A 72089-nucleotide genomic window follows, 5' to 3' on the forward strand; every position below is an offset into this window, starting at 1 on the left:
GGAGGAAGGGAGGAAGGTAGATAATTTGGAATTCAAAAGTTTTAAAAATTTACATTAAAAATTATTTTTCATGTAATTGAGAAAAATTAAGTAAAAGAATTTCAAATGAGGAATATAAAACAAAACATGGTTTACCAGATGGATCATGGGGCTGAGAGTATACACATGAAGTGCTGCAAATTTAGTTCTGCAAAAATATGTTAAATGAACAGGGTTAAAAGGAAAGTTAGTGCCACAGAAACTATTTTATAAATTCGAGTTTAGCTAAACATCACAACAGTTATATCAGAATTTCATTTTTTAAAATGGTTACCATGTAAAGTACTTAGGGGCTCACAAAGAGATTTGGTTACCTCACTTAATCTTGAGAGGTGCTATCATTTTTCCTTATTTTTAACAGATGAGGCACAGAACTATTAAATGATTTGCCCAGGATTACACAGCTAGTAAACGTCTTAGAAAGCATTCAAACTATGGTTTTTCTGATTCCAAATCCAACGATCTACATATTTTGCCACCTAGCTGAGCTTAGTTATAATGTTTTCCAGGATGTTATTTCTACATCTTAATTGGAATGGAATGGAAAGTTGGAGAATGGATAGGGTTTTATCATGTTAGCATATGCTTTTTCATATTACCTGCTACTTGGAATTTCAACTCTTTGGATCCTTGTAACTTTTTCTCCCTTCATGGTTGATAATAAAACTGTACTGATACTGACCAGATAGGAACAATAATAAATTATGGTTATATAAATCAAGAAATCAAGAACATATACAAAAAGAAAAGGAGGAAGGAAACTCACGTATTGAGAGTAAGGGACAAAAGATAGGCAGCTTAAATATGTTACTGAAGCCCACAAAGTCTTAAAAGATCTGGAAGAAGACCCTTTGTAATTAAAAACTTCATCTATGGGTTCTATTTTGTGGGTGGACATAATGAATGAAAAGGCATAAATGAGTCATAATCTATGAAGAAAGAGGGAATGTTCACATATAAGAAAGAGAGAATCCACATAATGAAGGAACAAATACAAGAATGAATAAATAAAAGAAAAGGCATTTATCAATTACATACTATATACAAAATATTACCTAAGCATTTAGGTAACAGTTCAAAAGCAAGGCATTCCTGCCATTAAAGATCTTACATTCTTGGGGAAAGGGTACATATTAGCAGAGTAAGGTTTAGGGAAGGGTGCTTTGTTTCAGAAAGTCAAAAAAAAATGGTTACTCTCTAGGAGAACTTAGCAATAATATTGACAATATTGATTTGATTTTGGTTCTAAAGTTGGAAAGACTAGAATATGCGTTAATAAGTTGAAGTTTAAGAAGATGATCAGTCTTGTATGACTGTAGAGTGAAATAAGCCTGAAGCTGGCTTAGATATTTTGGATATGAGAGGCCCTGATCAATCAGAATAATAGAAATTTCAGGGCTGAAAGGGTTAAATCCCCAGACACATGGCCATTGGTCAGGGGTTAGCAGTAGAATACAGAAGCCTCACTGATCAAATCTGGGAGAGAAAGGAATAGGCATTAAGAACCAACTAGGTTAAAAACCAAGCCAACAGAATTTCTAATATTGATATAAATGGATATTGATCAGTTAGGGGAATGATAATAAATTATGGTAATATAAAAGAAGCAATCAAGTAAATCTTTGAAAGGAAAAGGAGGCAAATCCACCCATGTTCATGTTTTGGGAGAATGTTTGCTATCATTAGTTTTTGCTATATCTTTGTAGATTATACCTTAAAAAAAACCCTAATCAATCTACCAAATGATTGTTATTGGAAAGCACATTGGTATGGGGCAGTGAGGATAGCATTAAATAATTTAATAAAGGTAATTAAAAATTGTTTGGATGTAATTTGGGTGAGTAGCCCAGAATAGGAGTTGGTAATGTTTAGGGATTCAATTAGGATAATTTGGGTGCCCTTCACATTTACAAGAACCTGATAGAAAAGTTCTCTATGTAGGACTCTCATCCTTGGATATCATAGTTGTTTGTTTTTTTATATGTTTTTTTTTATAGTTACTCACTGAAAAAAACTTCATTTTTTTCTTTAGTTTTTGACTATAATTGGACAATCTATTTCCCAGTATATTTCCTTTATGACAGATTTTTTTTTTAAATAAAACTTTTTGCTCTTTTTTTTTTTAGTACTGATGGCTTTTGTATCACTATATTCATTATGAAAATTATAGCTAACATCAGCCGTATAGATATTGCATGCCCAAAATACTGATGCCTAATTGTTTCCCTAGATAAAGTACACTCTTTTGGTACATAAATATTCATTTTTATTAACTTTTTAGTAGCCATAAATTACATACTTAATTGCGACATAAATCCAGACAGCTAATCTAATATCTTTATGGACTTCAGGTCTATAGGATAAAGTTTGCTTGTTGGCTTTGAAACCTAAAATAATCATTTCTAAGCATTTAATTCCTTTTGGGATACCCACCCTTCTCTGGGCCTTTTTCCTTTTTAAAATTAGCCTACTTGTGCTATTGAGGAATGCTCTTGAACCTCCAGGTAAATTTCCAGTATTTCAAAGATGCCTGAGAAAATGTTGGGTTTCCCAGAAGGATCAAATGAGGGTTTTAACAATTAAAGATTCTAGGAATACTGGGTGGAGTCATACCCCTACACATGTACCTGGAATGGAGGAAGGAATCATTACAGAAAGTTTATATGTATTAACAGTGAGCTTGAGGTTTGGGGATGGGCTAGAGAATGTTTTGTAGCTACATTCTTCCTTACTATACCTTTCTAATAAATGCCTTTTCTAAGAGCTAATTGAGTTTACTGACTAACTATTAATGGAAAGCTCACTGTAGGGGCTCATCAACTACCATTTTAGAACTATATCACCACAGGGGTACACTTCAAACCTTAAGAGTAGCAGTAGTTGGCTGTCTCCTGAGACTTGCCTGAATCATAAGTGTATATATAATCAACCATGAGTTGGGCTGGGTTGTGGGGGATCTGTGGTAGAAGTAATTAGAGAGGATGCTACATGATTTTTAACCATATTTCCCTTATTTTACTTCACACTGTTAGGACCATGCTTTTGGAAATTTGTAGAATTGCAGAACTGTGGAAAGATTTGCATTAAATATTATTTGCCTATAGAGAGAGGTTCCTTCTATTATTTCCAACCTCTTCTGCTTATTTCTGTTATTCCCACTTCCACAAAAAAAGAGACTTAGCCCTCTAAATGAGATAGCACATATGGGGAAAGGGAGGAGTGGGTGAGCTGGGAGAAAACAATGCCACAAGCCAGATGGAGAATGTATGCTTATACTTATATCACATTTCCTTGTTTTCCATTCTTTTGACATCTCTTATTCCCTCTTTCTGTGTGTGTTTTTTGTTGTTGTTTGGATTAAAACATATAGTAAAAGCCTGTTTTACTGCTGGTATGGAAGAGACGAGAATAACATCAACATTATAGGATTTCCCTGTTACTATGGGAGAAATGTTCTGTGGATCTTTCTGAATGTGAAAGGCAGGATTTGATATGCAAACTAACTGAATTCTTGGCACAGAAAACAATTTCATATCAAGACCTAAGAAATTTTGAAAAACTTTTTTTTTTAAATTATGAACTTAGTTAACAACAGCAAAAGTGAACACTTTAATATATAGAGAGAAGAGCAGAAAAGAGGATTAGATATAAAAGTTTGAGCTTCCATTCTGTAATTTATTTAATATAATAGAAATTAAACTGACATGTTTGTCTGTGTCCCTTTCTGAATGTTCTTCTGCTTTGTCTTCTGCTTTTTGATCTCCAGTTCCTCCTGTTCCTATTATCCCTGCTCCTGCTCCTCCTCTTCTTCCTCTTCCCCCTTCTCTTCCTCTTCTTTCTTTAGAGGCAACTTGGTATAATAGTAGGGAATTGACGTTGGAGCCAGGAAGATTTCAGTTGTCACATGTTTAATGCATTTTGGCTGTGTGACCCTGTGCCAGTTATTTGACCTATCAGAGTTTTAGGTAATTCTTTAAGACTTTAAGTTCCAGAGAAGGAGCTGGCCTGCATTGATAGAGTTTTTTTCATGGAGAAATTCCCTGCATCAATAACATCACAAATCCAATTTTAATCACTACCACTCACCAACTTCTTCTCTTCATTTTTCAACACACACACACACACACACACACAAAGAGAAAGAGAGAGAGAAAGAGAGAGAGAGAGAGAGAGAAAGAGAGAGAGAGAGAGAGAGAGAAAGAGAGATTCATGTACTCTCTCACAGATAGAAATCCTCCCTTCTAATAAATAAATGAAGTCAAGTAAAACAAATTGACAGATTGGCCATATCTGAAAATGTATGTCTCTTTCTTTATCATCTCTATATCAAGAGACAGAAAGCACGCTTATACTTTATGGAATTTCTAAGGTTCACATAATAGCATGGGATATGATTTAAAATATATAGCAGTCCAGCATGTAGTTTTGTGTTTGACTTCTCCAAGTGCTTCCTTATCTGTTTCTGCTTGGTAAATATTTTCTTCTTATTATTGTTTCCAACAGTATTGATTCTAATTTTTTCCAGAAATTTTTAGTGTTTAGCATCTTAATGATTTTAGAATTATTTATTCCACCCAACTTTTTGATAGTCCTTTGATGTATTCTCTTTGAAAAAACTCATATATAAAATATGATAGACAATATATATCCACATAGCCATATATAAAGTCTCAGTTTTCCTCATAAACTTGACCACATTAATAGTGGTATTGATTGATAATATTAATAATATTATAATTACTATTAATAGTAGTGATTCACAGCATAAATTATATTGCCAATAGTAAGTTTTATTTCTTTTCTGTTTATATGTCTGTCCCAAATTCAGAATAATTATATACATAATATATACATATAATATAGATATACATATATGCATATGTATATAATACATATTTCTTAATAGAACTTTCATTGCCCCCCTTACTCTAAAGTAGCCTTTTGTGGATTTATCTCCCAACTTTTACATGCTTTTTCAGGGCAATTGTCATCTGTTGTGCTTTAATTATGCTCTCCCTTAGGATTTTCCAGCTCTCTCCCACACTCAGTGATTTTAATACTTCCTCCCACTACACCATGCTCACCTGATTTTTCCTCTTTAATCCCACAAATCTGTTTTCATGAAATCTTAATATAATGATGATTATCTCTCCATGTGTCGATTTCTCTTAACAGTGAAACTTTTAAATCATGTTTTCCATAATGTTTGAATCTTGCATATTGAAAAATGTTGTATTGAAGTAAAATCATGAGGTTTTCCAAAATGTTGTTTCTAAAAAAGTCAAAATTATATTGGCAAAATTAATTAGATGATCCATAGGGGAAATATATAACATTCATTATATTTGTCTCTCACTCACTAGCAAGATTTTAATCCATCTACCTCTTTGTGAAGATTAGTACCCTTTACATCTCAACCAAACTCTCATGTAAGAATTGCAATTAGCCCATCTTCTTGCCTTTTTGTCTAATTTTCCCAGGTTGCAAAAAAGTCACATAGGTTCAGAAGCAAAAATAAAACCCATCCTTCTATTGTCTTTTAACAAACACAGATTTTCCAATGAGATTTCCAACACAACTAAAGGGAAATTAGAATAAAAGATTTATGAGAGATGAAAAGTACATTTAATAGCATGGGGAACAGTGAAGGCTTCACATTCTCTTCCATTTATGTGAGGCCATATTGTTAGACTTAGAACAAAGTCTCTGCCTTGTTGCTTAGGCAAGAATCTTATCTTTAATTTATGTGGTTAGGAAATCTGGGTTGTGATGTCACAATTTGGGGTGAAGTTATACTATAATCATCTTTATTCTGGGCTTTTAAGCCTCTGTAGTAGACTACTAGCAAGTAAAATCAAAGAATGTCAAAAGTGGAAAGAACCTTCAACTGATCCAACCTTCTCTCCATGTAAAAGTCCCTGTAACACTTCTGATGTGATAATTCAACATCTTCCTGAATACATCTATTGAAGGGGAAATCATTTCCTTGTGAGGTAGTCATTTTTCCATTGTTGGATACTTGTACTTGTCAGAAAGTTCATCCTTATATTGAGTTGAATTTGCCTCTCAATAAATTATACCCATGGGTTCCACCCTCTGGGGCTACACAGAATAAATCAAATCCCTCTCCAGATGGCCATTGAAGACTTTGTAATATTTGCATATAGATGCTGAATTTGGATCAGATTGAAAGGAGAGCCAATAAAGAACCTCCAAATGCAGTCTTGAACTATTGGAGTGAGGCAAATGGAGAAAAATGTATAGAAATCCTTTAAAAATGGTCTTATCATTCTAAGTGCTTTATGTACTTATTATAAGATTATTTTAATATTCAAGAAAACAAAACCAAGTAGCCATCTAATTAGCTGTGATTATTAGCTAATATTTCAATGGTATTATGGCAGTAAGGGTTATATGGATAAAGAGCTGGATCTAAATCTTAATAGAGTTAGGGTCAAGTTCCAGCTCTCTAAAACTCTTAACTACAAAGACAGTGGCCAACCTGTTTTGGTAGAGAAAGTTTCCTCATATAGGAATTAACAATAGCAATGGAATAACCTATCTAATCCCTGAAACAAAGATAGCTTTCCCTTGCTTAGTGCCTTTCTTTCTCTTTTTATTGCATCCTAATCATTTTAGCTTACACAATTTGAGAATCTTAAGGGAATATTGCTGAAGATACATATTCTGGAAAGTGAATGAAAGGACAGTTGGTTAAAGCCTAGAGAAAGTGATTTTTTAATAAAAAGGAGAAAATCCTCACAATTTTTAACAATTGTCGCAGTCATCCAAAGCAAGTTTTCCAACAATTCAAATCCTATGATCAGTTTGAAATCTGATGATCTGGACTGACATTGATTGATTTTTCTTTCTAATAGAATCAATGAAGGGAATATATTAAAGTAAAAGGCACACTTCTGCATTTGAGGAAACACTCTGTGTATTGGGTCTGATCCAATTGTATTGGGTTTTGGCAGGGGCAACACAATGATTAATGATGGCTAGGCAGTTGAGGTCTGTTGAGAAGAGGAGCTTGACTCCTCTTGTATTAGGGTATTAGGGCCCTCCCCATTACATTATACAGACTCCCTACCAGGACAGAGACTTGCATAAGAAGGGACAACAGAGCAGGGTGGCCCATCAAAATAACCCTTTTTATCAAAATAACAGGGTAAGATCTGACTTGGCAGTTCAAGAAGAGACAGGGGAAAAGCTGATGGGAAATTGATTCTCAGGAGTTTGTCAAGACATGTTCAACAAGTGAAGATAAATGACAGAACAAAACTTCTAAAGATAAACCTAAGAATAATAATGTGTGGGTGTGGGTGTAGAGGGGCAGAGTGCAGAGGGGAAAAGGGGGGAAAAGCTGTTTTGTATTTACATCCCTTTTTATTAGGCAGCAGGAAATAGGACCTAAGCAAACCTAAGCTGCATGACATCATGTGCTTAGCTTAATAACAGCCTTCAGTCAAATGTTATCAGACCCTCTCCAAAGTCTTAGGCTTCATGATAAATTGAAACCTGTTAGTTGGCCTCCCTCTCTATTTATAACTGGCTGAGGAACTTGCTAAACTTCTTCATGTGTTTTGCAAGGTTTAGTGCCATCCTCTTCATTCTATTTATCGATGTGTGACAACAACAATAAACCGTGAACTTCTGTAATAATTTTCATAATGGTACCTGCAGTTTCTATAGCGCCTTGTTATGTGTATAGGGATATGGCTTTTCTTCTTAAAAGTCTTATAACTTCAAGTTGTTTTTTCCTTGCTGAGAGATGAATTTATTTTGCTTGCTATAGAATATATGTATATGTATATCTATATATCTATTATTAAGAATTAAGTCCTTAACTTAATTAACTGCCTTTGTTAAGATCATTGAGTACTGGAAGTTTTTCTCCATTTTCTATAGAATCTGAGCTAGTATTTCACATGTAGAATCCCAAGAGGGGAAAAAAACAAAACAAAATCCAAAACACAAGTATCTCTAAGAGTCCTTTGATTCTTCACTTGAGAGAACAATTCAAGGTCATTCTCCTGACACTTGCATATTAATCAGCAAGTATCTTACATGACTGTCAATTGCCCTTTGCTTTTTGCTTTTGCCCTTAAAATCAGACAAGGTCTATTTTACTAGCAATAACCCCAGAATTAAAGTACACACATGGGTCTAGAAAGTCCTAGAGCATCTGCCAAGATAGATAAAAACAAGGGTTTATTGATAAATGTTTAACAATCAGGTTTTTTTTTTGGTGGGGGTGGGGGGAAATGTATGTATAACTCACTTTTAATTTTTATCTGAATTTAACATTTTCTCCATTACCTTTGAAAATCCTGACAGTCAACAAAATCAGATCAAGTCTTGATTTGCCAATTTCCAAAGTGTAAATGCTTACACTGACAATTTAGTAATTGGTTCTCCCAAGCAAGTGAATTAACTTCAGCATACTCTTGGATAAGACCTTCTAGATCTCTGTTGTTAGATAATATTGAATAAATCAAGGAATATCCTTGAATATTTTCATCCCCCTCAACAAATTATTTTATGCAAAAATCCCATAGTATAAATCTGGAAGCAGAAATAGCAAATAACACAGTATGCTCCAGCAATGATCATCTTTCAAATCCTGAAAAGGAGGAAGCATCTCTAGCACATGCCAATCAATCTATAAGCATTTATCAAGTATATCAGGCACTAGGGGATATAAATTCAAAGAATGACATAATTCCAACTCATGAAAACTTACATTTTAATATGTGAAAATGATTTTTTTCTATACAAAAAGGGAAATTTGAAGAGAGAGCTTTCAAATGCTTCACCACTGCAATCTAGGGAACTGACTGACACAAAATCTTAATCTACACTCAGATTAAGAGGTTTGTAGTATCCTAGTTTTGCCTCTGGCTAGCTCTACAGAATTTCATTTGATACAGTTTCTTTATACACATTTGTGGGTTTTCTTTTATCCTTCCTAGTGAAGACACAATATAATTTGTCATCAAAGACGCATTTGCTGACAAAGGAAAAAAACTTAAATGGGGAGGAGAAACTGATCAGATCTCATTTTCAATTTTAATCCTGTCTTTTCCTGATTTTGCTTTTTTCCCCCTGCCTTCCCAATGCACATCTTTCAATACACTCATCTTGTACAAAGCTAATAAGAGATGTATTACAGTGTTGGTGTGATTGACCATGAATGCAAATTTTTAAGTGATGTACAATTAAAGTCACAAATTGACTATAGTCTTTCATTCAAGGATACTATTGAAGAAACTGTATATTAGAGATATCACTAAAATGAAAAAAAGAACTCATCCATAAAAATATCTGTAGTATATCAAATGAAAACAAAAAACCCTCAAAGTAGAAATAATCTGCTGCATGTGACTAAGGATTGAGGAATATTTTCATAAACTATAATATATTAATGTAATGGAATCTTCTTCAATCATCCCATCCCCAAATTCCTATTTTTGTGGATCATCATGATGTGGCTAAACTGGAACAGTGCACATATGAAAAACCAAATGGATAAACAATGACTTTTGCTTAGACAATTGCATGCAGTTGGAGGAACAATATATTGAATTAGTCCACTGGGATATACATCTCAAACAGGCATTGCAGCTGGGACCAGAATGAAGCAGGTAGAAGAGAGAAGGCTGGATAGTTCTTTGGAAATTGCAGGACATTTTCAATGATGTTAATCCTTGAAACAAAAACTTATTTATTTTAATATCAATACTCTCACAATGCTGCTATAAAGCTTTGAATCATAAACTGTGGTGATTTACAAAATGACAAATGGCCCAAAGGCCATAAAGAAGATGGGTGATGGGTATTAGCAAGCTACAGCATGTTACCAATTATAGCTTGTATTTAGGAAGTGTCATGAAAGCTATTATCTAAGAGATGTATGATTGGAAAAGGAGGTGGACTGGTCATGTAACAAGGGTAAAAGATAACAGATGGACAGTCTAAGTGCCACAGTAGTATCTATCTACATGTTTAAAAGAGGGAAAAAAAAGATCTTTAGGACAGATTCCAACCAGTAATTTTGCATTTTCCCTATAGATTTCTGAGAAGACATAAATAAGAGGTATATAGGATGAGAGAATTTTGCTGGCTTATAATCACACCATTGTGGGACATACTCCACATTAATGAACTTGTAGATCCATTGAAATATTGAAGTATAGTATAAAGAAATATTTTGCTGTCATAAAATGATAAATATGAAGAATACAAAGAAATATAGAAGACCTATCTGAAGTGATACCAATTGAAACAAGTCTGAAAAGATTTTCAGAATAAGAATTCAGTGGAATAACAAAATACATATTGACTTCAATCATATAAAATAACAGCAAAGAAAATAAACTTCTTAAAGTTCAAAATCAAAGTTAAAAGGAGCGATTAAATATAATTTCTTTTTTAATCTTTGTAACATTTATATCCTAATATTTTCTTTATTAATAAAATGTAAATACTTTGAATTTTAAAAAGCATTTCAGAGGGAGATTTACTTCAAATGCAATTTGATTATTTATTAGTATTTGTTGTGTTGTTTATAATGAAAAAAGCATATTTTTAATATCCCTCCTTCATAACCTAAGTAAAATTCCAATTCCTCCATGTAGATTTCCCCAAAAACTATAGTTGAAAGAAAGCATTCTTACTCTTCTTTGAATTCCATCCTGATGACACATCACACGCTACCTCAAGATATATCTTGTGTCATTCATCTCTGGATAATTCATTGCTTTTAAAATAGCTCTTTCTGCATAATTTTCATACAAATAAATATTATCCTCATAATAAGCTGGCCAGATCAACAAATAAAAACTTGATATAATAACAAATGCTGCATGACTAAACTTTGGACTTGCATTTACAGACTCTCTATCCATGTGTATGCATGGAAGGTGATATGGACTAATGAGGAAATGAAAGTCTTGAAAGTCAAAAATAGTTATTTTGTTACTAACACCATGGAACAATTTGGACACTTGCTTTTTGTCTCCATTTACTTGTAGAAGTGAAAGGGAGGGGAAAAGGGATCCAGAAGCAGAAACTGCCCTAAGAAATTGAGAGCAAGAATAGTCAGTTCTCTCTCTCCCTTCTGTTCTTCGAAAAGTGCCTACTATATTTTCGGCACTGCACTATGCATTGAAAAATTAGTCTCTACTCTCAAGATGCTTCCAATCTAATTATCATATTATTATTATATTGACTCTTATTATTGTATGCTTATTGTTGTTTTTATTGTATTCACATGAACTAGCCATGAGTAGGGAATATGCCTCTACAATTACTTCTTACTCTTTATTTCTGCCAAAAGTGTTTTGTAGTTACATCTACATAAATCTGTGGTTTGACACATATCTGATGCACTTTGTAAATATTTGCATGGAACTTTTCTTACTCTTGTGTCTTAACAGTTTTTGTTATTACTCCACAAAAATACTGGTGAGTGTTGTGGATTTATCTTACATACATCATTCTTTCTATAACTATAGTTTCATTTAGTCTCTTTTCTGCTTCTCTGTAGTTTTCTAAGTATAACAAGCCATCAACATAAGATAAGCTTCATTTCTTCTTTGATATTTAATATATTTCATTTTATTCCTCTTGTCTTATTGCCATAGAAAGTATTTCTAGAAGAATATCAAATAATGATGGAAAAGAGAAGAAAATCTTTTATTCCTTGTGCTAGAAATTTTTTTCATGTTTTTCCAGCACAAATAATAATATTTCTTGCTTTAAATCTGTGATTTTGGTTATATTAAACCTTCTTTACCTCTGCATTTTAGAAACCCCAGCCTATGTTCTTTGCTCTTGGGATAGCACATTGCCATTTTTTCCTTTGATTTCTTGGAACTACAGAGTAATTCAGTACTAATTTCATTATTTCTCTTTAGAATCTGAAGGAACTTTTGCTCTTTCTGTTTGTAAAATTTGTTCCTTTAAGCTGCAGTTCTAAAGTTTAACCATAATGCTTCTTAGTAATTTACAGTTAATTTTTTTCTTTTGTTTTCGATGGATTCTTCTGATCTGAAATTTGCATTTGCTTCTAATATTTTGGAGGCAATTTGTATGTATGATTTATTGTATGATATTTAGGTTTTCTCTATCTGATTTTTTTCCCCAGGAAGATCTATAATCACTAGACTATCTCTTCACATCTTCAAAATAAAAAAATTGTTTTCATGTATTCTTCTATGTTAAGGACCATGCCTAAATGAAAGAGCAGGTCAATTGTCCGAGAGCCTCCACAGCTGTGAATCATAACACTTGAAGGAGTTGCAAAGCAGCCTTTACAAACGCAGATTTTCCTTGTGGATTGGGAATGAAATAAATTGGAGGTAAGAGAGAAGAGGAGAGAGGTCAGAGAACACAACTGTCTCTCAGCCTCCTTGTATCATCAACCTCCTCTCACATAAAGAGCTCCATTCTATAGGTCTGTGTTAGCCCTCCAGTAGCCACTGGCAAGTGGCTCCCATTTCACATTTTTAATCTTTTAAAAATGTTTCCATCACTTTTCCTTCTGTTTCTATTCTTTTTATTTTCATTCCAATTCTGGTGTGTGTGTGTGTGTGTGTGTGTGTGTGTGTGTGTGTGTGTGTGTCTATATGTGAAAGAGACACAGAGAGAGAGAGAGAAACAGAGGGGGGAGGGGAAGATAGATTTTTCACCTCAAAGAATCTTGATTGATTTGGAGAGTATTTTTGTTTATGTTTTAATGTAATTTCTCTAAAATATGATTAGATTTCTATGGATGCTGTAATTTTTGTAAAATTCTGTAGGTATTGTAATAGATATGACATGTTTATTAAAGCTTTTTATTTTCAAAACATATACATAGATAATTTTCAACATTCACTTTTGCAAAATCTTGTGTTCCAACTTTTTTTTCCTTCCTTTCCACCCACCCCCTCTCCTAGACAGCAAATAATTCAATATGTTAAACATGTGCAATTCTTCACATATTTCCACAATTATCATGCTGCACAAGAAAAATCAGATCAAAAAGGAAAAAAGTGAGAAAGGAAACAAAATGCAAGCAAACAACAATAAAAAAGGTGAAAATACTATGTTGTGATTCACACTCAGTCCCCACAGTCCACTATCTCTAGGTGCAAATGGCTTTCTTCATGACAAGACCATTGGAACTAGCCTGAATCATCTCATTGTTGAAAAGACCCATGTCCATCAGAATTGATCTTTGTATAATCTTGCTGTTGCTGTGTACAATGTTCTCTTGGTTCTATTCACTTTACTCAGCATCAGTTCATGTAAGTCTCTCCAGGCCTTTCTGAAATCATCCTGCTGATCATTTCTTATAGAATGATAATATTCCATATTCATATACCCTAACTTATTCAGCCATTCTTCAACTGATGGGCATCCACTCAATTTCAGTTTCTTGCTACTATGAAAACATTTTTGCACACATAGATAAATAGAATATTTATCAAGTATAAATTATGTGCCGGGTACTGTGATAAGCTAATAATGACAAGGGATATCAATATAAGTAAAACAACAACATCAACTAACCAGTCTCTGACCTTCAAGTTGCTTATGTAGTACTGAGGGAAGACAAAGAAGGATTTGAAAATCGGGAATGGGGTATGATGGGAAAGGTGCTTGCTCAATGTTGACTCTAGCTTGAAGAGAACATGATAGCTTCTACAACATGGATGGAATAACAAATGGATGCTTGGAGAAGAACTTGCCACTTGGAGGGAGAAGCCATGGTGAGAAAGGCATTGCCAGAGTGAGAAGAAAATATACTACCCTTATAACTTTAGTTGATTTTTCAAACCTGATGTTTTGTTTTGTTTTTTTGCATTGTCTCATTTTTGTTTCAGAGGATGCTACATAATTTGTTGTGCTATTTTCATTTCCCCTAGATAATTTTGACTCAATATTCAAATTACTTGTTTGAGATGGATATTTTCTTTGAATGCTTATTGATTTCTATTTTTCCATCAGCTTTTGTCTTGGTAATTCATTCTGCTGAATTCCCATTCCATTCTTCTTCTGGATGTGCTTCTGATTTGCAGAACTTGAATACTGTGTTCTAATTTTGATTACCTCTTCTCCCATCCTATACCCCTGTTTTCCAGCTTCTCTTTGTATATTGTTTTCCCTCATTTGACTGCAGTCACCTTGAGGCCAGTGGCTATTTTGGGTTTTTTGCTTGTATGAATATCCCCAGTATTTAGCACAATGTCACTCATTTAGATGATCATTGTTTTGCCTTGTCTTTTACTCAGGTGTCCTTGTTGAATAAACGCTTTATGGAAAACCCCTTTCCTTCATAATGTCCACCACTGCCATATTCCTCTCCAGCTTTTTCTGCCTGTTATCTTTTGTTTCCAACCTTCAGAGCTAGATTTGTTTTTCTCAGAGGTGAACAATTAAAAGACAACTCACAGAGATTCTGAGTGGTCATTATATTATAGGACATATTCCATCATTACCAATCCTACTCTACTGGTTTCTACCATACTTTTTGCAACTGGCTTTGTTTAGTCCCTAAAATATTCTCTGATTATAAAGGTTAAAGAAGAGAGTCTCATAAGATCTTTTTGGAAGGAATGCTTGGAGAAGTCTTTGCATTTGGGCCTTTTAGTTTTATTTCCCTCCTTCTCTTGGCTATCTGTTTACTCCTGTGCAACACTAAACATTTTTAATTAAAGACATCTTTCTATTTTCTCAACTTTCTTGTTTCTCAAGTTCCACTACAACCCCCCCATTTCTTCTTCTTAATATTTGGGAAAGGTATGATTCAAGAGTCTTAATTCACCTGATAGTAGCTTTCTTCTAGGACACTATTTCCAAGTTTATATTCAAACTTCAGTAGCCATATGAGATGCTAAAGTAGAAGGCTTAGAAAGTGGGAGGAACATCTTGGAGAGATTAAGTTCCAACCTGCCTTAGAAATATGATGCCTTGTTCCAGGAATCTGAAGAGAGGTTCAGTTCAAATCCAACTCTAAAATTCCAGTAACCATAAGAATCATAGGGCCCAGCGTATGGCAAGGTCTGTCTTATATGGGAGATGCTTTGAAAGGTTTGAGTGCTCTGAAAGCACTGGTGAGTTAAATTTTAGCTATTTCATCTGCAAATATTACTTCATCATTCTGATTTTGGGGACTTTTTACTCTTTCCCCCTTTGGTGTGATTGAAGTGAGCTGCTCCTAGGAAACTTCTCAGTCCACTATCTACCCAACAGTTAGTCCATTTCTATTTAATTCAACTCAACAAAGATTTATTAAGTACCTCGATATTCTGAGAACAATGCAAAATGTTGAGAATACAAAGATAAAAGCAAAATGTTCTCAGGGAGCATACATTCTAATAAGAAAAACAACATATACACAAGTAAATACAAAATGTGTATGAAGGAATTTCAGGATGGTCTGAGAGAGTGCTTGTAAACATCAATCAGAAAGGACTTCTTCAAGGACATGCTACCTGAATGGTGATTTGAAAGAAGCTAGATAGTCCATAGAGTTAAAGAGAAGAGGAAATATATTTCATACATAAAGGTCTACTTTGAGAAGGCACTGAAGTGAAATAAGAAATTTTGTATACCCTATCACATATAGTACATCAGTTTGATTGGAAAAGAGAGATTCAGGATAGGAATATGAAATAACACTAGAAAGGTAAGTGAGAAACAAATATAAAAGGTTTTAGGTGCCAGACCTAGAAGTCTAGATTTTATCCTGAAGTGCATTAGGGAAGCTCTAAAGTATTAGGTATCTACTTGATCTGTTATGAAAATTTATATAAAGCATACAAATTAACAAATGGCCTGCTTTATTGGGTTTGAAAAAAAATATGAGCAAAGGGAAAGAAACATCTTTTGGGGCGCAGAAAGGAAGAGTTAGCAAAAACCTCTTATTTCAATTGTCCTACAATGATAGCCTCTACAAATAAGAGTGTGCAATGTGCCCCACAGTAGCAGGACAAGGTCCCAGGAGTTTATTACAGCCAGAATTCTCAATACCCCTTAACCAATTAACATAGTCTGTCTTTGGACACTCTCTATCTCCCAGCGGCCATATTGGTTCAGCAACCCTTTGCCCTCAAGAAAATTTTGAAATGCTGGCACCAGGGGAAAATTCAATTGAGTAGATGGGTGAGGGTGAGGGCAAAATCACCTCCACACTATGATAAAACATCAGACTCTTACCATAATGGACGATTATTTGTTGTGCAAGAACATGTCAAGCTAAGTTAGAGACACTCATCATAATGTTGACTACAGAATGGGAATTTTCTTTTGGACACAATAATTCACAAAAAACAACTAAGTTATAAAAAGGGCACAGTGTTAGTCAGTGAAAAAATTATCATCTTCATGACATCACAAATCCTTGAAGTATAATTTTTGCCCACCATCATTTTCTATTATTCATTGACATTGATATAATTTTCTGTTGCCATGTCCAAGTGACTTAATGATAAATATAATTAAAAGCAAGAATTCTTGATCTGAGGTCTGTGAAGCTTAAATATGTACATATATATAGATATATTTTATACATTATACATATATATGCATACCTGTGGAAATACACAAATGTTGATAATTATATTTTTAAAATAATTGACTTTCTTAGTAATCCTGTGTATTCCAATTTATACATTTGCATAATGCTTTTTGAGATATAATTCTAAAATCTTTCTCAGGTTGTATTCACAGAGCATCTTGATATAAAATGTTAAAAATCCCTTATTTCAAACATGTTGAAATAAAGAAAAAGAAAGAATAGAACTAGCAAAAAATCTATTTATTTCTAAACTCAAAGACTTCACAAAAACATTTCTCTCTAATAAGAATGTTTTCTATTGATTTGTATGAGAAATGTAATAAAGAGTTACATAGTTACAATCTATCAGTCATGGTCAATACTAGTCAATTCTATGTCAACTTAGATTTCTCTCTTGATAATTGTGAAATGAGATTATTTTAGATTTTTTATAGTATTATGTGATCACTATCTGCTAACACAATATTATATTAATATCCTATTTTCATCAAATAAAAATGTATTGAATGTTTACTGCTAAATAAAAAATGTATTAAAGTGTCTAGAACTCAAAAGTCTTACTGCAATTGTCTTGTTTGAAAAGCACTTTCCTTCTAAGTATCCTCTAAATTAGATATGTTTTATTATCTCCTTTTTACAAGTCATTCATGGTCTAGATGTAATGCAATGGGTTGGAGAGAGACAGGGACAGCAACTGAGAGGCAATGTGTTTAGCAGTCATCACCCACTGGTCTGCATCTCAATGATTCCTTTCCCCTTCCTGATCCCTAGCTAATCCCAGGTGGTCATAGGAGAGGGGTGAGAAGGCCACAAGACCCTCTTTGTTGGATCCCAGCTGGGTAAGTGAAGTTGAGCAGAAGGTGCTCCAAATGGCAGAGGAAATAGTATTTCCATGTCTCTGCTTGAGCACCATTCCTGGGCCCAAAGAAATAGTCCTTTTTTTCCCAAGGAACTTTACTGAAGGGGTGGAGAATATAACATTTGTGTGAATAAATAAATACAAAGTACAAGAAGAATTGGGGCAATAGAAATAGAATGGGTTGCCAAGGGTTCTCGTTAGTTGAAGCTGGCATTTTGGTTTCAAAGGAGAGTTTGACTAGTATGGAGGCACTGAATGTTCAACAGCTACTCCATAGCAGAAGTCAGAAAAATTCATCATGTAAAATGTAATAAGCATATGGTAATGAATATAGCATACTGTAATGAATATAACATATTTGTCTTTTCCTATAGTACTAATGTTCAATTCTTCATTTTGTATTATTGTCTTTGTAAGTCATTGAAACAAAAAATGATTCCTCTCTGGTGGCCAGACTTCTGGTAATGAGCTTCTCCATGCTGTACAAGAAAGGTCCTTGAGTAACAAATATGCAGTCCCCTGCTGGAGCAATTTTTAAATATTTTGAGCTTAGAAAGATCATCTAGAGGTCTTATACTTTGCTGTAATAGCATCCATGAAATTTTGAAGGCCAGAGTCACTATCAGAAAATAAGGGATCAGAGGAAAGTTTTTGGTAGAGGTATTTTTAGTAAAGCCAATTTTAAAAAAGGATGATGATTTTTAAAAGTTTATTTTTATATTCCAGCCTGATTATATTCTCCAGAAAGAGAGCTTAGTTTAATTTTTTTACACTGAATTTCAGCTTACCATGTCCTAAGGATGTAAAGGTTGGTTTTTATGAAGCCCATCTTTCCTATTGTAAAGAGATGCAGAGTTTTGATTGATTGCATAGAAAAGACAACTGTATTCTTGAAGCTCTGAGTCCAAACCCTGGGTAGCAGTGTCAGACTGTGTTCTCACAACCATCTGTTGCAGACTGTAATGCATTAACACATTAACACATGGCTCAGCCAGTCAGCCTAAACATTGTTCTCTGGCTGAATTCAGCTATCCTTAACAAAAGAGGACAATTTTGCATTGGGGTAAATACATCCACTGAAGGTTTTTTTTTTGTTTTTGTTTTTTTTTTAAAGATCTAAGATACTAAGGTTTTAACATCACGGGCTCTAAATGATGTAAATAGAAAAGTTGCCTCCCCTTTTCCTTTCGAATGTAATTCTTTCTATCTATGAAACTGAAATGAATGTGTTGTTGAAGATGCTATGGTCATAAGGGAATGTTTTTAAATTCTTCAAATATACTTATCATAAAAGCTATACATGCATTAAATTTTTGACTTAAAAAACCCTACAAGAACAACAACTTATTTATTTGTCTCCCAAAGGATTATTAAAAAGCATCCAACTTTAAATCCCTTTAATCTTCAGGACAGTGTTACATCTGAGGCCTTGATCCTTTTTGTGCACAGAGTTGTATGAAAGGCTTAGGAGATGGTATTTATTTTCAGAGTGCTGAATGTTACTTGTTAAATTTTATAAACTATATTAGTCTGATAAAATATTGGAGAATTTTCTCTCCAAATCACCATTTAGTATGTATCTGAGATTCTTTAACATTCCCTGGGAAAATATAGAGGGCCTGTCTCATTGTAAGATTGCCTTTTTGAGCATCTTACTTTCTTGTATTGCCTTCTCTCCCCATCTGACCCTTCCACCAACTCACTGCCTTAAAATTATAGCCCACCTTGCATAGAATCACAAAATGTTAAGAGTAGGAAAGGACTTTATAGACCATCTTATTTCCACTTCAATTAAGAGCAGCTAGGTAGCACAGTAGGTAAAATATTGGGTTTCAAGTCAGGAAGTCTTCATTCTCCTGAATTCAAATTTAGCCTCAAACACTTATTGGCTGTGTTACCTTGAGCAAATTGCTTGATCCTGTTTGCTTGTTTTATTTTGTTTTTCCATCTATAAAATGAGCTGGAGAAGGAAATAGTAAACTTAGTATCTTTGCCAGGAAACCCCTAAATGGAGGATAAAGAGTTGGACACAACTGAAAAACAGCTACTATCTCACCAAGATTCCCTTGCATGATAGCACTGACCAGTGGCATCCAGCATCTATTTGAAAGCCTTTAGTAAAAGAGCTTGATAGTGCAGAGCACTAGATTTGAAGTCAGAGGAGAGGTACTCAAATTCCTCTCTTCTGTTTACTCATTTTACAAGCTGTGTGACCTCAGAAAGTCTCTCAGTCTTTCTGGGTCACAGTTTTCTAATAAATAAAATGATTAACTCATCTCTTAGGTGCCACTCTAAATATGTGATTCTTTGATATTAAGGGTTTAAAATGGCCTCATCTTATATCTGTGTAACTATTATGATGTAGAGAAAAGTGTGTCTTTAATAAATAAATAGGGTATTTAATAATATACTTTATGAGGGTGTTTACTAATTTTAGGATCATATATTTAGAGTTAGAAAGTACCTTAGAGACCACTAAATAAAATTCTCTTATTTTACATATGAAGAAACCCAAGGCCCAGAGAAGCTGACTGCCCAACATATAGTTAAATATAAAATGTGGGATTTAGATTTGATCACTTTTCTGAGTGACTGACTGCTGGCTCTAATCTTAGTCTGTTCCAAAAATGGGGTTCTTGTGTCGCCATATAACCTGTATAGTTACATCTGCTTTCCCAGACTGATAAGATTCTACACCCAAGCAAGACATTGCTGACTTTGGTAGAGGCAGACAAAGGAACATCTCACTGCTCTGCATTAGTTGCTTGCTGGTGATAACATTCCTTGCCTCTAGTATGCTCTCCCCAAATATATAATAATAGTTTATATTTATATTTATATATCTTTATATAGGTGTTACAAATTATACACTTGTGATGTAGATATTGAAAAATATCATTATCCATATTTCATAGATGACCAGCTAAGCTGTTCATTTGATGATAGACACTTCCTTGCTAGTTTCCATTCAAAGGCTGTCCTCCCCCCTTAATAAGAATTGATAGTATATAATCTGTGAGACCCCAGGGTGACTTCAATATCCAATATGGCATCAAAATATATTTTAGTGAATATATACACACATATACATATGTACATATATGTATACATATGTGAAGGCATTTTGTGAATTACAATCATATCATACAATTATTAAAATCTTAGCGTCTACTGTCACCCTCTCTGTTTCATTTGTGTTTATGTCCTCAGCAGGATCTGGAAGAGTTTTCAGTAGCTCAGCATAGAGGCCTTATTATTAGGGTCAGGGAGCAAGGATGTCCATCTAGTATATTTATTATTAGAGAAGTATGTAGGTAACTCTGGCCAAGCATGTTTACCTTCCCTGACAACTTTTCCTTCTTTTCCAAGGACTAAAAAACAAAACCTAAACCATAGAATTGATTTGGTCCAACCCTTTTATTTTACAAATGAAGAAACTGGTATTCAGACAGGTCAAATAATTTCCTGAAGGTCACCCAAACTCAGAAAGTGAAAATTCTAGGACTTGAACCTAGGTCTTTTGACTCCAGAATTCTTTCTCTTTTGGGAAATGAAAAAATCCATGATGTAATAAGCAGCTGAGAATCTTCTAGAGAACAACAGATGATACAATCTTTGGACTGAGCAAGTGCAGTTATCTGCAGGAAGTAGATTTTATACCATGTTAGAAACCAAGGTTATAGGCAAAGAGAAATAAGCATTTTAGATGTGTCTGTAACTGGACGTTATCTACAACTTCTACTGTGCTTCTATATGTGATTCTGTTGCTCCTCCTTAGGCCATTTTAAACTTTAATTATCTTTCTTTTAGCTCCTCCCCAATTTTCCATTTTTCCATTGTTCTGTAGGTTCTCATCTCTTTGTGAGGTAATCATTCAGTCAATAAATTGACTAATTTCCTACTATGTTCCAGGCTCTGTGCTAAGAGCAAAAGACATGTCACTGTTCTCAAGGAGCTCATAGTATAATGAGTAGAGAGTTTCCTAGGCATGTTTGGAGTTATTTATAATTTTCTTTCTATATATTTAGACAGGGATAGGCAGTTGCATATCCATGAATACATCTGAGGACATGAATATACTCTCAAGAGACCATTTATTGTAAGCTAACATTTCTCCCAATGCTCCCTCCAAGCATCTGGGTCAGGATGAGCTTCTATCCTGATTTCTCTCCTATTTTTATTTGATTTATTCTAGTCAAGAAAATCAGAAATGCTTCAACAAAGCAAGAAAAAAATCATTTTTTTCATAAAAGCAAACAATACGAAAGTTGGATTTTATCTCAAAGATTAACTCCCTCATTCTACAAAGCACAAGGTTCCAGGGAGGAGAAGTGATTTTCTCAGACTAATATAGTGGAAGTAGAACCAAATCTCTTATTTTCCTTTCATTGAGCTTCACCTTGAATGCTAAAGAGTTGCATGACCTAGAAGAAAAAGAACATGTGGAGTGCTACAGTAGTAGTCTAAGGAAATTCCTCTGGTCAGATTTCTATAATCCATAAAGTTATAGAAAATATTTCCATATTTGTTTCTTTTTTCTCTTCCACTTTCTTTTTCATATGTGAGTGGCAGATATCTGAGTTCTATAATACCGTCTCTCAGAAGAAAATGAAAACAAGTGAGTTTGAGGCATCTGTGTGACTGTATTTATTTTAGTCAATCTCTTTGGCCTCGATTTTCTTACCTGTAAATGAGGAGGCTGGATTGGACAAACTCTAAAGTCTTTTTCAACTCCAAATCCTATGATTTTCCCGTTGCTAACCTAGTATATGTGACAATATATACCTATTCTGACAATAGAAGTGGAAGAACTTAGATGGCCAATAAGTTTCCTTCTAGCCTTCCATTTGATGACATCTGTGGATATTGACTCTCCCTGAGAAGGTCTGGCAGAGCAGCCAGGAGGTAAAAGTGCGGCCTGAAAATCCCCTCTCAGATCAAGGTCAAAAACCAAAGCCTCTTACAACCCCAGCTCTTAGAGACCACATGGTTAGGAGCTTTCTGCTGGGCTGAAACCACATCCAGAGGCAACATTATGTCAGAGGAATAGAAAGTTGCATGCTGCCAAGTTGACTGGTTTTTTAAACTATTGGAAAGTGATCCTTATTTGAGGAGAAAAGAAAGGGCTCTCCGAGGCACTAGAATTTGCTTTAAATGCTATGTTTTAATGGCTCAGGATTGAAAAGGGGGGTTAATATATGTTAATTAATTGATTGATTGATGGAGCCCAGGACCTCGCCTGTTGAAGTCTCCATAGAAGGTCCTGTAAAATTTGCTGGGGGAATGCTGCTACAGTAAGAGACCGTAGTAAACCTGCATTTCAAGGCGGTGGGGAAAGGGAGAGTTAGAGGCAGGTTCAAATACTATCTTTGCTTTTTTTTACTTGACATTACTAGTTTGCGGTAGCTAGGTGGTGCAATGAATAGAGTGCTGCATCTGGGAGTAGGAGGACTCATTTTTCCTGAGTTCGAATCCTGAGATGCTTCAGACACCAGAGCTGTTACTCTGGGCAAGTCACTTAACTCTGATTACTTCAGTTTCGTCATCTGTAAAATGACCTGGAGAAGGAAATGGCAAACCACTCCTGTATCTTTGCTAAGATGTTCCTAAATGGGAGTACGAAAAATCGTATATGACTGAACGACATCACTTGGGGCAAACAAAACAAAACAAAACAAACCCTTTTTTTTATAGTCCTCAATCGCCACTTCTAAGAATTTAATCAGGTATTTTTGAGGTCTCTTCCAGCTCTAAACTGTGGGCTATAAAACACAAGCAGGTCGCCTTTAGGTTCTCCAGTTTGCCATGCTTTGCTTGAGCCCAGTTATCCTATGTGATTCGAGAGCTCCATTAACTCTAAAACAGGAGCTGATCTTACACAATTCAGGTCTCTTGCTTCCGCAATCCGGGTCGTCACAAACCCACTTTTGGGTGTGTTTAACTGGCCTCCGGACACACTGTAGTGACGCTCTTTGTTAGGACTCATCTAATTGAGTCTAAGTAAGTTTGGAGTTTGGTTCTGCCCGCCCAACCCCCAAGAAACGGGGCCAAAAGCAAAGAAAACTTAACTTCAAACCTCCAGTCGGAAAAGAACTTGTTCGCGGTGTCCTGGAAACTATCCGAGCTAAACAGACATACGTACATGAGCATGCACGCGCGTGCACACACGCACATGTCATAAACTCAAACCACTGGATTTCAGATTGGCGAGTGCAGAGGAGAAATCTCTCAGCCCTGGGCGAGCAGCATCAGTGTGGAATTCAATGATCGATCCAAGGAGGAAAAGTGGGCTCAGGTAATACACTTGAAAACTGTTTATAGTTATTACTTTAATGTAAGTTCATAAAATCGTTTGCTAATCTACTGTTAAAACAAACAAACAAAAGACTTCAATTCATTAGCACCATGAATAGAGCGGAGAGCCCTGCAGTAGAGCAGAATTCAAAGCGGGGGAATGCCACTGATTTGGGCTGTTCTGATAGGATGCTCTCCGTGATTCATCTGTCTCTAGAAGCCGTGGATTTTGAACTGAATTTGTTTGGGACACAACAGAACCAAGGAGGGTGGAGGGGGAGAGGGACAAAGTTAGGACGTCCCCGATTTTCCCCGTTGACCCCAATTGTCCCTTTCTCCAGGGAATACGACGAACACCGGAAACTGGGACACCTCTCTACCTGCCAAGTGGTCCAGGCTGCAAGAGGATTAAGAGAGCTGACTTCCTGTCCGTTTGTCGTGTCCTCACCTACCACATCCCTCCCTCCACCTGTTAACTGCTGTGGGAATGGAAAAGGAACCCTTTGGGTTTGAGTGCTCTGGGTAAAGCCAGACGGACGGATTTGGTAGCTTCTGGCTTCCAATGATGTGCTGCGGCAGCTGTCAGAGCACTTAATTATTGCCTCTAATAGAGGCAAAGAACATGTCCTAATGAGTGTTCCCCCCTCATTCTCACCTGCTCCTGCCCTCCCTCCAGCAGCACTAACGCACCGGAGCTAAGCTAATTGGTAAAGCTGGTCTGCTCATTCCATCTCCCCACAGAGAGGTGCGGGTGAGGTGAGAGGATGAATAGACCAGAAATTGCTAAAACATCAAAGGAAAGTGCATTACAATCTGGGTGGAGGAGCTGAAGTCAAAGGGTAGGGTCAGATGGGTCCTAGAAGCATTTATTTTTTTCTGGTGGATCCAAGCATGGGATGCTGAGAAATAGTCTCTGACTAACCTGAATGAACATTCACGATCCATTATATACAAAGAAATAACATTGTGTTGGGCTCAAATTCAAAATGAGTTTCAGGATTATATATACTTCATCTATCTATCTACATATGTATAACTATATAATATATAATATGCAAGAGATAGATATAGATACATAAAGCTGAAAAGTCATCTAGTCTAACCTTCTTACTTGAGGAAACTGAGGCTTTAAAAATTAGCAGACCTAGGCTTTGAAGGACAATATTCCCTCTCCAAATACTTCAGTATTCTTTCCTTTGCATCATATTCCTTTCCTCGTGGATCTTAGAGTGTAAAGGAACCTTCAGGCAGTTACTAATCAAAATATTTATTAAGCACTTACTATGTGCCAGGCACTGTATTAAGAACTGAGGATGCAAATACAAATTAAAAACAAAGTCCCTGTCTTCAGTTTATAGTCTAAAGGGGTAAGAAAGAGTATGTGTGGGAGGAGGGAAGGATGTTAATGGTAAGAGTTCAGGTGTGATTCTCTGCACTGGATCTGAGTCCTACCCTAAGCCAGTGCTTTCAGGATTTTTGTCTAGTTTACAACCATCTGCACAGAAAGCAACATTTAATACTAGTCGATGGAGAGACAGCCTAGTAGTTGCTCTCAAGTGAGGCAGGGAATAAAGATCTGCCTAGATTTAGAGCTGGAGTGGACCTTTTGTGGTTCATTTATAATCTCTTCTTTTATACAAGAAGAAACTAGGTCCCTGAAAGTCTAAGTGAATTGAACAAAGGCATGAAAGTAGACTCATAGGATTGTAGTGTAATTTCTCTCCAATGTTTCTCTAGAAAAGACTATGGAAAATAATGCTTATGGGAGCAGTGGAGCATGTATCCTTGCAAGGGATTCCTCACAGGGAGATTCAGTGCTGATTGATGTTAGAAGGAGCCTCTCGTAACTAAAGAAGCCCAGCAAAGAAGTCATAATACAGATTCAGAGACAAAAATTTACCAAAAAATTTTTGGAAAATTGAACAATAGACAAAAATCTTTCATTCTATTTGTAAAGATAAAAGATCACAAGAACAAAGAAAACATCTGTTTGATGAAAAATTTCTTCAACCCCAGTATTTTAGTGAAAAATTATCTTCTGTTGTAGTTGTAGCCTTGAAGAACACATGAATGATGAACATTCTGGAAAAAGGAATGCCAAGTTGGAGGGTAAGAAAGTGAAAAGAGTCAGGATTGGGAAGCAAAGATAGGGCTAGATACAGAAGTCATTCGGGAATGAAGAAAACAATAAAAATGGTCTGGTCACTTGTTATATCATTATAATATGATAAAAGAATAACACAATTGAGATGCAATCAGAGAAGTAAAACCAATTTCTATTGTAAATGCCCTAGATGGTTATAAACATCAACTGCATTTGAGAATTACCAATTGATTCAGAGGACTCTGATGCCCCTAAACCAGTGATGAAATACAAGGGATGCTATGACAAAGTTTTTCATGAAACTGAAAACTGTTGATGTTTAGAGAGTATTGGAGAAATAGTTAAATTGGAAAATAATATAGTCATAAAATCCACAAGTGTAAACCAGTAGCACAACTCAAGAACAAACTACAAATAACTGAAGGAATTCTTGATAACCTCATAGAAATGCTTAAATGTGAGAAATCTCAATTGAAGAAGGTGAAAAATTCAGAAGAGAAGCAATCATTCTTAAGAAATGAAATAAGCAATATACTACTTACAAAAGAACTATTAAACAGTGCTCTAAAAGAAATGGCTAAGTTGAAGCAACTCAAAAGTTCTGTAGCCAACCTTGTTTTCCAGAAATCATGGGAAATTGTGGAGAAAAATATTGCTTTAAATAAAGGAAACATTACACCAGGAAAACAACAACTTTGGTAGGATTGGAACCTAGTTCATACAGTTCCTTTCTTGCCAGAACTTCATGTGAGGAGTCTCCTTGCCTAAAAAAAGACAAACCCAAGAGTTAATAAAGACTAATAGTGAATCTTAGTGTGTATCATCATCCCATAAAGATAAAGATTTTAAAAAAAGATGTAAAAGATCAAACCAACCTATAAACTATATTATTATAGTGTAGAAATTATTATTCATTCAGCTATGTGCATTTAATTGTTGAATGATGAATAATGTTTTATAATTTTTGGGGTACTTTGAATGTATTATTATTATTTTATTTCATTGTTATTGTTACTATTGTAAGTATTGTGTCTTATTCTGTTTAATATGTTGCTAATGTGGCATCATTCCTCTAAATTTAAAGCTAACTGTGAAGTGGCACTTTGTATTATGATATCTGTATTGAATATAATATTAAAGTTAATTTGATATATTCCTAAATTATTTTCTGGGGATTGAGCTTTTTTGAATATAAAGACAAGTAAAGCCTTTCTAAATACATATCTCACAAAGTCTAAAGATATTGTCCTTGTAACTTTAAGAATGTTGAAAGAAAAGCAATTTGATGTTGGCAGTTTTAAAAAGGTCAGTTGAGAAATGACCAGCTGAAATTTTTCTCTCTGTAGATTCAGGAAGAATTATGTTCTTTCTGTGATCTATGAGGATCTATGAGAAATCTGTGAAGGCAAAGAAAGAAGATTAAGAAAATCTTCCTTGTTGGACCTGTTTTAATTGTTATGTTAGAGAAACATTTATAAAGAAATTCTAACAAAAAGTTAAGAAACATTGAAAGACTGTTTCTTATTATTGTGAAGGGAAGACAAAGAAAAAGCACTAATCCTGGGAGAAAATAAGTAGAAAATAGTTTGAGACTATGATCATTATTTGGATTCAGTTGAATGATTTGAGAGTGTTACCAGACAAAGTCTCCTGCTACATACACTGAGGATTTTAGATAACTTGAGCTATAACAATGGTCAGAGTCAAAATACATTTATGCTTATTATTGATTCTATTTGTAAAGTTACATATGTAATAATTTTAATACTTATTTAGATATACAAAATAATATTATTTGAATATAACTATTGAAAAAAGACATTTAAAATACTATTTAATGATTGGAATAGGAGTTTGAGTTTATTATCAGATGAGAAAGGGATTTCAAGTTTGTAAGAAATAAATCACCCACATTCATTCCTAGACCATCATAGAACTCAAGAAAAGAAAAACAAATACACAGAGTATCCCAAACATTTTAGTGCAGTTTTAAGCTTTAATGAGTCAAGTAGTAGGCCGAGGCTACCTTAAAATAATTTACAAATTTGTGTGACCTAATTCCAGATTTTATAATCTTGCTCCATGTGGTATAGACTATAATTCTCTCCAACTTGCTATGCATGGAGCACATGCTATTTTTCAAACCTATTACATTAGATTTAGAGGGGAAAGAGGTCTCAAGGGTCACTTAGTGCAATTCCACACAAAAAAGTGGGGACCAAAGAGGTTAATGAGTAGTACCCTAAAATGATATAGATAGTAAGTAGCTATGTCAGAATTCCTGGAATGGTCTTCCCTTAAGAAGATATTTATAAATTGCAAATAAGTCATTTTTGCAATGTATAAAGTTCAGCAGAGATTTCCTTTGTTTTGTTCATCTTAACCAAACACAATCTGACTCATTAGAAATGATTCTGCCGAGTCATACAGAGAAGGTCCCTGAATCAGTTATAAGGGTCTTTGGTTCTATTGATTATCCCTTTCCTGAGCATATTTATGATTTTGGGTAAAGAAGTTTAACTCTTTCTTTGTGACCTCATGATTTCTCTACCATGCTCAGACATAGCATCTCTACCTTTTCACAAATTTGTGGAGAGAATAGTTTATTGGTTATACTTTCCTGGAAAGTTCCTTTTTTTGTTCTGTAAGTTAGGCCCTCACCAAATACAGACAAATCCAAAGAATCACTATTTATAGTACTATACACCTCCCCCCCCACATTTGTTTATAGGTAATTTTTAGGAGTAAAGGCAAAATGATACAATAAAGGAGAAAGCTCTAAAAATATCAGTCAGAAGAAACAAATCAATTTGGAGGCAGTTGGAATATTGTCTGATTTTTCTTTGGAGCTTTATAGATTTTTGGGTGTGAGCGAAGGGAAAGGAAACAAGTACTTATTACACACTTATTTTGTATCAGGTATACTATTAAGCTCTTTATAAAGATTATGTTAATATAACTCTTCTTCCCTTCCTCCCTTAATTTTCTTAGGCCTTTTATCCTTGAATATTTCTCCTTTCCCTTATAATAAGCCAGAAGATTATTTTTGGTTTCTTCCCCAGAGTGCACTGGGCCTAAAAGGTTTAGATGTATCTGAGCCCCTGAAGAAGCAAAATCTGATTTCAAGTTCTCCTAACCTTTCTAGGCTGCTAAAAATTCTTAGTAGGACTGAGAACATTTAATGGAGTCTAGCACTTGTAACTATAGTTAGAATTTGTGGGATAGTTTAAGAAATTACATTGTGAAATGTTCACTAATTATTTTCTAAGACAAGAATACAGTTACTCAAAATAAATTTCTTCCACTATGGGTTTGTTGTGCTTCCATGCACTTTTTTGTTGTTGTTCATAAGAATCTTGAAAAGAAATCATTTATAGTAATTGAACAATATTGAAATTTTCTATACTCACAAGAGCTAGGAATCTGACCTGTGGAATTCAATTTCTAATCTTCCAAGAGATCTAGGGGAATCCAGTCTACTCTTGGTAAAAACCATGGGGCTTCAGCCTCCTAGAGAAAAGTGGAGATGATTTCCACCTGCACACAAGGACATGCTAGACTTCCCATTGGTAGGGGCACTTACTCAACCTCCTGGAATGAATGGGATATCATATTATGATCCTGGGGGCTTGTGCGGGATGACAATAAAGGAAAACTCCTCTTTAATTCTGTAAAGGAGAGGGAAATTTTGGTGGAGGAGGAGACCTATGGGGTTCATACATTTGTTTTTGTTTTATAAGTTGAGCTTGTTGCTGCAGACACTAAATGACAACTCCCTTCAATATAAAAGTAAAAGATTTCCTTTTCTCTCCTGTCAGATTTCTAGCTGAGGCACCTTTCCATTTTCCAAGTCATCTTTATTAAACATTTCCCTCCTACAAGTTCCCCTCTTTCTTGTCCTTCCATTCTCACTCCCTCAGAGACACATAAATATCCAACCTAAGTAAATTAGTCTTTGGATGCTAGACCCTGGGCTCTGGACAAAATTGGAAGAAAGGCATAGTGGAGGGGAGTTGGGGAAGGACAGGACAGAAGAAAAGGAGGAAGAGAGAGAGAGACAAAGAGACACACACGGAGAGAGAATCAGTCCATGGATGGAATATTGAGGGCTGAAAGGAAATACTGAATAGACAAATACATTTCCCAGTTGAGATTCCAGAGGTTTTTCTTCAGTGTATTTCATCTTCTTGTAGACCCTGGGTGGCTGGGACAGCGCTGCTGGAGAGTGGGTAGAGTCCTAATTCTTCAGAGTTGCTCAAAGAATAGGACTGAGGCAGCAGACTTGCTTTTTAGTTGGTTGAAGAAGGCTGCTCTAAATTGGAAAGAATCTGGAGGGGAGCTTGGGTGGGCCTGTGTTGTTTCCCTTCAATAACCTGACTTATACCCTATCTAAATCAAGGAAGGTTCCAATAAACAACTCAATAGAAAAACAAAACAAAACAAAACAGAGATTATTTCTCATTTCCTCAGATCCCCTTCTCTACCTACCCTCTCTCTCTAATGTCTTTCTAGACAATAGAATAGTTAATGGAGAGTGATCAAGTAACATTTTTGAATTTTTCCCTGTTTCCTTTTAAAATGGAGCTTTGAGAAAAGTTAAACCTCTTTCATTCCTCCTCTTCTTTGCCTTTTCTTGGCCTATCCCCTACCCCCACTCCCATTCCCTAATAAGGTGAATGCTTCTCTTGGAAAGACAAAATGACTCTATCTTAGGATCCATCCTTCTGAAACCAGATTGGCAGCTCCTAAATCATTCTCTGAAAATACTATTAAAAATAAAACATTTCCTTGGTTCACAAATGGCCTCCATGACATTTGTTTTCCTATTGCTAAAAGAAATAGCATTTATTTAAGAGAATTATAGCCACACAAAACTTCTCCATCAATGAGAAAATGTGTGAATTAATGCCCCCTCCCCTCAGTGTCTCCTGATGAATTTATCATGGAAGGAAATCCTCCCACATACTCACTTTTCTGTTCTAGAGACAAGTACAGCTAACCAGGGCCAGGAAGATTTAGATTGAACTGTGTTTGGGGTTACTTGACTAATGTAAAGTTTTCCTTTATCCTTTGATTAGATGAACCAAATTATTTTAACATGTCTCCTGGGAATTCATTAGGTTGTATATTGTGTTTGTTGATTCCCTCCCCCCATCCCCAATATTGCTAACTCCTTGAGAACAGAAGGTAGGGTTGACTGAGGGCTGCGCTGTGGAGTAAGGGAAAAGAAGTGGCTACAGTTGGGGAGGCAAGTTTGGCACCAAAATCATTTTCAGCCTCCTCCTATTCCTCAGCAGCAACAACAAAATTTACTAAAATAATGGGTACAGGACCGTAGGTTAGTTAAGCAGCCTATGTACTTTAGAACAGCATAATTTTAGCTTTAAAAACAAGTTTGGAATCAAACAGAAATGATTTTTAAATGTTTATCTATCTATCAATCTAGTAAATAACTTTCTTCCCTTATACTCCATAAAAAGGGAATAGGATCTGCCAACCTGTTTGGCTGCTGGTCTGGGAGATCTGAGTATAAAAACATTGAATCAAAAGGAAAAATTGGAACTTGGTAGAGGCAGTAGAAGGACACTCTTCTCTGGCAAGTTCTTTTAAATTAGAATAAGAAAAAGAAGACAAGGAAACCATAGAACTGTTCTGTGGTTCCAGAGAGGTGTTTTTCTGGTCCAAATTAAGAAGAGAGCAGTTAAGAATTTGATGAGACTTTTCATTATATCTTTTTCTTTCACATATTTGTTTTTAAGATTTATTAAATGACCTAGTGACTGATGAGTGAGAAACCCCAGTGACTTGCCAGGAAATTAGACTAGGAAAACAGAGAAATTTTTCCTGAATTTAACTGAAGAATGTGCTGAGAATCAAAAAGATAGTTTAATGACAAATTTTACCCCTCAAATTACATTATTTAGCTTCCTTGCTACCTTTCAAAATTGACCAGTTTCATTTCTTTCAATTAATTGTTTCCATACTCACTAATCTTAAGAATTTGGATCTCATACCAGGCTAAATAATAACCCAGTGAATTAGCTTGTCATTGGAGCTTGAAGGAACATAAATTCAGTTGATTCTCTTAATTCTAAATCTAATCTGGAGGAGTGCTCCCCTTCACTATATCTTCCCCCAAATTGTTGGGATGTGGAACAAATTTGACTGATTCCTGGGATGGAGTTCTTAGTGATCCTAGGCATCAGATACTTTTTTTTTCTTCCCGGCTCAGAGTCTTATACTTCAGTGCAATAGGTTCCCAAGATTTTCTCATATTACAAACAGATGGGAAAAACCTGCCACTTATTTAAAATGTGTTTTTATTTAAAATTTCAACAGTTGATCATTTATTTTATGTTTTTGCAACCAAACAAGTAATAAATATTATTTAGCATTTTTTTTTACAAAAATAAAACAGATGATAAAATCTCTGCAGGGAGCAGCGATAAGAAAAGTGATGTTATATTGCAGATGCTAAGAAGCCCAGTACTAAGTATTACAGCAAGGTAATGTGGAATTCTGTTTTGTTTTGTTTTGACAAAGAAAGCACACTGAAGGTTTGTCATAATATTGTTAAAAGTGGCCTAAAGAAAACATTAATAAAGGAAAACTTTAGACAACCACGAGCCTCATACAGCATACATGTACAAACAGAAAGCTCCAGCAAAAAGGAACGCATTTCATCATCTGACATTATATTTACAACTTCACAAGAGAAACTTTAAAAAACAAGCAAACAAACAAAAATTACTCAGACTACATTTACAACAACATTTTTTTTAGTTGTTTCAAACTACTGGATATCAAACCACGTAAGAAACGAAGAAACTAATCCACCTTCACATTTTGTGATCTGCAACAGAAAAAATAGGAAGAAAGAAGTAAAATGCCTTTAAAATGTATATAACTAAGAATACCACTAAAAAGGTATTGGCCGTTTTGGTTACTCCAATTCAAAAACGTCACTTCTCACTTTGCCTACTAAGTGTCCTCTTTTGAGAAAATAAAAATTCACATTAAAAAGCCAACAACAATAACAAAAAACTCGAATGAACAAGAACAATGCTGAATAAAGCAAAATAAAATAACAAATAAAAAATTGCCATAATTCACGGTGACTTGTGGGTGTATACAATTAGTGAAAATGGAAAGAACAAGTATGCGCTGTACAGAATACCGTTATCCAACTTCTATACAAGGGGGAGACTAAAAGAACTAGTATATGAGGTGTGTCCAAGTCTGCCTGTTGCAACCAGAACTTAGCCCCTCTCGGACTCACTTTTCCAGGTCTCTGAGCTAATTAATGATCCATAGGAAGAAGAAACTGGGGGAAGGAGAGAAAAAAATTTAAAAAAATATATCGGTGCAAGTGTTGTCAGATCCTTTTCGGCTTCAATCAGCAGCAAAGAAACAGCGTCTTGCCTGGTGAAGAGAAGGGGAACATAGAAGTGGAAGTTGCCAGTGCCTTCTTTAAATTGCCTTATCAAACGAGTGTTTTGTTTTGTTTGTAGGTCCGGGAGGGATGGCAGAGGCCACAGGGAAAAGGTCACCGACCTTAGCAACTGGGGCCTCTGTCTTTTCGGTCTCTTAGAGATTCACAGTCTAGGATTCTTCATCCTTTTCTCTCCCTTTTTCTCTAGGAAAATGATCCACAGCTGGAGCTAGTTCTGCTCCTCACCCTCTCAGTCCCCACCCAGAGCCCGTTCCAAAGACTTATTTGGCTGTGGCTGAGCTCATTTGGCGTCGGAAGTGAGTCTGGGGAGGCTGGTCGTGCTCATACCGGAAACGTGGTGGTGAGGTGGTGGCACCTGACACATGCTGCACGGGCAGGGCATCCCACCCCAGTGCTGGAAACTGCCACCGCCTCCCCCTCCACTACCCAACGGGGTGGCCACGGACGCCGAGGGAGACTTGAGCAAGCCGTGAGGAGGTCGGATGGAGCTGACTGCTGAGAGGCCAGAACCTGGAAGGGAGGCGCTGGAGACCGCGGCGGCTGCAGCCGCCGCAGCTGCAGCCGCCGCAGCGGGCGGCAATATTGGGTGATGGACTGCTGGGTGGTGAGAGGCGTGCGCTGCTGCAGCTGCTGGGTGCGCAGCGGCCGCCTGCAGGGGCGCCGAATGTGCCAAGCTCCCGCAGGCTGACGGGTGGAAACCAGCGTGGTGGCCTCCGTAGATCTCACTGACCAGCCGCTTCATTTCCTCTAAGGAGTTGGTAAGCATCAGGATGTAGTTGCGGGCCAGAAGTAGAGTAGCGATCTTGGAGAGTTTGCGCACCGAGGGCCCGTGCGCATATGGCATGACTTCTCGAAGTCCGTCCATGGCGATGTTTAGGTCGTGCATCCGCTTGCGCTCACGACTGTTGATCTTGAGCCTAAGCTGCTGTAATTCCGGCTCTGTCATCTGCTTCTTGTCCTTCTTGGTAGAAGATGCGACCGAGGAAGATGATGAGGTGGAAGAGGAAGAAGAGGTGGTGGAGGACGAAGACTTAAAACAGCCGCCGCCCAGCTTATCCCCCGGGTGCACGCCCGCCGTGCCCATGGCGTTTCGAAGCTCCACGCTTAGCTCCGACTGGCAATCGTTTGGGGTGGAAGAAGAGACCGTGCCCCCGGAGAAGCCACCGCCACCCCCACCACTGCTACCCTTGCTCCGGGCTGTAAGGAAGATGTCATCTGTCTCCGGTGAGGACGGGCGGCTGGACACCAGACTGGCATCGGAGTCCATATCCCCTGGGCAGGCGCCACACACACACACACAGACACACACACACGCGCGCGCGCGCGCGCGTACTCACACACAGACACACACACAGACACACACACACACACACACACACACACACACACTCACACACACCCCGCCGGTCTCTTAGTGAACTCCCTCTTTCACAGTCGGAGTCACTGCCCGCCAAGCCGCTTCGCACGCCTCCTGTGGAGAGGAGGAGGGGAGAGAGGGAGAGAGAGAAACACCAAGTCAGTGAAAGAAAAATTTCCTCCCCGCTACAACTATGCAGCAGTAGCAAGTTCCCAGAAGCTTAAGATCTTTCTACGTTTAACCTAACTTTTAGCAACATATAAGAATACTCACAACTACTAGGATTCTCTCCCCCACTTCCCACTCACATCCCGGCCTTCCACCGTAGGCAATCTTTTTATTATTCCTCGTTTTTCTCTTAGTGGTTCTCATTACATGCAACTCTCCAATACAGTGCACGGAATTTACCTTAGGAGTATGAGTGGGGTGGGGGTGGGGAGAACGACTAATTTAGAAAGTGAGGAGGATTGTGTCAGTGAGGGAAAACCCGCTTTAGATTTCAAGCAATTAAGTACACTGAGTGATGAAAAATCGGGGCAGTCGGCAGGAGGAGTGAGGGTTATAAGAGAGGAAGACTCTATTATAGAGAGGGTAAACCTAATCTGAACAGCAGAGTATTTTGCTTTTGTTATATTAGCCCTTACCCGCACCCCACAACATACATACACACACACACACATACATACATACAAAAACACACACGCTCCATTTTCTATTTTTTATCTTGTTGGTTAACTCTTCAAGGTGATAGGAACACGAACAAACAGAAGCAACTACTTGCAACTTCTTTTTCTATTTGTTGCTTTGGGGGTGAGATGAGGGCAGAAGTGTCAACAGGGTAGAAGAAAAGGGTGCTGAGGAGAAGACAGCCTCCCCCCACCCTCTATTTCTGGGTTCGGTACATCTCGTCTCGAGTTCAGCCCCTAACTCTGGACCTGAGCTGAGTAAGCTGATTATTTACCCTGACTCTATGTCAGAGATCCGGGTAGGGATAGGATTGGGGACAGAGGGCTGCTAGGCTAGGGTAAAGAGTGGGAAGAAGGTTTGACTGGCGGCCGACACTTACTAGTTGTTTTTTTTTTCCAGGCGATCTCTATAACAAGGTGCAGCCAGGGGAAACCGGTATCCGCTCTGGGAGCTCGGCGATAGGCGTTGTATCAGAGCTGTAATGATATTTAGCACCTTTAGGGTCTCGACGGGTTTTTATAGGCACATCAGCCGGCAACAGCCGAGGTTGAGGAGGGGGGGTTGGGGGAAAGAGAACAATGTTATTGTCCTGGAGGGGCCTCTGCACCAATAAGCACCGTCCTGTCAGGGGGCTGGGAAGCTGATGTCATCCAGGCTAATTCCGCTCAATGAAACGGACCCCGGGCACACGCCTCTTCCCACCCCCCGAGCCAATGGACGTCTTCAAGAAGTAGAGTCTCGGAGAGGGACAGAAAGAGGGAGGGAGGGAGAGAAAAGGAGAGTAGAACTGGAGGGAGGAAAGGAGGAAGAGAGAGAAGCTTTGTAAAATCTCTATAAAAATACAACAATGATTAGTGTAAGGAACATCTGTTATCGTGAGTAGGGAAGGGAAGACGCAGACCAAACAAACTTAAATCAAGCAACAATAACATTTTGAAAAACATCTTACTAACCTCTTCTCGTCCCCACCCGCCCAGTCTTATCCCGGTTGCCTCTGCCCTTCTGAATCTTCCCTTGGTTTCAAGCAGTTCTGGAGAGTTTTAATAGGTTTCACAATCCCATCTGTATTTTCTCGCCCCGAATGTAAACACTCACCAGGCACAATGCTAACCAACCCATCCCACACTTACTTAAAACACTTACCTCGTGTCTGGGAGGCAGCAGCGGCGCTCCAGCCATCTGCTAGTTCCCGAAAACTTATATTTTTCTCCGAGTGCTTTTGGGAGTCGAAGGAAGAAGGAAAAGATGAAGGGAGAATGGACAGAGATTATAAATTAAAATAGTCTTGCAAGAAAACCAAATTATAAAAAAATCATCGGTAGTACCCTATTTTATCTGCATGATAATTTTGATCACGCCACATAATCATAGGCATATAATATTTGTTGATTGGATGCATGGTTTCTAATTTTTTAAAAAAATTTTTGAATGCTGAATTTCATGTAGGTTTCTTAGCTTTCCTCACGGTCTCAGATCTCCTTGCCAGTTAAGAGTAACCAAGTGTAAATATAGTGAGTGCTGACTACTGATACACTAATAATACTCTAATACACAAAACTGGAGCTCTACGTTGTATTTCCACTATTAGGAAAAGCAGTAGCAATTAAATTTATTTGCCTTCAGCCTGAAATCTTTTAGGCCTAGATAAACTTCTTTCAGCTGTTGTAAAACGGGGTCTTGCCAATTTTACAAGACTACATCGGAACGTCTTTGAAAGCTTAAAAACAAAACAACTCCATGGGACATAACTCTGTCGATAGAACAATCTCTCGAAGCAGCTTGAGGTAGATTATTTTCCATCCATTGTAAAAATGAGGAAACTGAGATTTAAAGGTTTTGAGAGAAGCTACATAGAAAAATGCTAATAGTTTGTAACTGAATGCCGGTAACATTTCTTAAGAGTTCCTTCATTATAATCAACAGGCACTTTGAGAAATCAGCGAGCCCTTACAATGGCTATACTACTTTGGCTGCTTCCTTAATTACTGCGATCTGCCTAAACCTATTCCCTATCCCCGATCTTCTAGATTTGGTACATTTTGGAATCACACGAGTTTTTAGGAAAGTTGTTATAATGAAAAGGGAAATTGTATTCTGGTTTGAAACTTGCTGATAACTGTCTCCGAGTTTTTGACTTTATTTCCTATGTTAAAAATGTTTTAAGGGCAGAGTCAATGTGTATTCAATAAGAAAATATAAGTTTATCCCTGCTCCAGGGAACTTCTTTGTGAGAATAAACTGTGACTCTATGCGCAGTGCCTAGCACAGTAATATGCTCTCTATACAATACTTAACTAATGAGTTGAATTCAAATGCATTTTGAGAACTTTGGAAGTGAGAGGACCTTACTAATGTAGTCTTTACTCACTTGCCCTTGCCCATCTATCTACGTAAATCTCAGCAGGTTTTCTTCCCTGCCCCAGCTTGGTTTCTTTCTGAAGAATTGCTTTTCTAACCGTATGTTTCGCAGCTGGCACTGCAAACGGTCCGTTAAATATGTATTTAAAACGTTAAGACCTGAAGCGTGGAAATATGTTGCCTAACGGTTATGATGATGACCCATAACAGTTCAATTAGGAGAATCTGTCACATAGACAATCTGGCTGGGGTGGGGGGGTTGGGAAAGCTTGCTTGTGCACAAGTCGATACGTACAGTCTCCATGAATAAAAGGTGTGCAAAAGCGCCCATTTCTGTGCTTCTGAGTCTAATTTTTGCATTTCCGTGCTTTTAGGTAGGTGCGTTCACACATGCACAAACATTTGTGCTATGTGTGCACGCAGTTTCTGGTTTGTGCAAGTATGAACAATTCATTTGTTAACAATGTATATATGACTATCCATAAGTATGTACTCTACTCTTCTTCCTCTTTCCCCCTCTCCGTCCCCCTATACAGTGTGGAAAACCATCCCCTTGGTGCCGTTTGTCTTGGTTTTGTTATAGGCAAATTGGCTTGGAAAGGAGGCTAGTCTGAGTCTGGCCAACCAGCTGCAGAAGGCATGGCTACCAGCCAGGTTAGGAGCTAAGACTTAGCCGCCCGCAGGCAGCTGACTGTAGCGGGATTAAAGGCGGGGCAGGAGGGTGACTCTACGTAATTGCACCTGTATATGAAAAGGAGTGCAAAGAGATGCAGTTCAAGGGTCTCTAAAAAGAGCATCTGAAACTTGGACACCACTTAATACACCACCAAATGAGCAGCAGCAGCACAGCTTCAACGTAGGGCAATAACACTGAATTATAAAACAAGGGTGTTGGACTAGAAGGAGATCCATGTTTTTTTTTTTTTTTTTTTTTTTTTTTTTTTTTTTTTTTTTTTTTCTTTTCTCCCCAGCTTTAAAGTCCTATGGGTCTGTGATTATCAAATCAGAAAATAGGCCCTCAACCACATCCTTTCCATAATCAGCTGCGTGCAGAGCAGAGTTTGCAGGTCTAGTAACCTCACTATTCTCCTCAGGCCGCTCCAGTGGCTGCGCAGAAGTTGCGGGCGGGTGGGAGGGGCGGAGCAGAGAATGAAGTCCGAGACAGTGCTTAGGGGAGTTATCTCGACCCCAGACCGGAGGATAAAGCTGAGCTCATTGCTTTGAGCCGTGTCCTCCTCTGTACAGTTCCAGACTTCCTTGTCAGAAAGGTCTTTTCTGCTGCATGAAGAAAACTAAGGGGGTTAGAGGGTGAAGTGAAAGTAACTGTAGTTAAAGAAAACAGTATGGTTTCTGAAGTTCTAGGAAAAAGGCCTCTCAGATGCTTCGTTTTCTTCTTTTCAACTTGCTTCCTGCTGAGGGATTGTAGTGTGTGTGTGTGTGTGTGTGTGTGTGTGTGTGTGCACACGCGCGCGCTTCGATATGTCTTTCTCCCAGGAGAGTCACTCGCTAGATTTACTGTAGATAAAGTCCCGGGAAGGTTTCTTGGCAGATGCGGGCGTTTTGGAGCTCTCAGGATCCGCTGTTCAAATGCATTGGAGTTTCTTTCTTTTTTTCTTTTTTCTCTTTTTGCATTTTCCTCCCACAAAGGGTCGGTTTCTGCTCAAGCCGCCTAGTGGCTAGGTGGGAAAAGCTCCCGCCGAACTTTCTCAGGCTCGGCTTTCTAGTTTCAGAGTTCGAAATAGATAGACCTCCCAACTTCTTTCCTTTGCTCTCTCTTTTCTTTATCATTCCTCCCTTTCCTCTTCTTTTGGGCATTCAAGTTATATCCCTCCCTCTGCCTGCTGGGCTGTTAGCGCCGTGGCTGCCAAGTTGAACGGCTTCCTGTCCTGCCTAACGCGGTCCAAAAGGCACAGCAGTAACAATTCCTGGCAGAGGGAAAAAGGCCGTTTCAGCCAATGTAGCCATGAGGGAGGGCAAAAAAGCAACACCGAGACCACAAACTTCAAGACCATAGAACTCCAGAAGCAATTGAATGTGCATCTTCTTCTGGATCTCCTGCAGTGACAAGTCATAGGCTCAAATCAAAAGACTTGGATTGGAGGACCAATTCTCACTCTGGTTCCCTGGAAGTCATCATATTTCTAAACTTCAATTTCTCCACCTGTATATTGGAAAGAACCGCTTCATATGAAAAAGACAAAACAAGAGCAATTGATATTTGGAGGTTGCTCTCCCCTGAGTTTTGCCTTTAGAGGTGGAACTTGGGATGCTATAAATTGCTTTTCTGTTCAAGATAGGTTGCTTTAGGTGACATCTGAGGTCCCTCCCAACTTTAAGAGTGCAATTCTGTAATGAGGATTCAAGATTGTTATGAGGAAAGTAGAAATGTTAGCAGTAATTATTATTATCCATCTTTGTATTGTTGCCCATAGTCTTCAGTCCAGTACTAAGATCAGGGATCAATAAATTTTTGCATTGACATGTTTGCATGTTATAGAAGTACATGCCAATGTTTTTGTATGCATGTATCTTTGAGTTGCTAATGAGAATAATTGCATCCATTTAAGTGGTACATATACTGCAGTTTTTGAAGGATTGAGAACCTGAGGTGTAGGTTTCTGTTATGGTGGAAGTTTCTGAACAAAATAATGTAATTGTGACTTCTATAAATGAATCAGTATATTGTGTAGGATAGATAGAAAATGAATGAGCAGTATATCTATTTAACAGTGTATCTAAACCCTTACTTGGTCCTGAGCTTAGAAGGCTTAATTTAAAGGCTTCCACTTTGGGAGCTATTGTGATTGGCAAGGAGGGAGTAGTAAAACCACAAGACACCTAGAAAGGTGACCTTGGGCAAATCATTAAATAGCTCTGGTTTTTAATGTCTTCATTTGAAAAATGACTGGTTGGAGTATATCTCTATGATTTTCCTCAGCTCTTAAAGCCCAAGTGTGAAACTAAAGGCATGCTTTTATTCTTAAAATCTCAATGAGGTTTACTATCTGTCTATATAATTCAATGGAAGGATCAAAAGTAATTTAGTTCCTGAATTGACCCTCAGTGAGGTAACTTCTCCAGGTTGCTGATTCTTCCCCTGGCAATTTAAGTGACTTTAAGGAACTTACTTAGATATCTCTTTATTTTGATGTTAATGAGGGTTATTTTTATGAACATCAAGTTTCAGGACTGCTAAGTTCTGCCTGGGGAGTTCTGCAGGGTGCTCCAACATGTATGTAGACCTAGAGTTGTTAGAGACCCTAGAGATTCATCTGGTTTTCCTCTTATTTTACTGATGAGGAAACTGAGGCCCAGAGATCTAAAGTGATGTGCTGAAGGTCGTAGTCAGTAAATGCAAAGCCGAAGCTCTTTCCAAGGCATCACAAGGCCTCGTGCACCTAAATACACACACACACAGCTGCACACCTAAATACAGAGTGAACCCAACCCTTCCCTTGATATCTCGATAACTCTGAAAATGAGATCTGATTTAGCCTATAAAAATATCAGGGGATAAACAGTATAATTTTCCCATTATCCCTTTGTAAAAAGACTCGTCAGTGCTATAGAAGGAGTACTTGTTGATCTCAAGAGAAAACTGGTCTCAAATCACTATAGTGTAAGGTGAAACATTATAGTCCTGGTAGTGGAAAAATTGGATTGTGTGTTAGAGGATTTGGGTTGATATTCTGCTTCTGGTACTTTGAGTTCCAGACCTCAGTTTCCTCATCTGTAAAATGAGATTAGTCTAGTTTACTTCTAAAGACCCTTCTCTGAGTTTATGGATCTAAGCACAAAGAGGCATAAACAAAGTGATAGGGTATGGAGTGTATGGAGAAAAGGTTATTGCTGACTGAAGGAATCAAATAAGCTTTCCTGAAGATGGAGCATAGATGGGTACTTGAATAAAAAGTATTAGAGGAAATTTATACTTTAATATATTTAACATCTACTGGTCACCCTGCCATCTAGGGGAGGGGTAGGGGGAAGGAGGGGAAAAATTGGAACAAAAAGTTTGGCAATTGTCAATGCTGTAAAATTACCCATACACATAACTTGTAAATAAAAAGTTATTATTAAAAAAAAGTATTAGAGGATTCTGAAGGTGATAGAGCCTATATTTTTGTACACTCGTCTTTTCTACAGGAAAGACCAGGAGGAAGATCCATTAGAGATGGAATACTGCAGAAAACAAATGTAACAATTTAAGCTTTCACCTCCCTGCTCTTACAACAGAAGTCCTAGAAAATGGTGATTTTCAGAGAAAAAGAACTTTCCATCTGGTTTGTGAGGCAAACTCTGCACCTTTCCCTTACACACCTCCAAAAGGTATGAAAAGTACAATGGAACACAAAGAACTACACGAAGAACACGAAGAACTCAGCCTCTCATTTAACTAGATGTATGTCCTTTGGTTCGATCTTCCCCCTTTCAACTCTAAAATTATATGTATTTTAGGAACCTCTGATTATATCAAGAAAACCTACACTAAACTTAAACAATCATCACTGTTATTTTGTAAGAGATATTGTCAGAATATCTACATTGTAGATGTAATATCTACATCTCACTACGTGTATAGGTTTTTGATATGATAAAATGATACACAGGTAGTAAGCTGCAAAGATGAAAGTTGAATTCCACTCTCCTAAGACTCCAAGTTCAATCACCTTTCCACAACCCAATGTTGTGGATTGATTTATTGTGGGAATAATGCTTTGAAAACCTTAAAGTGATATGGCAATAGTTATAATTATTATTGGGAGGGGGAAAATCACATTTTACCAGAGACTGATTTCCTAAATTGCATCAATATCAATTCTGATGAGAATAACAAAATTCTGCAGTACTAATTTAAGTATTCTTTCATAGCCACATGGAAAGATAATAAGTGTCTTTCAATGAAGTCCTGATCTGATAGTAGGGGAATGAGCCTGTCTTCTGGTTAATTCCTTGAAGCTGGAAAGACTTCATTATTGTAAAGTCAACCATCTCCACTCTTTCGCTGGCCCCTCAGGTCCAGAGGGCCCCCTCGCTCCTCCCCACGGACCAAGAATCCAGCTCCGGCTGGTGGAACCTAGTGTTCGCGGAGACCCGGGAGGCTAGGGGCCTTTTCACTTAAAAACAGCGGTCGCAAGTGCTCTGGGAACAAAGCACTAGGCAATCTCCCAAACTTGAAGACCGGCTTTCTCAAAGGAATTTACACCTGTACCACCCACCTGCACTCCCCTTTTCTTCAGACTACAGAAACTATTCTCCAATCCTGACAAGTGACGAGCAGCGGGTATCTTGTGCCAAAAGACCTTCGGAGGTACCCGAGCAGGGAGTGGAAGGAAGCTGAAACCAAATAAAGGTGAAGAAAGAGAAATAAGAAAGTTTTGTGGTTGATTCGTTTCGTTCATTCTTTCATGCTTCCATCCATTCATCCATACACACTCATTCATAGTCAAGGAGAATTAAAGGTAAATCCGACTCACGCTTATGAGCAACTGAGATTTATTAAGAGTTGTTGGGGTCTCCTCATTAACCTATCTTCTCATTCCCTGGATTCCTTATAGGGAAGAGAACCTGAAATTTCTAGCCCGCTGGCAAGGGCTGTCTTTCTCCGCAGATGTCAAGCACTTCCTTCTAGTCCTTTACTCTTAGTTGTGCTGCGCAGCTATGCGACTGGGAAAGAGGTAGGAGGGAACTGGACCTCAGACCTCGAAACTGGAAGCGGATTTTCTTTTAAGAGCAGGAGGGCTCTCTTAAAAGTACTTCGTGCTCTTCTATAAACTGTCTTTATATAACCTTTATTGTCCCCCACTCTTTATCGCTTCCTCTCTCCTTTTTTTCTTTCTTTTTCCTTCTCTCTTCCTTTCTTTTCTTCTGACTTTCCTTTCCCTCTGCTCATATTCCCTCTCTCCCCTTGTTTCCTCCTCCTCCTCCTCTTCTTTTCTTCTCCTTTCCTCGATTATGTTTTTCTTCACTCTTTCTTCCCTCTTCACTTCTATGTTGTCTTCTCCAAATTCTTCTCTATGAAAAGTGTGTGTGAGTGTGTGTTGGGGAATTTTTATGAACCAATGTTTCAATCTAGTGTCTGTGTTGTGTATTATTATCCATGATTTCCGAAATGAACTGACTTACATACAGATCATACAAGAAAAAAAATTGAGAAGAAATAAATAGAAAATCCACACTTTCCTGGTACTGTTCAGTAAACCCTATGGTGGAAATCAATATTTTTGGTGGTGTTCTTGTTTTTAAAATCCAATTCAACAAACATTTATTAAGTTCCTAAAATATGCAGAGCAATATGCTAGAAAATGGGGGCAATACACATCTAATATAACTCATGATCATTATCCCTGCGGAGCCTAATTAGAGTCCAGGAGATCTGCAATATTCATTAGTTTATTTTTATGATTATGTCATTATATTATATATGCATTTTGCTACTACTCCACTGATTCTTTTTTTTTCTTTCAGCTTTTTTGCAAGGAACTGAATGATCTACATTTGTTTAAATCAAAAACACACCTAAAAGCACATAAGGAGATTATCCAGGGTAATTTCTGGAGAATTTTACATAATTAGGCATCAGACTTTGAAGTGTAACTTTTACTTTAGCTGAAGCATAATAGATTCTGCTCCAGCCTTTTACCTTTACTCTTTATCTTTCTGCTTCAAATGTGTTTCTTGTAAACAACATATTGCGGGATTCTTTCTTTTAATCCAGTCTGCTATCTCCTTCTGTTTTATGGGAGAGTTCTTTCCATTCACATTCACAGTTAAAATAACTAACTGTATTTTTCACTATCCTATTTTTCCCATTTTCCTTTTTCCCTTTCCCTTCTCACCAGTGTTTTGTTTGTGACCACCACCTCCCTCAATCTGTCCTCCCCTTTGTTCAGCTCCTCCTCCGTTTTATCCCTTTCCCTTTCTACTTTTGTTCTTCCTTCTATTAGCCTCCCCTTTTCCTTTTCTCTTTTCCCCTTCTACTTCCCCACAGGGTGAGACAAGTTTCTATATCAAACTAAATATGTATGGTATTCCTTCTGTGAGCCAAAACTGATAAGATTAAGATTCAAACAATGCTCATCCCCTTCCCTTCTTTTCCTCAACTGTAATAGGCCCTTCTTTTTTTTTTTTTTTTTTTGCCTTGAAGTGTAATTTTAAAAATAATCTGTCACCCATGGGTCCACTGTCCCTAAAAGGTCCTGGATCTAATTCTGAGGACCTACACATCAAAGGGTCACCTTTGACTCATGGTCTTTACTAGGAGTTCTCCAGGAAAAAAACAGAACTCTAAACTAAATCTTAGAAAATAGGGTAGAGAACAAAAATTACTAGCCATAACTACAGGGAAAGATGTATAGCAAATTTCTCTGATAAAGACCTCATTTCTCAAATATATAGAGAATTGAGTCCAACTTATAGAAATAAGAGCTACTTCTCAATTAATACATGGTTAAAGGATATGAACAGGCAATTTTCAGATAAAGTAATCAAAGCTGTTCATAACTATATAAAAATGCTTTAAATTGCTATTGATTAGAGGGATATAAATTAAAACAATTCTGAGGATACCACCTTATAACTACCACATTGACTAATATTGTGGAAATGCGAAATGACAAATGTTGATGTGGATGTGAAAAAATTGGGGACACCAATTTAGTGTTGGTGAATTTCTATACTGTTTCAACAGTTCTCTAGAGCAATCTGGAACTATACTCAAAGGGCTATAAAACCTCCATACCCTTTAGCCAAGGAATACCACTACAAAATCTGTATCTCAAAAAGATTTTAAAAAATTACAAAGGAAAAGGACTTACATGTGCAAAAATATTTATAGCAGATCTTTTTATGGTGGCCAAGGTTTGGAAACTGAGGGGACATTCATTAGAATGGCTGAACAAATTGTTGTATACAATTATGATGGAATACTATTGTACTATAAGAAATGACAAGCAGGTTTTTCTCAGAAAAACCTAGAAAGACTTAACATGAATTGATGCAAAGTGGAAGGAGTAGAACCAATAGAACACTGTATATAGTAATAGCAATGTTGGATAATGATCAACTGTGAATAATTTGTCTATTCTTGACAATACAGCGATTAAAGACAATTCTAAAGAACTTATGATGAAAAATGCTATCCATCTCCAGAGAAAAAAATTTTGAAGTCTAAATACAGATTAAAGAACACTTTTCTTTTCTTTTCTTTTTCTTGTTGTTTTTGTCTTTGTTTTCTTTCACAACATGACTAATAAGGAAATATTTTGAATAATTGCATATAAATAATCCATACAAAATTATTTTCTTCCTCATGGAGGGGGTATGTGGAAGAAGAGAGGGAGAAAGAGAATTTGGAACCCCCCCCCCCAAATTTTTAAATGAATATTAAAAATAGTTTTTTTACATGTAATTGGAGCAAAAATAAAATATTAAATAAGAAAGAAAAAAGAAAAGAAATCTTAGGAATAAATATAGGTGTCAGAGTGCTCAACTCCCCAACCATTATAATACAACCATTATTTTACATACTATGGAAAATTCATGTTAAAAGAAATCCACAGGAGTACTGGAATTATAAAGCACCCAAATACTGGCCCCCTCTTTCCAACGGAACTCTGATCTGGAAGGAATTTGAAGAGTTTTTAACCACCCATTCAGTGCCTGCTTGCACTTTAACAGCAACTCACAGAAATGTGATGGAAAATTAGAAAAGTTTTCCCTGTTTCTCCCAGGCTTATGGCTCTCAGTCCTTCATCTGGAGAAGTTCTTTTCAGTTTCTTTTACCAAGAAGCATGATGTTGAGGAAATTTCCTCTCACTTTAGCTGAACAAGAGAAATTAGGAACTGTCTCTTGAATACTCTCATAATTTATAAGTACAATCCATTTTTAGGAATGGTCTATGGCCTGTTTTTAGGGATAAATCTTAGACTAGTACTGTATTAATTCAAGATCAATTATGGAATGAAATGAGGCACTCATGAGTTATTCTGAGAGTAGCAGAAACAGGTTCACTTTGCTTTGTTTGATCCAGGATATGCAACAAGGATATAATGGTACTTAGCTTCTATAGATTCACTGGCCTTCAGGATATCCACTAACTTCAAGGAGCTCTGACTCAATGGGGGTGGGATTTTTTATACCCTAGAGCAGGGGTCCTCAAACTACGCCCAGGGGGACAGATACAGCAGCTGAGGATGTTTATCCCCCTCACCCAGGGCTATGAAGTTTCTTTATTTAAAGGCCCACAAAACAAAGATTTTGTTTTTACTATAGTCCAGCCCTTCAATAGTCTGAGGGACAGTGAACTGGCCCCCTATTTAAAAAGTTTGAGGACCCCTGCTTTATTCTACTTCTTGACCAGATAAGAATTTTCTACCACTATGAAACAGTGGCAGAGATAGAATTTCTAACTTCTTATTTTTTTTTAATGATTAAAATTATTTTGTGCATTGATTCATCTGAAATCAATGTCTGCCACAATTTCCTCATTTATAAAATTATAAATTAAAATATTTGTAAAATGAAAAAAATAAAAATTTATAAAATATAAAAAGAGCATTCCCCCTTCCCAAGATAATTATGAAGATAAAATGAAATAATATTTGTAAAGTGTTTTGCAAACCTTAAAGTGCTATATAAAACACTAGCTATACATAATTGTTATATATGCCATTGTCTTAGCAAGAAATCCCATGGAGCAAGTTTATTGAATGAATGTCTTTATAAACTGTATCATATCCAATAATATTCATTGACACCAAGTATCTCCTATCATTTTCTAATTAGCTTTCAATCTTTTATTTTAAATGTAAGTTCAGTCCCAAAGTATATTGGTATGAGACTCTCTCATTTGATAATCAATTCCTTGAGCTTGGCACAGAACTGGCTAGAGTTAAAGAGAAAGGAGAAGTCAGTATCTACAAACTCTATTGTCTTTTTGGGTTCTACTATTGCTCCTGGCTTTCAGTTTCAAAAGAGAAAACAGAAGACTTTAACTCTATTTCCAATTGCTGAAAGAAAATATTCTGGGAATAACCTAGGAGCTGGCAGTCTCTGTCATGTTTCTATGCCTAGCCTGATCTTGGGAAATTTCCCCTTTAGGTGAGATCTGGGACTCTCTTCATTGAGCACAGTGATTTCACTCTGGATGAAAGTTTCTTCACTCTGTATTGTTTGGTATATATTATCTTCTCTATACTTTCTCTGATTTCTCTTTTGCCATTCCCTTGAATAAATGGGTTTCTTTGCTCCTTATAGGTGTTATCATTATGGAACTGGTATTTATTTGGTGGGAAGGGAGTTAAGCTTTGAATATAAAAGTTAAGGCTCTCTTTCCCCATTAAGAAGGATTAGAAGCATCCATCAGAAGTTTATGCTGAACCTAATAACCACACCACCTAGCCTAATAATATTTAAAGGAGCATATGGATATAATTCTAATCTAGTCCCTCCTCTCTCTGAGGAGAGTAGAATGGCCAAGCTTCTGGTAAAAGATTATTGTTTTCCTCCTCATAGGAAAGTAAAGTCTCTCTTGGAGAATGAAGAGACAGAAGGCGGAGACTAGAGATTTTTCTTGTGTCTCCTTTCAAGTCACACAATGATACTTCACATGCTATATGTAGAAGAAGAGCCTTCAATACATTAAAAATGAATTCATTGACAAAATATCCCTTCCCACATCAAATTGACCCAGTTTGGGTAATAGATAATAGGATAATAGATTTGGAAATATAAAAGAACTTTAAGACCATTTAGTTCAAGTTTCTCTTTATACTGATGTAGAAACCAAGACCCAAAGAGATAACATAAATTTGTCTGAGGTTACATAAACAGGAAGTGGCAGAGGGTGTGATTTGATTTCCAGTCTTCTGACTGGACAATTGTCCTTTCTATGGGTCCATGTCTCTTGAATTCTATTCTCATCCTATTCCTGTCATTATTAGGTACATATTGCAAGAAGCATAAATGCAATATAGTTTATAAACTCTAATGTTAAAAAACTCTAAATGTTTATCTAACATTGAGGAACGCTTCATTTGAGCAACCTACAAGGGCTGGAGCACTTGATCTTTCCTGTCCTATACTTAGTCACATGGATTGGGCTGGGTTCAGTCTTGGGGATTTTGCCTCTTGTCCCTATCTCATATTCATTGACTTTATAAGATTATTCCTCCTTATCCTAGGAATGATTTAATTATAGCAAATTAGATAATGAGTCAAAAGTCAAAAGCATTTGCAATAACAACAACAACAACAACTAGCATTTATATAGTGCTTTAAGGTTTGCAAAGCACTTTACATGTGCTATTTTATTTGCTCCCCCCAAAATGGTGGTGGTGGGGTGAATTGATATTTTGTGCACAATATAAATTAGTTATAGTTTAGGTAATTTATTCCCAATTCCAAAAAGGAATGCTAAGCATAAAAAAATCAGCATGATTTAACAGAACAAAGAAAACAGAATTCAGTAAATTTTAATTTTTACTGTTTTCTGGTTGGCTAATATTTAAACTTAAGCTTTTTCAGAACTTAAAACAGTCTATCAAGTTGCAAATTAGTCATTCTATATTCTACTTTACCTCTGTTTTAATCCCTTCATTCTAAACCCCATTTCCTCTGAACTTTGTTCTTAATTGTTTCCACAATAAATTATTTCTGCATGTGCCAATGACACAACCAATCTTGGTAAACTTTGCCATCATTGCCCCTATACTTGCAAAATTTAAATCTTTAAAATCTCAAGGTTTCCTACTCAGGAGAGGAAATACAAAATGGAAAGGACCCAAAGGAGACTGTGATTGCTTCAATGAGTCCATGCTCCAACTGGGGCCAGTGGCAGAATGAGGAAATGAACATCACATATTCTCTACTCCCCTGCTTTAGAGGATCAATGCATTATTTGCCATAAAGGGGAATCTCATCCAAGAGGTTGGAGCCAAAAGCTATTTCTTTTTAAAAGAGATATTTCTTCACTTCCTCGTCAGTCACTGGGCAGGAGGTAGAATTAAGAGACCATTCAAGATTTTCCACATCATTCTCAAGTAATAAGCTCCTTTAAATGTTGGATCTCAGTATGGGTAGAAAAATCTAGGAATTTTGTCAAATTTTCAAAACTCGAGCAATAAATTGTCATTTTTTTGGAATCCTTGGAAGTTTTCTGAGTGGCTAATATTTAAATTGAAGTTTTACCAGAATAAAAAGTCCATCAAACTGCCAAATCTCTTTAGTCCTTCCAAATGAAACTGTGCCTATAAAGTCCTTATTACAAACTAAACCATTTTCTTTCAGATATATACAATCATTTTTCTTAAAGTGTTTTTTCTTCTCCCATTTAATTTTTTTTTTTAATTTTTAGCTCCAAATTCTTTCCCTCTCTTTCTAGGATTTGTCATTTTCAGTTTCTAACATTTTTGTCAAACTGAGGGGTGTAAAATGGTACCTAAAAATTGTTTTGATTTGCATTTCACTAATTGTAATAATTGTAATAATCAGTAATTGATTTAGAGTGTTTTTTCTTATGACCATTAATGACTTTGTTTTCTTCTTCTGAAAACTACATGTTTGTGTCTTTTAGCCATTTATCATTTAGGGAATAGCTGTTATTCTTAGAAATTTGATTCAGTTTTCTGTATATTTGAAAAAAGAGACCTTTACCAGAGAAACCTACTTTAATCCTCTATCCCTCACCAGTTTCTTGATTTCTTTCTAATTTTGGTTGCATTTGTTTTGTTTGTGCAAAACCTATTTAATTTAATTCAAACAAATTGTCCATTTTCCTCCCATGATCTTCTCTATCATTTGTTATATCATAAACTCTTCCCTTACTCATAGATCTAATAAGTATTTTTTTGCATTTTTCATGAAATGTGCTTCTGTTATCACCTTCATGTCTAAATCATGTACCCATTTTGATCTTAACTTAGTAACTTAACAGTATGAGATGTTGATCTATGCTTAGTCTCTATCAGATTACTTTCTAATTTTCTGAGCAGTTTATGTCAAATAGTGAATTCTTGCCCTTGTAGTTTGGGTGTTATGATGGTATACTGGTTTTTGTATGTTTGAGATTTGGTATCAGTAGCTTGGATTCTTGGGTTTATCAAATGCAGATTATTGTGGTCATTTATTTGTGTATATCATGCACTTAATCTATTCCATTGATCAACTACTCTTTTTTCTTATAAACTACCAGATTGTTTTGATGATTACTGTTTTTGGTATATTCTTTGTATTATATTGCTATAAACTCCTTGCTAGTATTTTATTTAAAAATTTTGCATCAATATTCATTAGGGAAATTGGTGTATAATTTTCTTTTTTCCCCTCTCTCCTTGGTTTAGATGTAAAAATCATGGTTGTGTCATAGAAGGAAATTGGTAAGATACCCTTGTTACCTATTTTCCTGAACAATTTATAAATATTGAAATTAATTACTCTTGCAATGTTTGGTATAATTACCTTGTAAATCCATTAGGTTCTAGGATTTTTCCTTCTTGGGGAGTTAATTTATAGCTTGTTTATTTTTCTAATTTAGTGTTATTTAAGTATTTTATTTCCTCTTCTGTTAATCTGAACAATTTATATTTTTTAGAAATGTTCATTTCATTTAAACTGTCAGCTTTATTGACATATAGTGGGGCAAAAAGTAGCTCAAATAATTGCTTTAATTTTATTTTCATTTTAAGTTTTGAGACTGTAATTTGGTTTGCTTCTTTCTTTTTTTTAAAATCAAACTAACCAGTGATTTGTCTATTTTATTGTAGCTTTTAAAAAAATAGAATCAGCTTCTAGTTTTATTAGTTTAATGTGGGTTTTTTTTTGGCTTTCAACTTTATTAATCTTTCATTTAATTTTCAAAACTTCTAATTTGGTGTTTAATTAGGGATTTTAAATTTGTCCTTTTCTTAGTTTTTTTTAATTTGCATATCCAATTTTTTGATCTTTTCTTTCTCTGCTTTATTGATATAACTATTTAGATACACATTTTTCCCTCTAAGAACTGCTTTAGCTGCATCCCACAAATTTTAGTATGTTGTCTTATTGTCATTATCTTTAATGAAACTATTGATTGCTTTTTTTTTATTTGTTCTTTGATTTACTCATTCTTTAGGATTAGATTATTTTGTTTCCAATTAATTTTTAATATGTGCTTCAAAGGCCCTTTATTGGTTGTAATTTTTATTGCTTTATGATCTGAAAGGGATATATTAAAACTTTGTGCTTGTCTGCATTTATTTATGAAGATTTTGTATCTTAATTCATGGTCAGCTTTTGTTTAGGTCATGTATAGCTGAGGAAAAGATAGATTCTTTCTCTTCCCATTCAATATTCTTCAGGGATCTAGAATATTTAAACTTTCTAAAATTCTATTAATCTCAGCTTCTTTTTTGTCTATTTTATGGTTAGATTTAGTTAGGTAGAAGTGGGGCAAATTTAGGTCCTCCACATTTTCTCCTATAATTCATTTAATTTTCCTTCAAGAATTTGGATACTATGCTGTTTGATGCATATATATTTTGCATCGATATTTCATTGTCTATGGTACCTTTTGGCAAATGTAGTTTCCCTGACAATCTTTTAATTGGGTTCATTTTTACTTTTAATTTTTTTGACATCCTCTGCCTTTTTAACTTCAATTTGAAGCATAATAGACTGTTTGAGAACCTCTATCCTATTCTCTTATGTATATCCTCTTTTTGTTTTTTTTTTTTACTCTGTTCCCTCCTCAAAAATTTTACATTTTTGATCACTGCTTCCCTTAATCAACTCTCCCTCTTGCTATACCTCCTTCTCTTAGTCCCTTTCCCTCCTTTTTTCTTGTTAGATAAGGTGAATTTCTATCCCCAATTGCATGGATATATATATATATATATATATATATATATATATATATATACATATTTCCCTCTTTGAAACAGTTCAGATAAGAATGAGGTTCAAGTGTGGCCTCCCCTCCCATTTTCCCATCTACTAGGAAAACTCTTCCTCTCTTGACTCTTTTATATGAAGTAATTTTCCCTATTCTTCTTAATCTTCTCTCATTTCCCAGTGTATCCCTCTTTCTCATCCTTCTATACCACATAATACATTTGTAGTCATGCTTTTTGTTCATGTAGACTTTTTCTAGCTGCCCAATTAATGATAAAGTTCTTGGAATTACATGTATTATCTTTCCATATAGGAATATAAATATTTTAACTTTAAGTCCCTTATGATTTCACTCATCTTTCCTTTTTATGTTTCTCCTGAATCATTTCTCATTTGTTGGCTCTGGACTTTTATGTTAATGTCTGGTCATTTCTGAGGATGGGGACCTGAGCCTCTATCATTGGATCACTATCCTCCCAGTATCCAAGTAACCAAGAGTTTAGTCCATTTACCATTGTCTTGGCATTGTCACTGCTGCTTCTGCTGTTGATGTTGGTGCTAGTGGTGGTACTGCCATTAATGCTTTCTCTTTCTCTAGGCCAGTCCTTACTGCAGTGATCATGAGACAGACTCTTCTTTGGTTCTCCTAAGCTGTCTTGGGTTGAAAAAAAAGAGAGATTTTTTGTTGTTATTCCATTCAGAGTTTGATTCCAGATTTTTAAAAAAAGTTATTTAGCAGGTTATGTTGGGTGAGCACAGTAGAAATAATAAATTCCCTTTACTATCTTGGCTCTTTAACATTCTTAAAGTTTTTCAAAATTCTCCACTGACAAAAGTATAAGAATGTTCTAATCAGCCTGTCCATTGATATTTGATTAAGAACTAGAGCAGAGAGACTGATTAAGAAATTTATTATGCAATATTTATTGCCTAATAAACAAATGATAAAAGAATATGAAATTTTCAAAAGAAGAATTGTAAAGTATTAATTACCACATGAAAAATGAATCATATAACTATCAATAAGAGAAATGTAAATCAAAAATAATTCTTTTTTTCTCATACCATGAAAATTGGAGTATGATAAAAGATGATAACATTCAATGTTGGAGAGATTATGGGAAGTTAAGCATATTGGTGCATTATTGGTGAATCAGGGTGCCCAATTGGGGAATGAATTTGGAATCATATAAAGAAAGTGACTAAAATGTTTATTTCCTTGACCCAAAGATTACATTACAGGGCTTAAACACCCAGGAAGCCATTGATAAGAAGAAAATTAACATATATACTAAAATAACAATATAATGATCTCTCTCTCTCTCTCTCTCTCTCTCTCTCTCTCTCTCTCTCAAAAGTAAGTGGTACAAAACTATAGAGAACAAACATTGTTAAAAAGAAAAAGAAATGAGGAAATCTTCTCAACTCACTCCTTTACAGAAGTGGAAAGTTTGCAAGTATTGCACATTGCATATATTTTCAGTCTTTTCCATCCAATGTAAAACTATTCCCCAATAGATAAATGGTCAAAAAAGTGCCGATAAGTAATCAGTAGTTATGCTCATTTCTCTCTGTCTCTCTCTCTCTCTGTCTCTCTCTCTGTGTCTGTCTCTCTGTCTCTCTCTGTCTCTGTCTCTCTCTGTGTTTCTGTCTCTCTGTCTTTCTCTCTCTCTCTCTGTCTCTCTGTCTCTGTCTCTCTCTCTCTGTGTCTCTGTCTCTGTCTCTCTGTCTCTCTCTCTCTCTGTCTCTCTGTCTCTCTGTCTCTGTCTCTCTCTCTCTCACACACACACACACACACACACCTCTTATATGGAATGACTCTTTTGAGAGGGGCTGGAAGCAGGATACGGGGGGAAACATGATATTAAAAAAACCCATAAGTTATAAATAGAAATGTATTTTAAAAAGACAAAACTTGATGTTATTGATTTTCAAATATCAACAAGATAGTAAAGTATGCAGATTTGGGGGAGCAGAAGAAGGAAAGAGAATCAGGAAGAGAAGAACAGATTATTGCATGATCATGTGATACTGGGGCTTGCATTAATGGGGTAACAGCTGAACTTAATTGTTCAGCATGAGCACATCAAAGACACCATCTTTATGACACCATCTCTTGTATTCCATGATGTCAAAGGTGGCTGGCAATATCTCCATTGCTTTCTGGATGGCATTGTTTAGGATATTGTCCCCAGCAGATGGCCCCCAAATGCACCCTGGCCTAGTAGAGCCTGTAGCACATGTGATGAAGCATAGATGCCTCATTAAGAAACAGAAAAGAAAAAAAGCTAAGATGAGAAAAGGAAAAGATAAAAAAGAATACACAGACATTTACATATTTACATTGTCTTCCCCACATTTAAAATTCTCCTTTAGCTAGAGTTTGAGTGTGCTTGCTTTTCTCCTTCTGTTTGTATGTTTACTTGTGCTAAATAGATTATGATAATCAGGCACATAAATGCATACAACTGTTATTATGGCATTTTAATCACAGAGTTTTTCACTGGAAGCCTTCATTAGAATTCTCATAATCTTACTTGTTAGTGTAACAAACAGTAATAAATGCCAAGGAACTAGGATTAAGTCAGAGACATTCAGACATTAAAAGAGGAATATGGAAATGTTGCTAAATTTCTGCATTGCTTATTGAAATGTCACATACACAGTTCGAGACTTTTAACTATCTTACTCATTATAGGGATAGGACAGCCAGTAACCTAAGCATAGTAATTATTGATTGCTACCATGTACTTCAAGCATATGTCTTCCATAGATTCATTCTAACTCTGTTAATTGATATGTATGGGGCTCTTCTCTATCATAGTTAGTAATAGTACTTTTGCAGTTTTTTGTTGTGTATCTGAAAGTTTGTTGGTATGGGACCACCAGTGTGGTAGCTTCCTCAACTAGTGCAGAACACCAATAAAGCTGTTATTTATTGTCTTCAGAGGTTTCTTTTCTAAGGAGTTAATTAACTTGCTCACAGTCACATAGCTGGTATGTTTCTAAGTTAGGAATTGAGCCCAGGTCTTTCTGAATCTAACTCTGACTAGTACACCACACTATCCTACTACTCTTATAAATATATTACTTATAATATAACATAATATATATAATATATTCTGGTAATATATTATTACTAATTGAAAGATTCACATTTATATAAGGCTCTATAAATTATGAAGATCCTTCTTTTATAACCTTATGAAATAGGCAACATAAATATCATGGTTTGAGCTTTGTAAACTTCATTTTATAATGAAATTGATGCTCAGAAGTTATTTTCAAGGATCCCACAAATGAGTGCTGCATTATAGATGTCAGGATATAGCAAATGGAGTAGTAGGCTTGGAGTCATGCAGATTTCAGGCATTTAATAAATGTGTTATCCTGGGGAAATTAACTTTTCTGAGGCTCAACTACCTCATCATTAAAATACCTACCTTTGCTAATACTTCATGCGCCATTATGAATCATTTGAGCCAATACTTTATAGATCTTTTCTACACTACGCACTTTCCAGTTTTGTATATTTGGAGTAGTTTTTGTTTCTATTTTTAAATTAATAGGCATTTGTTTTCCCTTTCTTTTATTCCCTTGCCCCCCAAATGGGGTGAGGTGACAAATCCCTTGTAACAAACATTCATAATCAAGCAAAAACATATTCCTATATTGACGATATTAAACAATAGCCTCATTCCATATATTTAATTTATCATCTCTCTGTCAAGAGGTATGTAGCATTCTCTTCATTACTGATTCTCTGGAATCATCATGGATCAGAGTTCTTAAGTTTTTCAATATCATATATTTTTATAATGTTGATGTTGTATAAATTGTTTTACTCTACTTTTCATTGGTTCATGCAAACTTTCCCAGTTTTATCTGAAATGATTCATTTCATCATATCTAACAGCACATTGGTGTTCCATTATATCCATACATCATAAATCAGAGTCTCTCTAAAGGACCTCAGCATTCCTGAAAGCATTCAAGTTAATGATACATTGAATATAGGGGTAAAAACATAGAACAGGCATGTACCTAAACTCTTAATAGTAAGAAGCTACATAGATCATGATGATTCTCTCCATATCAGAATAAGGATGGATTCTCTCCCAAATTCTCTGTCTTTTGTTTGTACTCCAAAATCTCATTTTCTTCTGCTTTCTTTTGAGGCTCTGTCTCTTTCCTGATCTCCATGTTGTTGTAATTATTAGGTGCATATGGTTCCTTGTAGAAGTCATATGGACCTTCAGGTCTCTCATTAGTTCATGTGCAACCTAGCATATGTGTATGTGAATGTGTCCCAATCTTCCTCAGGAAAGCACATCGGTGCCTTCTCCTTGTGGAGGACCTTTGCTCTTTAAAATTTTTTAAAATTTATTTTATTTAAAAACAATTAAAAAAAAGAAAAACAGAAAAGGAAAACAAAACAAAACAAAACAGAAAAGAACATTGTCATGTGCTCAGCAGAACATAAGGAAGGATTCAAAATATATAACAAAGAATTAGCAGTTCAAGAAAGAATATATAATTGTAGAAGAAATTATATTTATGGGTATCCATCTTTCCTTTACTCCCTTCTTGGTTGTTCTTTTGTTCTCTGCTGAGCGTATTTTTCCCCCTTTCATTCTCTACCCTTCCACCAAGCATGCTATAGTTAGCAAGAATATATTTATATATATATAGATATAATTATTTATATATAGACACACACACTTCCCTACCTCCCTACCCCCTCACACATATCTTTTCTATCCCTGCTAACTCTTTAATTTGTTCTGTTTCTTAACTTGTCTTGCTATTACTTAACTCCTCACTCATGGATCCTTCCCTTGTCTTCTTTCCCCACCCCTTTTTTTCCCCTTCATCTATTTCTCTCCCTGCTCTGTTTTTCTTATAGATTTTGAAGAATGCTATAACCTTTATAGTATATAAGAAGTGTTGCTTATTTAACCCATTACTGATATGAGGTTTACAGACTCACCAGATCTCCTCCCTTGCCTGATTGATATCTTTTGGGTCCATTCTTCCTCTGTATCTTATTTGTATAACATAATTACTACTTTTTACCTTAACTCTGCCCTAATCTTTCTTTTGAACTACCATATTGATGTTAATCTTAAATATGTGGTATACATTTCTATATAAAAAAACCAAACAATTTGTCCATGTTGAATTCCTTGAAATTGATCTTTGATATTGGCTCTTAAATATTGAATTTTCTATTGTTAGGGTTTAGTTGAAAGAAAATTCTGAAAATCTGCAAGTTCTTTGAATGTCCATTGTTTTTCTCATTCAATATTATGGATAATTTTGCTAGATGTGATATTTTTGGCTGCTGATATTTTTGATTGTTGGTAGATATGATTCCAGTACCTGCAGTCTTTTATTGTGGCTGCTGCTAAGACCTGTACAATTCTAATTTTAGCTTCAGCATATTTGAATTAGTTTTTTTCTTGTTTCTTGCAAATTTTTTTCTTTGAACTGGAGGTTTTGAAATTTGACAATAATATTCCTATGTGTTTCCTGCAAAGGATCTATCTGAGATGATGATTGGTGGATTTTTTTTTTTCTATTTCTATTTTCCCCTCATCTTCTATCACTCCAGGACAATTTTCTTGGATTATTTCTTGCATTATTGTGTCAAGGTTTTTTTTTTTTAATTTTTATTTTGGTCACAACTTTCAGGTAGTCCAATTATTCTTATATTTTTCTTCTTGATCTGTTCTCCAGATCTGTTGACTTTTTAATATGATGTTTCACATTTTGTTCTATTTTTTCATTTTTTTATAACCTGTTTTGTTATTTCTTAATCTCTCATAGTTTCACTGGCTTCCCCTTGCCCAAATATAATTTTTAAAGTTATTTTTATCTTTTAGACTCTGTATCTTCTTTTCTAGTTGGTTAACTTTTTTCCCATACTCTTTTTTCTTTCTTGGGTGGTTTTTATTTTTATTTTCTTAGTTTTTTCTCAGTGTTTCTCTCATTTGATTTTTAAATTCTTTTTTTGAGTTCTTTTATAAATTCTCTCCAGGCAGAGAACCATTTAATATTACTTTTTGAGGTAGAAGCATTTTTTTTTTTTTTTTACTTTAGTGCCAAGTTGAACCCTGGCCTTCCCTGTTCCCACAGTAAGTTTCTATATTTGGATTCTTTCTTCTTTACAGGTTCTTTTTTTTTTAAATAAGAGGTATTAGTGTAAATACCTTTAATCATGGGATGGGGAGATGATGCATCTAGTTTCACTTTAGCTGTCCCCTCTGACTTGGAGTTCCAAATCAAGACCTCCTCCTCCTCCTGCAAGTCCCAGTAGCCCGCAGCATCCCTGTCCCACTCATGGATTTTGTGGTTCCTTCTCTCCCAGGGCTGAGGCTTTGTGACACAGCTGGACCTGGTGTTCCTAATCAGCTGAGATTTCCTCAGTCTTCCTGGACTCAGACTCTCACCTCCTTAAACTGTCTGAGAAGTGAACATCCCTGTAGTTGCAGCTGAGGCTCCAGCCAAACCTTGCTAACCCTAGGAGTTCCCTTGCTGTCTCTATGGAGCTAGCCAGAGGTATTTAAACTTCACACAGGTTAATCCTGGGCCTAGAGTCTTTCTTTGAATCTTCTTGGGTTGTACCAGTTGGGTCTCTGTTCTGCCCCAAGTCTTCTTGATTTTTCACCAGTCTAGGTTTGCCTTTAAAGACCACGCTGTCTTTGTGAAATTTTTGTGGATTCTGATGAAGAAGGAAATCCCAATACTTGATCTAGTATAAAGCGGAAGGTAGCCAGAGGGAGTAAAAGCTATCTATCCAAATTCATCCATTGGCCCCCTTGGTTTTTTTGGAAGTGAAATTTAAGGGTGACTGCCATGTAAAAATTGCTTTAAGGAATAAATATGGTATAGGGGAGTGTTACTATGGAAGATCTATAGGAACTGGTAACAGATTAGATACAGGTAGGGCAAGAAAGAGTGAGGAGTTGAAGTGTCACTCCTCTGAGTTATAACCCTAAAAAGGATTCAGCAAAGATGCTGTGAGCCGTCACGGACAGATTTATAGGGGAAATTTAACCTCAGGGGTTTGACATAACTTGGATTATTGATCAAAAAGAGCAAAGTGGGGCTACCTATGAGCTCCACATAGGATAGGATTATAAGGCTAAACTGATCCCTATTAATGTCTTTCCCTGTTTGCCTCAGGGACTAATTCTATCAATTCTTCAGTCTTTCTCTGCCAACTGTACCTAGTTACTCAGGATCTCATCACTTCACACAATGCTTTGTACATGATAAATGCTTAATAAATATTTAAATATTGACCTACTGACTTAGAATTTCCTATGTGTAAAACTGCTATAATAATAGTAAGTCCACATTTATATAATATTTGAAAGGTTTAAAGAGTATAGTATAGTCATGATCATTCCAGTTTTATAGATGAGGAGGAACTAAAGGCTCAGTGATTTTAAGTGACTTGCTAAGTCATGTAGTTATTAAGTGTTAGAACATAGAGTTGATATCTGGTCACTTCACACCAAACCCAACCCTCTTTCCCATGTACCAACTGCTTTCAACATTAGAATGTTAATTATTGATTATTTGGCTTTATTTTGGCTCAAATAAAGCTTTCAGTCTATCTTGCAATGATAAAGAAAATGCAAAGAATCATTTCCCTAGGTGGCATCCTAAAGGGGCCTTTATCCCCTTGGATAACTTTAGAAGAGAAATTAAGGAAAATGAATTTGTGTCACTATGTCTCACTTAAATCCAATTCACTCCCAAGTCATGATATTATTCCATGATATCATTCCTCCTCTTTGAAAACTGGGAACAAATAGCAACTCCCTACTCCCCCACTCTTATCATATATTATGATTTCAGCACCTGTATTCAGAAGACATCCTCAACCACCTACCCTTGCAATCCTCTGAAGAGATTTAGTTAAAACCTTTTATTCAAGAAAAATCTATATGTTTGAACATTTAAAAAAATAATTCTCCCCTGAAAAACCCTTTCTTTGGGGATTTTGAGTTAATGAACTGTAAATGATGTGCAAATAGGAGGATTGTAAACATATAAACACTTTTATTAAAGGAAATGTGTACCCTTAATAAGCCCCTAGTTTTCCCACAGTAAGACTAAGTCTTTAGACTTTCTGTAAATATCCTCCTAAAGCTACCTTATCCTTCTATAATTTCTTTTACCCTTCAAGGCACCCTTGGATCTTCATTTTATCTGTCTTTATGCAATTAGGAGAAAAGACTGCAGTGATTCAGGCCAATAGTTAAAAAGAGGGGGTTGAGGGAGAGAGGGAATAAGATAGAGTCTAAGTCAACCTCTGCCAGAAAAGGGAGATCAATATCAAAAGAGAATGGTTACCAAACTGACTCACAGCCTTCCCTGGTCACTCACTACTCCTTTATATTTGTTGTCTGCCACTATTAGAATGTAATCCTTATGGAAGTCAATTTCTCCTTTTTTTGTAGTTGTTATCTTCTCCATTTATTTAGTATACCAACTGACATATGAAAAGTAGATAAATAAATTTTAATTTTGTGATGTGTGTGTATCTGATTTTTTTCTACAACCACTCTAGCTTAACTAACATAATCACATGGAATGTCCTCATTCATAATAAAGTTTAAATGTGTCAACAAGATGATTTGTCATTCCTTTTTAATTCAGTAGAGAATGGAACAGTACTTTTGATATGCAGATAGGCTGGCTGCTTCTGGAGGGCTTCAAATAGCCAGAGAAATTCCAGTAATTTATTAGTGTAGCAATGGTATCCATTGATGGAAAAGTTCTAGATCAGAATTTGTCAGTTCAAAAAGGAGCCAGAACTTTTTGAAAAACTGAGGCATCTAAGAAAGGGGGAGGAGGAAGAAGGGACTTTTGTAATTCCTCTCAACTTCTACCCTTCCCTAAATATTACATCATTAAAGATCATTAAAGAATTTTTAGATCTTTATTACATCATTAAAGAAATTGTACCACTTGAAAAAAAAAACCAATGCATTGCACTAGGAGCAGAAAGACAAATAAAATAGATAAGACTTGAGGGAGAAAGCAACTGTAAGGAGTTCAACCTCTAGTACTGTAACAAACAAACTTATCTTACCAAGAGCTCCACTGACTCACTGATGAATGCAGGAAAGACTTCTTTTACATACTTTTCCCCCAAAATTTATTTTTTTCTAATAAATTTATTCATTTTTAATACACATTGCTTTATGAATTATATTGGGAGACAAAAATCAGACAAAAAAAGAATAACCATGGGAGAGAGAAAAAAAAAAACAGAAAAAAGAAATGAACATAACACGCGTTGGTTTATATTCAGTCTCCTTACTTCTTTTTCTGGATGCAGATGCATCCATCTGGATGCATTTTCTGTCCAAAATCTATTGGGTTTCTTTGGATCACTGAATCACTGAGAAGAATCAAGTCCTTCTTCGTTGATCATCACACATTCTTGCTATTACTGTATACAATGTATTCCTGGTTCTGCTTGTTTTGCTCAGCATCAGTTCATGTAAATCTTTCCAGGCCTTTCTAAAATTAGCTTGTTCATCATTTTTTTTATAGCACAATAATATTCTGTTACCTTCATATACCCCAACGTGTTTAGTCATTCCTCAATTGATGATTATCTACTCATTTTCCAGTTTCTTGCTACCACGAAAGAGTTGCTACAAACATTTTAGCACATGCATATAATTTTCCCTCCTTTAAGATTTCCTTGGGATACAGGCCCAGTAAGACACTGATGGGTCAAAGGGTATGCACAGTTTTATAGCCCTTTGGGCATAGTTTCAAATTGCTTTCCAGAATGGTTGGATCATTTCACAACTTCACCAACAATGCATTAGTGTCCCAACTTTTATCATTTTTTCTTGTCATCTTAGTCCATCTGAGAGGCGTGAGTTGGTATTTCAGATTTTTAAATTTGCATTTCTCTAATCAATAATGATTTAGAATACTTTTTTCATATAACTATAGATAGCTTTGATTTTGTCATGTGAAAATTCTCTGTTCATATCCTTTGACCATTTATCAATTGGGGGATAACCTGTATTCTTATAAATTTGACACAGTTCTTTATAGGTGTTAGAAATGAGGCCTTTATCAGAAACACTGCCCATAAAGATTTCCCCCCATATTTGTACTTTCCTAATCTTGTTTGTGTTGGTTTTGTTTGTGCAAAAACTTTTTAATTCAATGTAATCAAAGTTGTCTATTTTGTCTTTCATAATGTTCTCTATCTTCTTTGGTCAGAAATTCCTTCCTTCTCCAAAGACCTGATAGGAAATTATCTCTTGTTCTCCTAATTTGTTTGTGTTATCATCCTTTATGTCCCACTCATGTACCCATTTTTGACCTTATTTTGGTATGAGGTGTGAAATGTAGCTCTATTCTGAGATTCTGGTGTTATTTTCTAGTTTACCCAGCAATTTTTGTCAAATAATGAGCTCTTATTCCAAAAGATGGAGTTCAGAAGTTTATCAAACACTAGATTACTATAATGATTATTGTGTCATGTGTATTTAATCTACTCCATTGATCCACCACTCATTTCTTAGCCAGGAGCAAATGGTTTTAATGACTGCTGCTTTATAATATAGTTTTAGGTTTGCTACTGCTAAGCCACCATCCTGTATAATTTTTTTCCCCACTAATTCCCTTAATATTCTTTAAATTTTGTTCTTCCAAATGAATTTTGCTATTACTTTTTCTAGTTCTATAAAATAATGTTTTTGTAATTTGATTGGTATGGCACTGAACAAGTAGGCCAATTGAAGCAAAATTGTCACTTTTATTATATTAGCTCAACCCAGCCATGAACAACAGATATTTTTCCAATTGTTTAGATCTGACTTTATTTGTGTGAGAAGTGTTTTGTAATTATATTCATATGGTTCTAGAGTTTGTCTTGGCAGGTAGACCCCCAAGTATTTTATTTTGTCTACAGTAATTTTACTTTAGTATGGTATTTACTTTAGTACTTTACTTAGTTACAGTAAGTAACTAATACTTACAGCATTTCTCTTTCTATCTCTTGCTGATGGGCTTTGTCAGTAATATACAGAAATGTTGATAATTTGTGTGGGTTTATTTTATATCCTGCAACTTTGCTAAAGCTGTAAATTGTTTCTAGTAAGTTTTTGGATGATTTTCTAGTATTCTCTAATTATATCATTATATTATCTGCAAAGAATGATAGTTTTATTTCCTCATTGACTATTCCTTTAATTTCTTTTTTCTTCTTATTGCTAAAGGAACATTTCTAGTATAATGTTGAATAATAGTGGTGATAATGAGCATCCTTGTTTCATCCTTGATCTTATTGGAAATGTGCCCATCTTCTTTCCATTTCAAAAATGCTTGCTATAAGTTTTAATTAGAGCCTACTTATTATTTTAAGGAAAGCTCCCTTTTTCCCTGTGCTCTGTAGTGTTTTTAATAGGAATGGATGCTATATTTTGTCAAATGTCTTTTTTGCATCTATTGAGATTATCATATAATTTCTGTTGATTTTGTTATTGATATGGTTGATTATGGCAATTTATTGAATCAGCCTGCATTCCTGATATAAATCTCATTTGGTCATAGTGTGTCATCCTGCTGATAAGTTGCTATAATCTCTTTTCTAATATTTTATTTTAAAATTTTTGCATTAATTTGTAATTTTCTTTTTCTTTTTTAGCTATTCCTGATTTAGGTACCAGTATCACATTTATGTTACAGAAGGAATTTGGCAGGATTTCTTCTTTGCCTATCTTTTCCAAATAGTTTACATAGTATTGGAATTAATTGTTCTTTAAATGTTTGGTAGAATTCACTTGTGAATCCATCTGGCCCTAGAGATTTTTTCTTAGGGAGTTCATTAATGACTCGTCCAATTTCTTTTTCTAAAATAGAACTATTTCAGTAACTTATTTCCTTTTCTGTTAACGTGGCAATTTATATTTTTGTAAATATTCATCCATTTCAGTTAGATTATCAAGCTTGCTGCTGTACAGTTGGGCAAAATAGCTCCTAATTATTGCTTTAATTTCTTTGTCATTGGTGATAAGTTCATCCTTTTCATTTTTAATTCTGGTCATTTGGTTTTTTCTTTCTTTTTTTCTGATTAAATTGACTATAGGTTTATCTATTTTGTTGTTTTTTTTTTCATAAAATCACTCCTTAATTTCAGTTATTGGTTCAATAGTTTTCTTAATTTCTATTTTATTAATCTCTCCTTTGATTTTCAGAATTTATAATTTGGTATTTAATTGAGGGTTTTTAATTTGTCCTTTTTCTAGCTCTTTTATTTGCCTGCCTAATTCTCTCCTTTTGATCCCCTTTTTCTCTATTTTATCCATCTAATTTTATTTATCCATCCAAATTTAGAGATATAAAGCTTCTCCTAAGAACTGTTTTGGTTGAATCCCATAGGTGTTAGTATGTTGTCTCATTGTTGTAATTTTTTTGAATAAAATTATGGATTGTTTCTATAATTTATTGTTTGACCATTCATTTTTTAGAATGAGATTATATAATATGCATTTGGTTTTTAGTCTATTTTTCCTTGACCCTTTATTGAATATAATTTTTATTGCATTATGTAATGTTCTAGCTAGCTTTCTGGAGGTACTCCAGAAAGGCCTTGATCTCAGAAGGATAGACACCACAAGAATGGTCAAGAATAGAGTCTAGATTCTTTATTTTGGCCCAGTCTTGATCTTAGTGCAGGAGGCATGAAAGCCACCATGAGGCTGATGAAAGATAGAATGTCTATTTTCCAGTCCTTCTTAGCCCTTATATATCTTATTGTAATTACATCATTACAGCATACTGATTATGTGTGAACTAGAGAACCATTACATCACTATAATAAATACTAAGTATATATGTGAACTAGAGAATCATCATCTCATCTATTCCACTGAGTTAACACCTTGTTTCAAGTATACTTCTCCAGAGTACCAGCCTTCTACAGCATTGTGGTCTGAAAAAGAAGCATTTACTATTTTGCCTTTCTATAGTTGATTTTCAAGTTTTAATGCCCTAATACATGATCAATTTTTGTGTAGGTGCCATGTATTACTGAGAAAAAGGTGTATTCCTTTCTCTCCCTATTTAATTTTCTCCAGAGGTTTATGATATTTAGCTTTTCTAGGATCCTATTAACCTCTCTAATTTATATCTTGTTTATTTTGTGGTTAGATTTGTTTGATTCTAAGAGGGAAGGTTGAGAATTTCTTCCTTTAACTGCCTTAAAATCTTCTCTAGAAATTTAGCTGCTTTACCACTTGGTGCATGCACATTTAGTATCATTACTATTTCATTGTTTACAATATCTTTTATCAAGATGTACTTTCCTTTCTTATATCTTTTAATAAGATCTATCTTTACTTTTGCTTTATCTGAGATCAGAATTGCTACCTCTGTTTTTTTTTTTTTTTATTTCAGCTGAAGCATAATAAATTCTGTTCCAGCCTTTTACCTTTACTCTGTATATGTCTTTCTGTGTCAAAAATATTTCTTGTAAACATATTGGAGGATTCTCTTTTTCAATCCATTTGACTATTTGCTTCAGTTTTTTGGGGAGAGTTTGTCCCATTCACATTCACAGCTATATTTACTCTGTATTCTATACTAGCATTGTATTTCCCTCCATCTTACTTTCTTCCCTGCATATACTTTTGGTCTCTCTTTTCACCCTGTCCTTAATGGCGGTTTTTTTTACTCACCCCACCTATTACCTTATCTCCTACCATTCCTCCCCCTTCTCGTAGTGTTTTTCTTAGCCCATTTCACCTACTACTTTGTCTTCTATCAACCTTTCCACCCTTCTCTTTCCTTTTCCCCTAGTGTTTCTGCCCTCCCTTCTATCCTGTCCCTCTCTTTTCTTTTCCTCTTTCTCCTCCTACTTTATAGAGTTAGATAAATTTCTAAACACAACTGAATGACTAAGTTACTTGCTCTTAGAACCAAAACTGACAAAATCAAGCTTCAGACAATGCTCATCCCTTTCCCTTCTTTCCCTCAATTATAATAGGTCTTTTGCACCTCTTCATGTAAACTAATTTGTCTCACTATACCTCTCCTTTCCTCTCTTTCAGTACAGACCTTTTCCCACCCCTTAATGTCTTTTTTTTGATATCATCATATCAGAATCCATTCACAAACACATCCTCAGCCCATGTGATGCTCCCCTCTGTCTGCTCAGTAACAGATACAGTTCTTAAGAGTTATAGATATTGTTTTCTCATCTAGGGATATAAACAGTTTAATCTTTAAATAACATATATTTTCCCCCTGTTTACCTTTCTACGCTTCTCTTGAGTCCTGTGTTTGTACATTAAATTTTCTGTTTAGTTTTGATCTTTTCAATAGAAATGAATAAAAGTCTCTTACTTCACTGAAGTTCCATCACTTCCCTTGAAAGATTATGCTGGGGGCAGCTAGTTGGTGCAGTAGATAGAGCAGCAGCCCTGAAGTCAAGAGGACCTTAGTTCAAATCTGGCCTCAGACACTTAATATTTCCTGGCTGTGTGACCCTGGGCAAATCACTTAACCCCAATTGCCTCAGTCAAAAAAAAAAAAAAAGATGATACTGAATCTCACTGGTTATAACCCTAGGTCCTTTGAATTCTAGACCCTCTGATCCTTTATTGTAGAAGCTGCCAGATGCTGAGTAATATTGACTGTTTCTCCTTTGATATTTGGATTGTCTGGCAGCTTGCACTATTTTTTCCTTGAGATTGTAGTTCTGGAGTTTCACAACAATGTTTCTTGAGGTTTTTCTTGTGTTATTTCTTTCTAAGGATGATTGGTGAATTCTTTCAAAGAGTATTTCCCCCTCTCTTTCTAGAATATTGGCAGTTTTCCTTAATGATCTCTTGAAGAATGATATGCAGATTCTCTCTCTTTTTTTTTTTTTTTTTTTTGGTCATGGCCTTTAAGTAGGTCAATCATTTTAAAATTTTCTCTTCTGGATCTATTTTCCAGGTTGGTTGTTTTTTCCAATGAGGTATTTCACATTTTCTTCCATTTTTTCATTCTTTTTAGTGTGACTCATTCTTGCTATTCCACAGAGTCATTAACTTTCATTTGCCCTGTTCTAGTTTTAGTGTGTGATTTTCTTCAGTTAGCTTTTGTATCTCTCTTTTTTAATTTGGTTAGTTCTATTTTTTTTTAAAGAAGTTTTCTTCAAACAATTTTCCCCCCTTTCTTTTCCAAGCTGTTGACACTCTCATGCATACCTCTTATTTCCTTTCTCATTTTTTCTTCTACCTCTCTTATGTTCTTTTTAAAGTCTTTTATGGTCACTTCCAAAAAGCCTCTTTGGGCTTTAGACCAATTCATATTACTCTTTGATATTTCTTCTGTGCACATTTTGTCCTCATCTGAGTTTATATTTTGGTCTGCCCTGTCACCAAAGTAGCTTTCTATGGTCAAGTTTCTTTTCTGTTTCTTGTTCATTTTCTTTTTTTTTCCTTCTGGTATTTCCTCTTTTTTACTTTTATGGTTGATCTCTGCTCCTGGGGTAAAGGGGGTCCTGTCCCAAGCTTCCTGTGCACCTCTGAGCCTTGGCTTTGAGCACAGAGGCTCCTTGTGTTTTCAGGGGGTAGTTTTGCCTGCTCTTTCCAGGAAACAGCCTGGTTTCCCAGAGTTTGCCTTCTGACTTAGGACTGGAAACTGCTCCGTGCTGTGCTCTTCTCCTGAGCCAGGGCTGAGTGTCTTAGTTGCTGATTTGCTGTTATTAAGACTCTCTTACCGGCTTTCCCAGAGTCTATCTGAAGTAAGCTGAACACTCTTTTCACTCCAGTGAGACTGACTTTTCTTGAAGTTTTCCAGTCTATCTTGAGTTGGAGAATGGTTTCATTCCATCAGACTCTGTTCAGGGGCTTGGTTTCATGTGGTTTTCAAGGGAAACTGGGAGAGCTTCAGCAGCTTCCTGGCTTTGCTCTTTATTTTACATTCTTGCAAGAATGGATGCGTAGATTAGTAGAAACACTTTTAAAACCTCAAAAGCTGTGTTTTATTTCTTATCCAGAAGAGCAAGCCACTCCCCTGATTCTCCATTAATTGAATGTTACAGAAATTACAGAATGTGAATCTCCATTTTTCATTACACAACCAGTCCTTGTCTTCAAAGAACTTACATTCTTATAGTGGCAAAGTTCAGAAGGCTCCTGCTCAAATCTGAAACCTCAACCCCTGATTATTCTTTGTTGTCTTTGTGGGTTTCAATTTTCTAATTTAAGTTTTATTTTTCCAATTTAATTTTCATAACTCCATGGAAATAAAATTCCCATCCATTTGTCACAGTACCAAATAAGAATACTATTATAGACTCAATAAAGTATTTTCAGGCCATAAAGTACTAGGTGCTGTGATTTTCCCCTTTGCCTACCTGAGTACGTCATTGTCATTACACTCTAAGTGTGAGCCCCCTCTTCCCAATGACCTGTGTAGATTCATGAGATTGTGCCCATGTTTTGAAGAAAATGTTTTGTGCCAACTTTTCTTATTATATTGCCATTGTTCAGTCATTTCATACTCTTTGTGGGTTTTCTTGGCAAAGATAGTAAGTAGTTTACAATTTTCTTCTCCAGCTCATTTTACAGATGAGGAAACTGAATGAGACAGGGTGAAGTGACTTGCCTGGGATCACACAGCCATTAAGTGTCTGAGGCTGGATTTGAACTCAGGTTTTCCAGACTCCAAATCTGGAATCCATCTGCTGCACTATTTTGGTGAATGCTTTTGTTGAAAACTAATTAAGTCTAACTGATTGTTAATAGGAAGCATACCAGTTGGGGTTTATGAGGTGTAGTGCCTTCCCAAAGGGGAGCACCTGAGGTAACAACCACTCTCTGAAGATCTCAACATTCAAGAACAAGAAAAAGTTGGGGGAGCAACCCTATGAGCAGGGATGTTGTGAGTCTCAAATAAGATAATAGATATAAAGCACTTTAAAAACCTTAAAATGCTATGTGTTATTTTTGTTTATCCAACTCTTTAGGGCCATATTTGGGGTTTTCTTGGCAAAGATATTGGAGTGGTTTGCCATTTCCTTCTCTAGCTCATTTTATAGATGAGCAAACTGAGGCAGACGAGGTTAAGTGACTTGCCTAGGGTCACACAGCTAATAAATGTCTGAGGACAGATTTGAAATCAGAAAAATGAGTCTTCCTGACTCTAGGCCTACTACTCTTTTCACTATACCACCTAGCTACCTAAAGTCCCCTATACATACTATAATTGCTGTTGATGTTATTATTATTATTATTTTTTTATACTACAGTCACCAAACCTTTAGACTATTGATGAGTTCATTCCCTGAATGAACTTGATTGCAGTCTTACTCAACTCAAATAATGTTTACAGATTAATACCTGGTATGTGCTGTTAAATTTTTAACAGAGAGTCTTTAGAAAAGACACACACACACACACACACAATCCAAAACATGTATCTTTTACTTTATATTTTTATCTACATAAACATTTTTTCAAATCTTGACAAGCAACAAAATGATAAATTCTAATTTCCGAAGTATATATGCACACATTAAAAATTTAAAGGTTCTCAAAGTGCTATCGAACTGACTCCAGCAGTTACCCTTGTCCAGAGGATCTGTTAAAAACACAAGTCCTTAAAGGCAAATGCTTTTCAATTTGTGTTCTCACTGCTTTACACAATAAAGCAACTAATAATTGCCTTTTAGTCAATACATTAATTAATTTCTGTTGACTTTTCTTTTTTTATATATTCCTTTTTTAATACCATGTAACGTGAGGCCCTTTGAAGGATTTGACTTCCCCAAATGTCCTATCTTTTACTGACCCTGTTTTTTGATTATAGTCCTTTTGTTTTGTCTTTTGGCCATTTCACATAAACAACTCTATAGCCTCTTAGAAAATGAAGAAAGACAACTTGAAATGTTAAGAAATGTTTAATTAGCCCTCTGAAAGCAAAGGTACTCACCATATACTTTTAGGTTTAATCTATATTACAATTATTTTTCTCCATTATTTTCTTATATTTGTATAAGTTAAGTATATAGATATAGCTATAGATATATGTTAACCAACAAAATGATAGCTCAAGCCTTGATTTGTATCAATTTCTGAGATGTAAATGCTCGCACTGAAATTTTAACAATTTTAACAATCAAGTTAGGGTTGGCACCTTCATGACCCTGAACTGTTTTCAGGTCAAGCCAATCATCTGTTATTCTTCATTAGGACCTGGTGAGGGAGGTAGGAAGGCTTGGTAGAGAAGAAGGCTAAAACTTCGAATGAAATTAAGCTTGGGAATTAACTGTGAAGTTCCATAGGAAGCAGCAGCTCTCCTGTCTTGACATTGAGTGTCACCTGTCACCTGAAACTTCCACTGCAGAACCTCACAAAAAAGGATGCCATCCCTGCCCACATTGTATGTTGCAAAAACACTATGTGTGGAAAAACAGTTTGGTATAAAATAGACTTGATTTTGTTTATGTTGCTGCAAAGTGTTTCCCCTCATTCAAATTTCATCAGATGAATAATAAGCATTTGTTTTGTTGATAATATTTCATGCTCCAACATTTTCTTTGGTTAAATTAGTTTAGGAAATGTTGTCTCAGTGACAGTCCCTATACCAAAGTTGCTGACCACCCCTGAAAATTTATTTCAATCATGCTTTCAAAATATGGCAAAGTTTTTAAAATAGTGCATGTGATGTGGTTTATTTTGCTTTGTGATTCCCAGGAGTTGAAAAAAGAATCCAAAGAGTTTTGGTAGAATGTAAACTGGTCTCCCTGAGGAAGCAACCATCTCTTTCATAGGTGTAATTAAAGTCAACTCTCAATTGCCCAATTAGAGAATTGTCCAAACCAGAGATCAGCAACCTTTTCATGTGAGTAAAGGGACAGAGGTGGGGAGCAGCAACCTTTACAAGGGGAACTCAAACAAGCATGGTAGAGTCCATTGGCAGAGACTTGATTGGGGAGACATATGACAAATACTATTCCAAAGCTTGAGTTACTCACTGTCTAAGTGTAAGGAGATCCGGGTGTGGTAATACAGGGTCCTCTTATGTGGTGCAGACTTTTTTTATTATAGTTTTTTATTGACAGAATATATACATGGGTAATTTTTACAACATTGTCCTTTGCACTCACTTCTGTTCCAACTTTTCCCTTCCCTCTCTCCACCCCCACCTTTAGATAGCAAGCAGTCTTATACATGTTAAACATATTAAAGTATATCTTAGATACAATATATGTGTGTAGATCTGTACATTTCTCTTGTTGCAAAGAAAAATTGGATTCAGAAGGTAAAAATAACCTGGGAAGAAAAACAAAAATGCAAGTAGTACACATTCATTTCCCAGTGTTCCTTCTCTGGATGTAGCTGATTCTGTCCATCATTGATCAACTGGAACTGAATTGGATCTTCTTTTTGTTGAAGATACCTACTTCCATCAGAATACATCCTCATACATCAGTATTGTTGCTGAAATATATAATG

At 35.9% G+C, this 72089-nt stretch overlaps 1 protein-coding gene across 1 annotated transcript; it reads right to left on the reverse strand.

Annotated features, from left to right (window-relative positions):
* Positions 1-32204: 32204 nt before the first annotated feature.
* On the reverse strand, positions 32205-34652 carry OLIG2 (oligodendrocyte transcription factor 2). Its single transcript, XM_031959348.1, has one exon. The coding sequence runs from the start codon at positions 34584-34586 to the stop codon at positions 33600-33602; it is 987 nt and encodes a 328-aa protein (XP_031815208.1). The 5' UTR covers positions 34587-34652; the 3' UTR covers positions 32205-33599.
* Positions 34653-72089: the final 37437 nt, after the last annotated feature.

The sequence above is a fragment of the Sarcophilus harrisii genome, chromosome 3, assembly GCF_902635505.1.
Source record: "Sarcophilus harrisii chromosome 3, mSarHar1.11, whole genome shotgun sequence".
NCBI lineage: Eukaryota > Metazoa > Chordata > Mammalia > Dasyuromorphia > Dasyuridae > Sarcophilus > Sarcophilus harrisii.

What these genes read in the sequence shown, in the direction of transcription:
- OLIG2 (XM_031959348.1), bottom strand. Translation starts at nt 34,586, where the DNA reads ATGGACTCCGATGCCAGTCTGGTGTCCAGCCGCCCGTCCTCACCGGAG.